This window comes from Episyrphus balteatus, chromosome 4 (genome assembly GCF_945859705.1).
Source record: "Episyrphus balteatus chromosome 4, idEpiBalt1.1, whole genome shotgun sequence".
NCBI classification, from domain to species: Eukaryota; Metazoa; Arthropoda; class Insecta; order Diptera; family Syrphidae; genus Episyrphus; species Episyrphus balteatus.
The window spans coordinates 41348552-41419587 of NC_079137.1; the positions used below are offsets into that span (position 1 = coordinate 41348552).

General features: G+C 28.6%; 10 protein-coding genes across 10 annotated transcripts; 5 read left to right on the top strand and 5 right to left on the bottom strand.

Annotated features, from left to right (window-relative positions):
* Nucleotides 1–4523: 4523 nt before the first annotated feature.
* On the top strand, nt 4524–5064 carry LOC129919209 (uncharacterized). Its single transcript, XM_056000063.1, has 2 exons — nt 4524–4577; nt 4723–5064. Exons 1-2 carry the CDS (start codon nt 4524–4526, stop codon nt 5062–5064), a joined length of 396 nt encoding a protein of 131 aa, XP_055856038.1.
* A 2029-nt stretch (nt 5065–7093) lies between these two features.
* LOC129919210 (uncharacterized) lies at nt 7094–7566 on the top strand. The gene is made up of 2 exons (XM_056000064.1): nt 7094–7147; nt 7210–7566. The coding sequence occupies exons 1-2, from the start codon at nt 7094–7096 to the stop codon at nt 7564–7566; spliced, it is 411 nt and encodes a 136-aa protein (XP_055856039.1).
* Nucleotides 7567–25060: 17494 nt separating this feature from the next.
* LOC129917857 (general odorant-binding protein 56a-like) lies at nt 25061–25660 on the top strand. The gene is made up of 2 exons (XM_055998044.1): nt 25061–25169; nt 25243–25660. The coding sequence occupies exons 1-2, from the start codon at nt 25119–25121 to the stop codon at nt 25594–25596; spliced, it is 405 nt and encodes a 134-aa protein (XP_055854019.1). The 5' UTR covers nt 25061–25118; the 3' UTR covers nt 25597–25660.
* Nucleotides 25661–30787: 5127 nt separating this feature from the next.
* LOC129917859 (general odorant-binding protein 56d-like) lies at nt 30788–31370 on the bottom strand. Its single transcript, XM_055998046.1, has 2 exons — nt 31249–31370; nt 30788–31178 (listed from the first exon to the last, which is right to left on the bottom strand). Exons 1-2 carry the CDS (start codon nt 31297–31299, stop codon nt 30840–30842), a joined length of 390 nt encoding a protein of 129 aa, XP_055854021.1. The 5' UTR covers nt 31300–31370; the 3' UTR covers nt 30788–30839.
* A 3636-nt stretch (nt 31371–35006) lies between these two features.
* Nucleotides 35007–35537, bottom strand: LOC129917858 (general odorant-binding protein 56a-like). The gene is made up of 2 exons (XM_055998045.1): nt 35441–35537; nt 35007–35374 (listed from the first exon to the last, which is right to left on the bottom strand). The coding sequence occupies exons 1-2, from the start codon at nt 35510–35512 to the stop codon at nt 35051–35053; spliced, it is 396 nt and encodes a 131-aa protein (XP_055854020.1). The 5' UTR covers nt 35513–35537; the 3' UTR covers nt 35007–35050.
* Nucleotides 35538–36985: 1448 nt separating this feature from the next.
* Nucleotides 36986–37469, bottom strand: LOC129917863 (uncharacterized). The gene is made up of 2 exons (XM_055998049.1): nt 37383–37469; nt 36986–37322 (listed from the first exon to the last, which is right to left on the bottom strand). The coding sequence occupies exons 1-2, from the start codon at nt 37431–37433 to the stop codon at nt 36999–37001; spliced, it is 375 nt and encodes a 124-aa protein (XP_055854024.1). The 5' UTR covers nt 37434–37469; the 3' UTR covers nt 36986–36998.
* Nucleotides 37470–41631: 4162 nt separating this feature from the next.
* LOC129919211 (uncharacterized) lies at nt 41632–46744 on the top strand. The gene is made up of 5 exons (XM_056000065.1): nt 41632–41706; nt 41769–42105; nt 44021–44340; nt 46191–46295; nt 46360–46744. Exons 1-5 carry the CDS (start codon nt 41656–41658, stop codon nt 46720–46722), a joined length of 1176 nt encoding a protein of 391 aa, XP_055856040.1. The 5' UTR covers nt 41632–41655; the 3' UTR covers nt 46723–46744.
* A 4325-nt stretch (nt 46745–51069) lies between these two features.
* Nucleotides 51070–51888, bottom strand: LOC129917853 (general odorant-binding protein 56a-like). Its single transcript, XM_055998039.1, has 3 exons — nt 51651–51888; nt 51258–51587; nt 51070–51192 (listed from the first exon to the last, which is right to left on the bottom strand). Exons 1-3 carry the CDS (start codon nt 51702–51704, stop codon nt 51115–51117), a joined length of 462 nt encoding a protein of 153 aa, XP_055854014.1. The 5' UTR covers nt 51705–51888; the 3' UTR covers nt 51070–51114.
* Nucleotides 51889–60962: 9074 nt separating this feature from the next.
* LOC129919212 (general odorant-binding protein 56d-like) lies at nt 60963–61467 on the top strand. The gene is made up of 2 exons (XM_056000066.1): nt 60963–61045; nt 61105–61467. Exons 1-2 carry the CDS (start codon nt 60989–60991, stop codon nt 61465–61467), a joined length of 420 nt encoding a protein of 139 aa, XP_055856041.1. The 5' UTR covers nt 60963–60988.
* Nucleotides 61468–68054: 6587 nt separating this feature from the next.
* On the bottom strand, nt 68055–68630 carry LOC129917766 (general odorant-binding protein 56h-like). The gene is made up of 2 exons (XM_055997869.1): nt 68526–68630; nt 68055–68455 (listed from the first exon to the last, which is right to left on the bottom strand). The coding sequence occupies exons 1-2, from the start codon at nt 68577–68579 to the stop codon at nt 68120–68122; spliced, it is 390 nt and encodes a 129-aa protein (XP_055853844.1). The 5' UTR covers nt 68580–68630; the 3' UTR covers nt 68055–68119.
* Between the last annotated feature and the right edge of the window lie 2406 nt (nt 68631–71036).

Genomic DNA, 71036 nt, shown 5'->3' on the forward strand with positions numbered 1-71036 from the left:
TCAAAGTTCAAAAATTCAATTTTGTTTGTCATTTTCCCAACTTCGACATTAATTTAAAGTATATGTTTTCAAATGTATTCGGAATGAACACCAAAACTTATCTGCACCTGAGCATGGACAGCTTCAATTCCGTATTCCAAGCAGAGATATTCGTAATTGAACTCTGCCTCAGAGAAAACTTAAACAGAGCTGTAATAAACAAAAAAAATTATATTCTCTCTGACAGCAAGGCCGCACTCCTAGCTCTTAGGAGCAATGAAGTCACCTCAAAGCTGGTATGGGACTGTATACAACTTCTACACCAGCTTGCCAGTACAAACAGAGTTCAACTCATTTGGATACCTGGTCACAGCGGTCATGTTGGGAATGAAATAGCAGACACACTAGCCAGAAAAGGTTCCGCATCTACATTCATGATGCCAAGACCATTCTGTGGCATACCAACAAGCACCGCAAAACATTACATTAATAAATGGCAAAGAGATATGGCTAATCATTACTGGACGCATACGGAAGGCAACAGACAAGCAAAAAAATGTAATACCAAACATCTCCCACGCCAGAACGAAACAACTCCTCACACTCACCAGGAGTCAGATTCGCATAACCACAGGCTTCCTTACTGGACACTGCTCAGTAAAAAAACACCTCAAGACCATGGGCATTACACAAGACGATACCTGCAGAATGTGTAACGAAGACGAAGAAACAGCAGAACACATATTGTGTCACTGGTAATTGCTTAATCAATACACGTCGACGTCACCTCGGAGGGTATTATCTCGAAGCGGAAAACATTGCCGCTAGTTCACCCAAAAACATACTAAGTTTTCTAAACTCAGGATTTCTACGTGAACTCTTAAAAGAGGACATCACAATAGGCCCATCAGAGGCCGCAGTGATAAGGTGAATTATTCCCACCTCTCACCCTAATGTTAATCTTAATCTTATGTTTTCAAAACAACATGCTGTTTTAAAAATATATTCTTAGAAAATATTCATTTCCAAATGAAACGAGGTATTTTCTAATTTCTCAAAACCTAGAAGGCATAGAAACAAACATATAATTTTCACTTTTCGATAAGGAATCAATTGAGGCAGTTTTCTACATGAGTCAATTTATTATTAAAATTCACAGTCTGGACAAAAATAGTAATTAATGAGTTTTTAAAAATTTTTGTTCGTCTATTTCAACCTTTAAATTGATTATTTCAAAAAATAAGAAATAAATGTACAATTCTGCCTTTCGGAAATGTTATCATCAGTTATAACTTTTAGTGTTGCCGTTGTTTTTTAATAATTTTTTTTTTTTATTTTAATAATTTTTTTTAGAAAATTACCCTTCCCTCCTAAAGGGGGGGGGATAGACCCCTCCCCTCCCATAGTAAAAAATGATTGTATTAAACTCCTCTATAAAAAATCGTTATCAAATACTGGCGCCCAAATTATTGTACTTCGTGCCAAAATAACACTTTTGTTCTGTGCCCAAACGTTCGAATTTCTCTGCCTGCCTGGGTTGAAATCGTAAATTTTTTTTCTCAGCCAATTTTGGACTGATTTTCATAAAAAATACAGCATGTCGTTTTGAAAACATAATACTTTAAATTGATGTCGAAGTTGGGAAAATGACGAACAAAATTGAATTTTTGAAATTTGACAGCTTATAAATTCTATATGGTTTAACTGAATCACATGTTTTATACATTTTTGAAAATGTATAATTATGTTCTATCAGAAACTATAAAAAAAATCAAAAATGGGTAAAAAATGACGACGCTAGAATTTTTTTAACGGGTGAAGGTAGAAAAAAAACTGTTTTTTGCCCCTAACTTCAGATTTTGGGGGTGTTAAGCCAGAACAATAATTGGCGGATGGAGTCGGAAGCTACTGTCAATTGTTGTTGTTTTCTTTGTATTTTCGATAAGTTTTCATCCTTCGAGTGCGGTTGCGAGCGCTGTTCCCCTCCGTTTGCATCCGACGATCCGACAATTAAGTTCTTGCTTTACTGACTTTTTATACAACCGTTTCGTAATCAGTGCGACTAGCTCTACAAAACGTGATAGTTCTCCGCTCGCGAATATTTTGAGTGTTACACAGTGTAATGCATTTAAATAATGAAGATGCGGGTTTGAAGAAAATTATATGAGCTTGCATTTAAAAAAATCTGCTGGATTAAAAAGAACCTTTAGGTTCACCAAATACTTATTCTGGTTATCATAAAACCCAAAACAAAGATGATGCAGAAGTTAAAAAAGTCGTTTTAATAAAGCCATCCATCGGTCTGTACCTTTAAGGGTCTGTGCGCCCGTGTGTTAGTCGAGATAGAGCCTAAACAAATTTATGGATTTGCTTGAAATTTACAAGACAAGTTTTTCTGTTATTTTTTTTAGGGGTTCCCCTAATTTTAACTGCGATTCTGTTAGTTTGTCTGTCTGTCTGTTTGTCCATTTATATCTCAAGCTACAGCCCAAACCACTCAGGCGATTCGCCTCAAACTTAAACATCAAACAAAAGGATTTGCGTATTTCCCTTAAAGCGAAATTCAATTTTTGTAATACCAAAATGAATATGGTACTTGTCATATGACCAAAATAGAAAAAGTTGTTTTTATCAAAAACCGGGTTTAACTACCTATTTAATTTTTTTTTACGAAAATAAGTCCCTACTGTCGAAATGAATAAAATAATTTTTGAACTGTTATTAAAAATACCTTTAACCTGTAACCGGTAACAGTTTTTTTTTACCATTTACTGTGACTTTCTCATGATAGAGCAAATATTTATTTCGTGTCAAAACAAATTTCGATGTTTTAATCAAAATCAACATTACGATGATTCGAAAAGTTGTTTTCGTAATTCCACGCAATGTTTTTATGAAATTGAAATAAAAATGCATTTTCAGATTTTTTCTCTAAAAAATTAAATCAAATTACAAAATTATGCAGCTTTTTTATCGGGTCTTCCGGAATAGCTCTTAACCAATTTTTTTTTTTTTTCTTTCAATTATAGTGACAAATTTTACCAAAAGAGCAAGTTCTTGCGATGCAGTTTAAAGTGCAGTAAAAATTCTCTTGATAGTTTAATAAAACTTCCTTAACTTCTTCACTTAAATATTTTCTTTTTTTTGTTTTATTCCAATACTGTTTGAATACATTTAAAAGTATGCAAAGCAATTGTGCAAGCATAAAAATGTTTATATGCTTCATTCATGCAATTATTAAAACTATTTCTTATCTCTAAATCTCTTTCTCCAACAATATCTACATTTAATCGGGTTTCATTATTTAAGATACCGAACTCTTCCATGATACATTTAAGGTAACATTGAAGCAAAATACTATCATCCGCAATAGATGTATTTTCGTAAGCGAATTCCTCAAGCTCATGTCGTTCAACCTTCGAAAGATAAATACAATAATAGAATCCATCACCAAACATCATTGGAAAACATTGCATCTAAAAGGTTTTAATATTAAAAAAATTTTATTAGATCTTTTTTTTTAACTTACATTTGTGACAAAATTATAAAGGAGTAAGAAAATACACAATGCTATTCGCAACATTATAAGCAAAAAACTTCTGACAATGATGGAAGTCGAATGCAATCTAAGGATGAATTCGGAAACATTTGTATCTTAATAATTTATTTTTAAGAAAGAAAACATTAATACATTTAAAAGAAACTTTTTAAATAGAACAAAAGTTTAAATAAATAGGTAAGGTACTCAAAGAGATTCTGAATTCAGATTTGATAATTAAAATTGACACAATAACATCGTTATTTTTGTTGTGTGAAAATTATCAAGTAACATTGCAATTTATAACCGTGTCATGCGATTTGAAAAAAGGTTTCTAGAAAATGATGTTCTTTAAAAAATATTAAAATAAATTTAGAACTCCTTTTTATTGAGTACCAAATATTCCCTTAAGACACTTAAAAATAAAAACACTTTTGCATGCGTCTTTCACTCTGTTAGTATAATCAACACAGTTTCAAGTATGCTTCCTAGAGGTCCTCTGTTTCAGCCTAACCTTGAACACCTTCTTTAACATTACTCCAGCTCCATTAAAAAAAAAAAACGAAAATAACTAAAAAATTGAAGAGAAAATAAAAACTGATAGCAATAGCTGAATGTGTGTGAAATATTGTGAAAAGAAAATCCGGAATTAAACCAAGAGCTTTAATCTTTTGGCCAAACAAGTCTTTTTTTTGTAAAATATTGTAGAAAATGATACTCAAAAATGCACCAAAACGTTGTTTATATACTCGATTTAATAAAATTTAATTTTTTTCAACGAGAAGAACTTCCTTGCTTTTGTTTATAGATTTTTTGATTATCATTTTTTTTTGTCTCCAACTATGTAATTATTTATTATTATTAGTTGTAAATACAAGATTTTTATCTGAAAACAAAAACAACAAATTTATTTAAACAAAAAGAATTGTGAAAAAAAAATGTCCATTATAAAATCATCGTTTCGCTATTATTTTCTCTTACATTCAGAGTAAATTGAGTATTAACAATGTTTAGTGGATTTTTAAGTATCCTTTTATTCATTACAGCTTTACTAATAAAAGTAAATATGTAATAAAAATTCAAGTATTTTGACCAAAAGGTCAAAATTCTTGAATTAACTTAGTTTTTTCTCTTTCAAAAAATTCACACTTATTTCTTTCTTGTATCAATTTTTGATTCCTATTTAATGTTATCCTTTTTTTTAGAGCTGGAGTAATGTTAAAGCAGAAGTTCAAGGTGATCCTTATTACCATTGTCAGCTAAAATCAAATGTTACTAATGATCAAATCAAAGTACTGTTGGATGAAAATATTGAATTAATTGAAGGAATTCATGAGATTCAATGTTTCATTCAATGCATATTGGAAATAACTGGAATTATGGATGAGCATGATTTGAAAAGTTTGGCTGCAGCTAAATGGAATGGTGCTGGAGCAGAAGATGTCGAAGACGCATATTTTACTTGTATTGATTTAACTAATGACATGAAGGATGCATGTAAAAGTGGATTTATTCTATTCAAGTGTCTCAAGGGAATATTTGGGTAAACAATAAATAAGATTACTTAAAAAAAAACAAAATTTTTTGAAGATCACCATTTTCTCGAAACATATTTTCAGTTTTATCATGAGTCATGACACACTAGTAGATTGCAATTTTTCCAAATTTTTGAGTTTTCAAGTTGCATTTTGTGGTTAAAAGGAAACATTTAAAACTTTTTGAACATAACTTTATCGTGTTGTGAAAAAAAAAATCAATCAAGTAATAACGTTTTTTTTTTCTTCTTTAAATAAATTATAGTTAGTGCCCACAAGCAAAAAGCATCATTTTAAAAACAATCGAAGCGTCATTTTAATGGGTACTGTTTTTTTGACATTCTTCTTTTTAAAAAGTAATATAATATCCTCAAGTTTTGTTTGAATTAATAAAAAAGCCATTCATTTACTGAGAACAAACATAGCCTACTTAAACTAATTTGGCCAATTATTACGAATAATAACTGTGTGATTGTGAACCCCTACGGGAACAATGAAAAGTTATTAAATCCGATTTAAGGTGACTTTTTTGTTTGAAATATTAAAAGCTAATGATAATTTAGCAAGTTTTATGAAAAGGACGATTTGCAATTATAAATACATACATGAACAACAAAAAACTAATTAAATTAAATATAATTCATTATAACATTGCTGGATTTACTAATGATTCATGTATAAGTCGAAGGGTCAGGCTCTATTGTTTTACTTAATTTTACACTAAACTGTTTATAAATTTCTTGTAGCCAATTCATTTTTTTATTTCTGTTTTTAGTAGAGTAACTAAAGCAAATTATAAGGGAACCCGACCGAACAGCTCTGATTTTGACGATTTTTTTTCAAAGGTATGTAAATAAAAATACTTTAAAGTCTATAGATTAAAAATTGCCGATGTTGCCGAAAAAACTGAATCTTTGCTCTGAAATAATTGATTTTCTTTAAGATTTTGGCAAATAAGAACTTTAAATTTTTGCTATTTAAATTTTAACAATAAAGGCTATTGAATGAATAAAAAATAACTTTCTATTTAAATGTTGAACTTAAAAAAAAAAAAAAAAAAAATAAGTTGAATTTTTTTTTTTTCAAAACTTCTATTAAAAAAGTTCTTCGAAAATGAAATGCTCTTTTATTTTATTCATAAACCGTAATACATATTGACATTTCCTTTTATAATTCAAATCATAATAAATGTGACCAAAAAAAAAATTGAAAATAAATGCATTTTATATTACGAAAAAGTTTTAAAATCGACATTTTAAAATTTTTTCAATAGTTTTAATTTCAAAATCTGAGTTTAATTACCATTTTTTTCAAAAACCCTTCATTCAATTTTCTTAATTTTAATTTTACAAATGTGAATAAGCTTCTAGCTTTTTAAAAATGTAGATATTTTTAAATATTGTAGGTGTTTATGAAATTTAATAAAAAAACTTTTTTTTAAAAATTTTGTTTGTTCACAAAAATCTTCAATTAAATTTAAAAAATCAAAACGGCAACACCGGCAATTTTTAATCCATAGACTTTAAAGTATTTTTAATTACCGACGTTTGAAAAAAAAGATCATCAAAATCTAAGCTGTTCGGCCGGGTTCCCTAATATTGCCAATTTTTGAGCTTTAGTTACTCCACTATTTCTTTCGTGAGCTCGTTAATTTTATATTGAAGCTTAGCGAGACAATTTTAACAACTATCTTTCGAATTATGTCATGAAAAGTAGTAAATTTATAAAAAGTTAAGCAAATATGTAGTAAAATTAAATGTGAAAGTAGTATTAAGAATAAACTGGCCGGGTTTAGGTTAAATATAAACTCAAAGAATACTTTTATTGGCTTACTTAGTCCGGGCCTTAAAGTGACGTATTTCAACCATTAACTGGCTAATTTATAGCGTCAAAGCGCAAAAACACATTCTGTTTCTCAAGCGTGAATTGATGTCAATAATTTACCAACAATTAGATAGTTTTTAATTTTTGTCAACTAGCAGTATATAAATCACATTAGGAAGCATTCGAGCACATTCAGTAACACTTTCACACAATCACAATGAAAATAACTTTGATCTTTCTATCGATAACCATTTTCTGCGTTCAAGTTTGGGTAATATTTTTTTGTCCATAATCATCAATTTTTATTTAATCCTTTTTTCGTCCTTTTAATAGGCAGAACCACCTGCGGCTATAGATCAAACCAAATTCATTGAAGATAGCAAATGTCTTGCAAAGGAAAATCTATCATTCGCCGATGTGCTTGATTTCTCAATAAACGACAAAATGGAATTGGCTGAAAAAAATCCAAAATTAAAATGTTTTGCATCCTGTTTGATGGAATTTGGAAAAATATTGGATGGTTGCACTGTGGTTTATACTAAAAATTTGAATATGGAAGCATTTGGCGATAAAAAGGAGGAGTTTGTGAAGATAATGGAAAGTTGTAAGGATGTGGTCAAAGGAACTGATCGCTGTGAATGTGGATATCAGTTGATTAAGTGTATGACGGAAAAGGATAAGAAACCTTAAATGGTTGTGTGTTTAATTATTGTTGAAATGGATTTTACTTGTTAAGCAATTCTTATTCTTGTTATGTAATGTAGATAGTTGTTTTTTTTTAGTTACTAAATATTTATTTTTTTAATTTTTTTAAAATATGTACATAAGAAATTGGTTTTATGGGAAATAAGGATATAAATGATATAAATCAAAAGACAAAATAATTATTTTGAAAAAAAAAAAAAATGCAAATTTATATCACCAAATGCATGAAAAATTCAGCAGTTCCAAGTACAAACCTGCGAATTTTTAACTTCACTTGTTCGCATGATTTGAAATTTTTTTGCTGAAACCTGCAAATATCAATAAGATTAATAATTCCTATCTTCGTGACCTTATTTTTGAATACAAATTCAATCCTAAGTGGGCTTTAGGTCTGGTTTATAAGTTTTTTCTATCTTGTCTCCCACCAGACATAAAACCCACTTAGGATTGAATTTGTATCAATAAGATTGCTACAAATACAAATGTGATTTTCTTTAAAAATTTAATTTTTTTTTGAAAAATCAATTTTTTGAAAACGGTTGAGTGAATTTTTGGAAATTTTAGTTTTATGTTAAGATTAACATTTTCTAAAAATAGTATAAAAATGTTTTAACTACAAACTACAAACTACAAAAAATTTTATTTTTTTATTCTTACAAGAAATCAAATGGCATGCTACATTTATTTAAAGAGTTTTTTTTGAAGTGAAAACTTCTTTAGTATCGTAGTGATTTGAAACAAGATGAAACGAAAAAGCGACAGGAAAAATCAATTGATCATAACTTTTTTGTTTTAATAGATAGATGAATGAAATTTATACAGATAGGTAATTAAATAAATTATAATTGTGCAAAATTTCAATTAATTTAATATTCAAAATTTTGAGATAACGATGAAAAGATGTTCTTTACGTTATATCTTTTGATCTAGAGCACATAACAAATTTATTTAACTTTAATAGACATGCTGATAATATTACCTTTCATTTAATATATCACACATAACGGTATGTGCTCTAAAATCTTCAATTGAAAAACTTGAAAAATACCTCAAAACACCTGTGAAGATCTGTTGCCGATGACCAACCACCAGTGTAGGAAGTACCGTAAACTCAGTTTAAAATTTAAAAAAAATTTTTAAAAAATTCTATCACTTTTTGTAAATGTTGTATAGACATGGTTGATATAAATATTTTGAGCTGAAACAATAAGCTTTCAGATGGTATAAAATTTATTGTAGGTTGTCATATAAAACAAAATTATGCAATAAAAAAAAGTTATATTTTTTCGATTTTTGCAAGAAAAATGATTTTTAAGGTTTCACTTCAACCAACTGTGAATTGCACACATGATTTTTTTTTTTAATTCTCAAATGTATCTATGCTCATTCGATGGATTTGTATTTATATAAAAAGTCCCAAGTCAGATATTTGACATACAAAAAACCAACATATTTTAAAAATTCTAACAACTGCATCCAACTTACCACAATATTTTACATGTCCTTTTATATATGAATTTTTAAAATGACTGCATTCGTCTTACCCATGTTTTAAGTCACGTGATCCTACGTGTCCACAAACATTTTTGTCGTTGTAATAAATTGTATCCAACAACTTCTCTAGAGACAATAAATCCACCAAATGACAGTTGTAGGTTTGTCTTGTCATAAGAAACAAAACAAAACAAAAATTGCAAAAGGTAGGTAAAAGGTACATCCAAGTACCACGAGATGGTTTATACTTATAGTATAATAGAGACAATGAGGAGAGGGCTCATTGTCTGATGTTTTCTTTGGTGAGCGAAAACTCTTGGAAATGAAGGAAAAGTGGAACTTCCGGTACTCAGAAAAGTTTCGCATAGTTATAAGCAGATAAACAATTTCGCGAAGCATGTAATAAAATGAGGTAAAGTTATTTAGTTCGTTCGTCTACTCATTTGGTTGTTCTTGTTTGGAAAATTTTGTTATATGGTTGCCACTTTGCAAAAATTATTTACCGATTTTTCTGTAACATATTGAGAGTTTTTAATTTTAAGTAATTTTTGTGAACTCTAATGAAAATCGGTGATGTTTTAATTTCACTTTGAGGTTACGACTAGTTAACTTATACAATTTTATACCAGTTACAGAATAAATTAATTGATTTGCCCTTGCTTATGTAAGCCAGATAAGTTATGTAATTTTAAAGCATACAACCAAGATTTAATTTTTATTAGACCATTTTTTATACCAGTCAGAGAAATATGTATATGTATTGTTCTTAAGACAATTCATACAGATTGTTTATGCGGAACATGCCATGTACATATTTAAAAATTAGATTGTATTTCTGAAAATCTTTGAGCAGTTCAGTGATTTAATTGACCATTTATACCATTTAGTATGATAATTAGGTAACTAATTTGAGTATTCCAATTAAAAATCAAATTATAAGTTACTATTAATCGTCTATAAAAAATTGACAAGTTTATACCAATCAGCAAATAATTTACACCATTTACGATAAATGATAAAAATTGAAAATATACCTAATCTGTGTTAACTTTTCTCGCACATTTTGTTTTTTTATACCATTCATATATTTTTAAATAATAAATCATTATTTTCTTGCAGTTCTTCAAGAAATAGTTGGCAACCTCTTTGCTATCTTGTTGTATATTTTCATTCGAAATTTGAGCTTTCCTGGTAGCCACATATTTTATTGAAAGTTTGTGGAAAGTTTTCCTTACCACCAATTTTCATTCGTCTTCTCTCCAATTTTTTTTTCGTTTCCTTATTTTTTTACTATGATAGTGTATGGTGGTCGTTATATTTTATTATTTAAACTTTTCACCGTTATGAGAATGTTAAACTTTCTTCCCCCTATTTGCTATAGTTTCTTATTGCACGTAAGTCTATAAGGATGACAACTTGTTTATAAGTGTGTGGGTATTTGTGTGGGGGCTTTTAGGTGGGTGTTGTGGGTAGGTATGTGCGATCATTATTGTTACTGTAATGGTTATTGTTTTTCCTTTCGTTGTTTTTTTTTGTGGTCCTTTGGGTAAGGTCCTTTAAGAGCGTCTAGTCATTTATCTACATTTGGTGTGCTAGGGTTCATATCGTAAATTTCAAATGAAGTCAATGAGCCTTGAAAACTGCAATTTCCGCCGCAGACCCCAAAATATCTTTATAGGATAGAGTTTTCATTTTCATACAGAGGAGATGGAGAATAATATGACAAACTATGAATAGTCACAGATGATAATGTGGGTGGCACTGGCTATGGTGGAGAAGCATTTATTTTTATTGGTAAGTTACTATCACAGACATTTAGAATATTTCCGTTATTTTTTTTTTTTGCAAACTTTGCATTATTTTTTGGAAATTAATGGCTGGATGGTTTGAATGGTTTGCCAGATCTGAACTTTTACTTAATCATTTTCGAGCAGTTTAAGTAGTGAAAGTTTGAAAATTCAGAAGCAATACTTAAAACGACAAAAACTTTCGATGGATTTCTTCACCAAGACTCAGACTTTTAGATTTTGACTTGCAAAAGATTACATAGGTACATTAGGTACACAGCCACACAAAAAAATAAAAAAAAAAAACCTCGGGTTGCGAATAGGTTTACCATATAGTTTTTGGGTCGCTAAAACCGAATCCGAAGTCCGTTTTGCCCCATCACGTCAGGTTTTCGAGATAACCTCAAAAAATGTCACGAAAACAAAAAAAAATTTTCTTTGATCTGGCTGTGCGAATATGTTAATCATATAGTTTTTAAACCGCTGAATCCAGATTCGAAGTCAATTTCGCCCTATCAAGTCAGGTTTCTGAGATATCCTCAAAAAAAAGTTATATTTACGGTTTTCGATTAAATGCACTTCTTGTGAAATTTTGAAAAATTCCTCCTTTAAAACAGTATTTTGACTCCCCTGTTCATAATTTATTTTTGTTTTTTTACAAATCTAAAACAATAATTGACAATTAGGAACAATTGACAAATAAAAAAAAAAATTATTTCGCTACAAATTAGTTTAAACAAAAGCCTATGTTTTTTATTTTTTTTTTACTCTGAAAAACCTTGTTTTGTTGAATTCAAATTATAGTATCTTTCATCTTAACTTCAATTTCCGAATTTTTTATACTTTTTTTGAAAACTGTGATAACTAGGCAAGTTATAAAAATGATAAACTAGTTACAAAATGTACAATTTATTTTTTAGGGTGTTGCTCTAAAATAAAAGTAAGAAATTTAGTTTCATTAAAACTGCTAACTAATTTGTAGCGATATGGCGAACAAAATAAATGATATTTTGATTAAATAATTGATTCTTATTTACCAATGTCTTAGTGAACGTTTGCAAAAACAAAAATCACTTATAAACAGGGGAAGTAAAATACTGTTTCAAAGTAGGAATTTTTCGAAATTTCACAAGAAGTGCATTTAATCGAAAATGGTAAGAATTTGGGATATGTATGTATTTTAAATTATTACTTTTGGGATCCCCTATAAAGGGAATTCCCAACAAGCTTGACATTCTGAACGGATTTCAAGTCCCATTTTATGCCGCAAATCAAAATCTGCAGATTTTATTTTATTTTATTTCATCCCATTTTTTCAAACTTTTATTTTTTTACGCTGTTTTAATTCTTATCTCAAGCTTTTGTTTTATTTAAAAAGTCTTCTCTATAAAATATAAATTATTTTCATATTCCATTTCGTTTTAATACATTTTCCTCTTTAACCCTTTTTTGTTGTTTGAGTTTTATAAAATACACAATAATTTTGATTTTATTACGAAAGTAGTTAATTTAGTCTCTACGTTTTTGGATACTTATCCCTTTCACATTTTTTCTTCCTTTTCTTACTTAAAATAATAATAAATAAATTCTACGTACAATGAATTTTATATTATCTTTCATTCGTATGCTTTTTTTAAATTTATAATCTTTAAATTTTTGCTTTCTTATCAATATATTATATATATGATATTAACACAAATAACAACGACTTAAAATATAATTTTGTATATGAATTAAGCCATTAATTGACGAATTTGAGCTATTTTTCATAATTTCTGTTTTTGAAAATATTATAATAAATACATACATAATTTTTTTAGTTCTGATTTTTATTACATGTTGAAGCATATACATTGTAGTATATTTGTGCCAAATTTCAAAAAAATAAAATGCACGACTGGGTCGCACGAACTTGCTCTTAGAGTTAAAGTTGCTTAAATTTTTAAGACTTTTTATATAGAAATTTGGAAAAAAAAACAAAATTCGTTTTTTTAAAAAATAAAATAAAATCTGAAATTAAATTGCCCTCCAAAACAAGTATGCAGTTTTGATTGATATATTAACATGCATTTTTAGAAAAAAAATTTACAAAATCGTTAGAGCCGTTTTTTAAAAAACTAATTTTTTATAAATATTTTTTTGGAAAAAAAGTTTTAAAATAAAATTGGTATGCCATTTGGTAGAAATCACTAATCAACATCTAAAAACAATATTTCAAAAAAGTTCAATGTTCCGTTTTCGAAAATTTGATTTTTCAAAAAAAAATTTTCAAAATTTTTTTAAAAATCCAAAAATTATTTTTTTCAAAATTTTATTTTTGGCTTATATTAGAATTATATAAATGCTTCTCCACAAAAAGTTTCGTTGAAATCGAATAAGCAGCTTCTGAGATAATCGGATTTGAAAAAAACGGTTCTATGGCAGGTACCGTTAATAATGATTTTCAAAAAAAATTTTTTTCATTGAAAGATAGACCTTAGCTTAAAATTAACATTTGAATTTTTTAAACAAAATCGTTAGAGCCGTTTTCGAGATATTTCAATTTTACTAAAATCGGTATATGACAAGTACCGTTATTTTTGGTCCAAAAAAATTAATTCCAAAAACCCCTCTGGAGAGTCGCAGAATAACGCTACATACCAAGTTCTACATTAATCGGTCCATCCGTTTAGGCTGTAGCTCCTTATACAGACAGACAGACAGACAGACGGACTTCCGGGACCCACTTTTTTGGCATTGTCTACCATCGTAATGTCATGGAAAAATGTTATCTCAACTTTTTTTTTTTTGTACGAATGCATAACTTGATATATAGTACCTATATCGCAAGTAAAAATATTGAGAAACAAAAAAGTTATGGAATTTTGAGATGATTTACATCGTTTGGTCCCATAGTGCGACATGGCGACAAGGGAACATGGTGGCAGGGTGACACATCGATATGGTGACAAAGCTAACCACGCAGGTTGAAGGTGCCAATTTCGAATAAGTTTTTTTTTACCGAAAACGTTGAGTAAAAATTTTACATTTACTTATAGTGCAATCAAGGACTTTCAAATTCCTTAATCTAATAAATTTCGATTAAAAAAACCCTATTCAATTAAAAAAAAAAATGTAACTATTGTACCCTCAAAAATAAGGATGAGTTTGAACATCTCCCCTAAAAAGCCACAAGCTTATCTCATATGGATTTGCTTGGTATTCTATCTAAATAAAAAACGAGCTTGATTTCTCATCTGGCCACACGTCTGTATCGAAAAAAAATCTACCCTCTCGACCCTTACTCCCACAAAACATGAATTTGTTTGATGTTAATTGTTGCAAATCGAAAAGCAAACAAATTGCCAAACAACTCTGACTCTGCTCCAGCACTCTCTCGCGTGATAATGCGAATCAAAAAGAAGGGATCTAGACCCCGAATCTGGATGCTCGCTTTGGAATTGCCATTGCCATTCATTCTGCAACTGAATTTGAAATTAATTTGCAGACGTGAATTTTTCAATTTAATGCTCCACGTATGGAGGTGGTTTGGCTGGGATATGGGGATGGCATACAGGATAAAGAGAAGTCAGGGTGATACAACCCCTTCGCGGGATCACGTTTAGGTTTACCACGGCGCTAGCTCTTCTTCCTTCCAAATTGAAAAGGAACACACACACACACACATTGACAAAAAAAAAAAAAAAAAAACGATTTAAAAGGTGAAGCGTTGATGATGCTGGTGTGTTGAATTTAAAACAATTTATTTGTTTGAAACGTGCCTGGACTAACAGATAAGGATAAAGTACTAACTTACATCCCGACAACTGACCCCATGGCCGATGTTACCTCCCACCCCCCCAAACTACAGTTCTCATCATCCGAATCATTTAGCAATAACTTTTGGGTTGTATGAATGAAGGAGTGAAATAGATAAAGAGACGGGTAGGAGAGAGGGAAGTTGCTCCCGCAATTATCTGTAATTTTCTGCGGATTTGGATTTTTCGGTCTTAAAAGCGTCTCCGCGTAAGAATTTATTTCGTCGACAAATTTAAGGAAATAAAGTGAAATCGTGAATTGATGTGACCAGAAGATACATTAATTTTCCTTCGAAGGGGTGGGTGAAAGGGTTGAATTGCGTATTGGATAGAGAGATGGGTGCTTCTCTGTCTGAAGCTCATTTGTTATGGAAGACACGATGTGAACTCAAAATTGATGGCAAAAGATAAATATCTTTGAACCTTTATTCTTGGTTTTCAACTTTTTTTTTAACTTCGCTGTTTCAACGTTTTCTTTTTTTATATGGATTAACCTATCTTTTATATAACCTTTTTTTATGTAACAATAGGTGACCGACATGATATTAGGTCAAGGCGACACATTTTAAAGCGAAGTTTTAAATTTACTGGAATTTTATTGAATGGGTTTTTTTTTATAGCAGCAAGATTACGTGATTAGTGGGATGGAAGAGTATGACATCTTTAATGTGGAATAACTTTGCATGAAATTAATCATTCAAACATTATGGTTGATAGAGAACAAGGCTGCACAATTTACAACTTCAATAAAATTGCTAACAATTTGTATCATCTGTTAACATTTAATTACACAGCCACATAAAAAAAAAATAAAATTTCTGACCTGGGGTTGCGACTAGATTTTTCAAACAGTTTTTGGGTCGCTGAAACCGAATCCGAAGTCCGTTCTGCCCCATCACGTCGGGTTTTCGAGATAACCTCAAAAAAAAAATTTGTTTCTTTGATCTGGATGTGCGAATATGTTAATCATATAGTTTTTGGATCGTTGAATCCAGATTCGAAGTCAATTTCGCCCTATCACGTCAGGTTTCTGAGATATCCTCAAAAAAATGTCAAAACAAAAAAAAAAAACAAAGTTCTTATCTGGGGTTGCGACTAGGTTTTTCATATAATTTTTGGGTCGCTAAAACCGAATCTGAAGTCTATTTTGCCGTACTCCAGGTTTTTGAGATATCTCAAAAACACAGTGTGGATGGGTTATTTTTTTGAAGGGGGAAAACGAGAAGCTTGAACCATTAGCAATATTCTACTTTTTTATCATTTTTTCGCAGTAGGTACAAGGTTCCAAAAAATAAAATTTTGAATTTTATCAATAAAACTATGAACATTTTATCTGAATATTAAATTTTGCAACAAATTTGGAGAGTATTTACCGTATGAAAATTATTTGTTTTGTTTTCATACAAAAAAAATTTTTAATCCAAAATGTTTTACAATTTTCTTGTTTTCATACGAATTAGTATATGTAGGTACTTTATTGGTTTCATTTTCCTCTTTTTTAATTTTTATCGTGTTAAGTCAATATTTTTCATAATATTTTTTAATAAAGAAGAAAAACGTTTTTTGTTTTCGTTATTTATGCATTTTTCACAAAGTTAATGAGAATTGAACACCCCAACTTTTAAGGTAACTTGCCAAAATTTCGTAGTGCATTTTTTTTACACTACAGTCCATTAAATTAGGGTCATGTAATATTTTTTATTATTTAGGTACCTGTGATATTTTCCTCAAACTGATTTTTGAATGCAATTGTTATCATGGTTCTTCAAAGTTCCATATCAAAAGAAAATATTAAGAAATCTTAAGATTTGTAGTCACGGCACATGAAAGACCGTCACAGGATAACCATTTTTTTTCGTTTACATGGCTAATATATTTTTTTAAATTATTTTTCTGATAACTGTCATTTCTATCTATCGTTAATTTTGACGTTGCTTTTTGGGACCAATTACAAATTTTACTGTCTCTTCGAAAAAAACACCCTTTCACCTAATTTTTTTTTAATAAAAACTATTTATTTTTGCTTTCTATCCCAAATTCAACATTTTCTACAAATTTCATTGGGGTGATCCATCATTTTTGTTTTCACTAAAAAAAAACACCCTTTTTACCGTGAAATTTGTATAGACACTTTAGATTTTTGTTTCTTATCTCAAAAGTAACATAATTCCTGAATTTCAATAGGGTACCTACCACTAGTACTACTCTAGTATTGCACACTTTTCCAAATATACCCATATTTTCTCTACACCTAAAAAAAAACACCCTTTCACATGAAAAAAATTTATAGATTTCTTCTTCTTCTTTATTGAATTTCGTGAGGATAACTTTTATACCATTGATTTTATTGGACTTATCTCGGATTTTACCTATTTTCCCAAAAAAAACACCCTTTTACGAAAAATATTTGTATAGACTCTTTAGGTTCTTGGTTTCTGTTATAAATAAAACATTTTTACCAATTTTCATTGGTGTAACAATTTTTTCCCAGTTTTTGTGGTATACTAATTCCGAATTTCATCATTTCTTGAAAAAAAAAACACCCTTTCACTCAAAATAATTTTGTAATTTTTATAGATTCTTAATTCTTATAGCAACCAAAACATTTTCACCAAGTTTTAAAAAATGAATAAAATTTAAGTTAGCTGTTATGATACCTTTCTCACACACAACTTAACCTATCAAAAAAACACCCTTTCACCAAAAATAATTTTAAGAACTTTATGAATCCTTTGTCCCTGCTTTATCTAAAACCTTCATCCCGAATTTCATCAGTGTTTAGCATGTTTTTCACATGGATTTTGGTTATATTTTACCTGTTGAAGTAAAAAAACAAACAACCTTGTTTTTAATCGGCAATAACTTTTCTTAGAGCAATCGTATTGACTTTATTTTTATTTCATTAGATTCTGCATCAAAAAAATACCTTGAAAACATGTGTCATATGATGATATACGAATAACAATTTTGTTCAGTATAGTTGTGACCTTCACCCGCCCTCCCTCTTGTCCGCGAAAAAACATACTTACACCCAACTTTTTTTTATAGACTTTTTTGTCCTTGGTTCTAATCCCAAAAGCAAACTTTTTGCCAAGTTTCATGAGTGTAACAATTTTTTTTTTATTTCTTGATTTTATGTACTATTTTACCTGTACTAATTGTATACTTTATTTTAAATAAAAGTTTGAATACCTATGTATATAACATTTAAGGAAGATAATGCATTTTTTGTTAACTTGTATCTACATTAGGGTTGGTCAAAAAAAATCGAAATTCGTTTTTTTGATTTGGTACCTCGAAAACTCGATTGTTTAACTTTGACCTCGAATATCTTTCAAATGGTTAGATTAATAAAAAAAGTTAATAAGACCTTTTTTGTGGAGCAATCTGTTTCCTACAAGAATATTTCATGGGCGTTTGATTATTATAATTTTTACATTTGTTACAAAATTAAGAACAAAAAACGAATTTTTAAAGATTTTCTCGATTTTTGTACCTCAAATATCTACTAAACGGTTAGATAATTCAAAAAAGTGTATTTAACCTTTATTGTAGAGCGCTTAATTTTCTACAAGAATATGTAAAAAAATTGGCTAAAAATTCATTTAATAAAAAAAATATTTTTTTTTTAGTAGAAGCTTGATGTAAAAATGGAAAATTGAAAAGCGGAGAACCTTCCCATTAAGATAAAGAGCTCATATTTAGTGAGTATATTCTAGAGGTGTCTAGCAATTGAGTTTTCGAAGTACCAAATCAAAAAAACGAATTTCGATTTTTTTTGACCCACCCTAATCTACATCTACATACATATGTCAACTTTTAAATAACATCTTGAGTATTTAAAAAAATGGTTAAGATACTAAAATATGGACTCGTACAAAGACGATTTTTAAAATATTAACCCTTTTTTGAAAAAAAAAGACACTGTGGCGTATGCGTAACATCGTTTTCTATATAAAAACATAAAAAAAGTCCTATTATTTTCGCTTTTTTTTACTAGATTTAAAAAATTAAACAACTTCATATAATCCAGTCAAATAAGGGTTTAACCTCGGAATGAATGTTAGTAGAAATTTTATTTGCTCAATATCTTCCTTTTGCCATTCTATAACATATCTCAAAAGTCTAAAAAATCTCATGTCCGCTTGTCGCGATTTCAAGGTCAAATCGCGAAATGGAGATTTTCAAAATTAGCAAAAATAGGCTATGGTATTATATGCACATATGATACATGATTTCAAGGTATTTTTTAATGCTGATTCCAAAAAATCTAAAATCAAGGCAATCTGACGTCTCTGGGTTTTTCGGCAGCAAGTTTGCAACTGTTATAATAATATGAGTTGACAGATGAAAAACAGGTGTAACTTTTTCCAGAGACGTCTTGATTTTAGATTTTTTGGAATCAGCATTAAAAAATACCTTGAAATCATGTATCATGTGTGTATATAATCCCATAGCCTATTTTTGCTAATTTTGAAAATCTCCATTTCGCGATTTGACCTTGAAATCGCGACAAGCGGACATGAGATTTTTCTAGACTTTTGAGATATGTTATAGAATGGCAAAAGAGATTCCAAGATTTACCCCTTTTTTCTCCTTATTTTACTGTATTAATAGGTTTTTATCCATAATAATGTTTAAGGTTTTGAATGTTCTTATTATGTTATGGATAAGCAGCGAATCCGTATATAGAAAAATATTTCAAAAATTATTTTTTAGTCGAAAAAAATTAAAAAAAAAAAATTGCATAAATTTAATTTTGGTTTCTAGTTACATAACAGAAGTACTTCGCGTCAGTCGTACGTGCAATATTAATCGTCCATTTTAAATTCTCTAGCTATATAATGTAGTTATCACAACTAGATCAATCTGTATAAATTCAAAGGCAATCACAATTACATTACCATTAAACAATAATATAATAATTGGAAAACAATTAAACACCAACTAAAAATATTTATCCGCTCCACCAACGTCCGGCCATAATAATGAGATAGTTATTATTCGAACTTGAACTTGATAATTTGCGCTCGTTTCTATTTGACCATGAACATTTTTATCTATAAAAATTAAAAATAAAACAAACAAAAACAATAATCTTAATTGAAATATTCAATTTCAACAGTGAATTATTTTGATTTTCAAGGGTTTTCTACGAAACCAAATAAAATTTTCCACAAGCTACCTTCCTACATTACCTGTTATTAACATGTACACTTTATATCTCACACCGACACCAGCGAGATTTAATATAAACATTAGAAGTAATAATTATAAGAAAATTGTGGAAGGTAAGTGATGCTAAACTGCATACAAAACGTGTGCACCGAGAAGACCGGCCGGCTATTTGAGTCATTTCAATGTCAACAAAGTCGTCTTCGTCAGTCGGCAGCGTGTAATCGTTGAATGATAATTAAACAATTAAATTATTATCGGATACTTGCATCTCATGAAAGTCAAAATATAATTACTTACAAGTTAATTAATGATTTTATATCTTCAACTTTAACAATTTATCTAATTTGTATTCAAATAATAAGATTCTCGATCTTAAGTTAAGGAAGTAATTTTATAGCTTCAATTTATTTCAGGTACTTTTTTCAGCTCAATTTGTATTCATATTCAGATGACTCAGATTCATAAAACCGGCCTTACGCTGACGTGTTGGTATACATACTCTTATCAATTTATCATTCAAAACAGTGTTTAATAATTTCTAGTTTAGTTGTTTGAGCCAAAGCCAAACAAATACATTAGCTATATACATTTTAATGGTAGGGTGGAATACAGTCTTGTTAACCTGTTTCGTATTGGACCAGTTTATACCATTCAATAATAGTAATAACATGCAAAGTATAGCACTAGGGTTTTGGTAAGGTATTATTATTCATTTGATGTAGCCGGTTAAAGTATGAAAATAATTAAATTAACTGGGTTAAAGTAAGTCATGATGACGCAGGCCGGTTCAATTTATACCAATGAGAAAAATACTATATTTATGTTATTTGGGTATTTGGGTAGATTCATCTTGTTTTCTGCGGGCTCTTTTTTCCGTCACATTCATGTGAAATTCTTGCAACTTGCATAAAGTGTTGCCGTTTTTAAAGACATAGTAATTTGCAAAGTCTGCATAATTTCTTCAAAATTCGTGTCCACTTTTTCATGGAATTTTTGTAATATATCATTATTTTTCTTCAAAAGACTATTTTTGTTGGTCAGCAAATGATTGATAACGAGAAGTAGATACTTATTAGTGAAGGCGAAATAGACTTTAAGCATAGACAAATTTCAAATCAGGCCCATTAATTCGATATCTACAAAAAAGACTGAAATATTTTTTTTTTTAATGAGCAATTGGTATTAGAATACATTAATAATTTTTGTATAGTTAAGTCAAAATGTAGCTTTTTTTAAATGAAAAATTTTGCATTTCCTGTTTGATCACTCTCCGAGGAAGTCCAAAACTGCTAAAGAAAGGGTAATAAAACCCATCTGGCTAGTCTTGAGTCTTCATTCGAATATAGTGACAAATGAAGACTCTTTGAATGCAAATTTTTCACTCATATCTGCTTAAAAGTATTAATAATTTTATGTTTTCAATTTGTTTACTAAATTTTTATTTAAAAGAAAAGGTTCAGATTTTATTACACTGAGGGAAAAGCCACCATAAAACAACGTGAAATCAATGAAAACCACATTGATTTAACTATTACCTATTCGGAATGATTTTGCATTGAAGATGGACATTTTAAAATAAACGTGGAAAAAAAGTTAATTTTTGATGGTTTCGTATCTTAAAGTCACATAAATCAAAGTAGTTAATCTTTAAAACAACGACGTTTCAACTTCAATTTATTTTTTCCCTCAGTGTACCAACAAATTTTATTTCAGTACAACATCAAATTTTGGTCGTTTTTTTCTAAACCATATAATATGTAATATGTATTTGTTACCAGATAGCTATGTGTGTACAAGTTTTAACACGTGCCTGAAATTTTGTAACAGCACAAAACCTTCAAATTTTAGAAAAAAAAATTAAATATTTTTTTTAGTACCTAATTTTTGCTTGAATTTAATCTTAACTAAGTTTCAAATTTTATTCAGATTTTACTTTTGAAAAATCTTTTATTTTCAACAAATATAATAAAATAAACTAAAATTAAAGAAAAATGTTTGAAAACTGCTTTTCTAGTCATTTTTTCTAAACCAAAATTGACTAAATATTTACTAAGTAAGTGCCAAATTTAATTCACACCGTTCGTTCTCGTTTATAAGTTGAGATTTTATAGAATATATTCTGCTTTCCCATACAAACCAAAAATTTGATGGTCTTCAAGAATAACAGAGTCAAAAATTACTTGCATGGTTATTTCTTGACAAAAATTAATGAAATTTAGAACACTTAGAATAATGGAGCCCAGAATAAGTTTTTAATTTGTTCGTAAATACAAAATTTAGATAAATTGACATGATACAAAATTTTTATTATTATTCTATTTCTTAGCGTTGTTTTTTAATTAATGTAGGTAATGATAAAAAATATTGGTACAATTAATATTAAATTATTGTTCAGCAAAGAGTAGGGTGTCCATCGTATCTTTAAAAGAGAACATGTTCTCTTTTTTGGTTGCGATCTATTTTACACTTTCTTTTTCCCCACGGATCTTTTTTGTTCTCTTTTTTTTCAAAAAAATTTTTTTGCTGCATTTACAAAATTTTATCTTTGCGTTGTGAAGTAAACTTTTTTATACGGAATGTAAGAAATGGGTTAGCAAAAATTCGACACTAAATGTTGACTTTTTAAAAGGCCGAGGCAGACAAGTTAATACATTTTTTTTTATAAGAAAATTTAGATAGGTATTTACCCTCCTCTACTCCATGCAATAATAGATACTGAGCAGATGCAAGGTTTGGGTTTATGTAAAGTTTTTTTTTTTTGAAATCAAAATATCTGGTCGAAAGCAATTATTGTCAAAAATGCACACAAATTTTCAGCTCTACTATTTTACCCTTAAAAGACTAATTTTTGACAAAAATGATGTATCACGACCTATAAGCTTATAAGATTTCTAAATCCAATCATCTTTTTGTACCTAAATGTTATTTAGCTACTGACTCTTATAAAAACTGCAATTTTTGGACACCCAGGAAGAGCACGATCCATCACAAAATAAATCTTTTGAAATCAAAACCTCACAGACAAACAATTACATAGTAAAGGAATTTGGCATTAATAGTCTAGGTTTCATATTTTCATTAGAAATGAAACGTTATAACTTATAAGTTATAACGTTTGACACTAACGCGTTATTGACGAATTTTAATACTCTACGATTGTTTCCCAACTGGGTTTTGATTTCAAAACATTTATTTTACGATTAAAATTAATTTACAATTTTGATAAAAAAAATAAAATGCACGACTGGGGCCGCATGCTCTTGTAGTTCAAAGTATCTACAACAGTCGGAAAAAGTATTTTAACAAAATGAGCATTTTTCTAACTGATGAGAATAATCTGTAACGGATAAACATATAATAAGGAAGTTTACGGTTATTTATTAAGTGTATTATGGTGAATCTTATGATGGTCAATGTCAGTCATACATGTAGTTGGTATTATGCTTCGAGGCTGCATTTTTTGTATAAAAAGTATTAATTTTTGAGGGAAAAAAGTATTTTGACAAACGTTCTTTTTCAACGTTGGTAAGGTAAGGTAATGCATTTTACGTGTTTCAAGAACGTATAAAACTGACAGACTTACTAAGGCTCCGATTTGTAAAAAATTGGGCAAAACGGCGGAACTTAACATTGAAATTAGTGCATCTTCTGTTGCAAGTCATAATTTCGGTGTGACTGTTAAAAAATCTGTGGAGAACTGAATTTATCGCGGGAAACTAAAAATTACTAAATATGAAAACACAAAAATATAATTATACTATTCAAAATTTACCATAAATGGACAAAAAATGAAAAAATGCAAAAAAAAAATAGACGCATTTTGAAGAATTCAATTTAAATTGATTGACTCCAAAAAGTCTGAATTTGGAAATGCCATTCTTTCATCAAAAACTTTGTTAGCAAAAGTACCCTTTGCATTGAGCTCAAAGAAGACAATTTTACCATGTTTATGGGAAGATAATACAGTATTTATCTCATAAAACAAAAATTGAAAAAAACTGACTTCTCAAAGGAACAATATCTTAGAAACGATTAGGCCGACATATATGATTTGCAACTACTGAAAAAAATTATAAAGTTCAAGACTTTGATATCATTTTGTCAAAAATTTGTCTCTAAGAGTTAAAATCAACAAAGGCTGAAACACTCGTGTATTTTTTTTATACATTTTTGCATTTCGAAAATGTTGAATTCGGGACTTAAACAAACATTACCAGCCATATTTATTGCCATACTAATACATTCTTTAAAATATTTTTTTTTTTATATATAAATCGCACAAACTGTTTTTTTGTGACGTCATCACGTACAATCATGAAAACAATTTTTTTTAGCTCTGGCTTTATAAATCTCTAGTATTTGAATAATTTTGTCTGTGATGCGTTTCAAAACAAAGCAATAATTTATTTTTATTATAATCTAAAAAAAAAATACTATCTTAGATCTTAAATCTGCTTATGTAACACAACATTTATAACACCATTAAATTATTTTAATTACATTTTGAAGTGTTCTTTTAATGTCTTTTCTTAAACGTTTGGTCAAAATGGATCGTTATTTAACTTTATCACGTACTTCACTTTAAAATGATGATCGCATTGTTTGCACTTTTAAAAGACATTTAAACAAGTCAAATAAGATCATTGGTAAAATTTAAATTCTAACCATTGACGCAAGTGAAATGACAAAAAAAAAGGTTCAAGATTCAAAGTTTCCATGCGTTGTTTACCTAACTACAAAAAAAAAATATCTCCATGAAGCTAAAAATATAAATAAAATAAGATCAGAATTCTATTGGGCGATAACATTGCCCAGGGCTAAATATGGCACCAAAATTTATTCCAACTGATGCGATGCTTTGAAAAAGGTACTTGAACCGTTTCTTCTTTTATACCTACTGTCTATTGATGTGTCAAGATGAACGATGACTTTGCAAAAAGTAAGATACCTACCAATTTAAAGCCGGTCTATGCTTACTCTTTATAACCAGCTCCATCCAATATCTTATGTTTTTTTTTTCTATTCTTCTTTTATGAAAAAATCACCTCTCCGCAGTCCGTTCAAAATCCCAACAAACTACAATTATTTTGTATACACAATTTAATTGTTTTATTTTGTTTGCGGTTTGTTGTGTTTACCTTTAGCATGACTGTGCAATTAGACTTTTCGATTAGTACCATATTTGGGTATAAAAACTCTAGCAAAATGTTGAATATCCATCAGTTCTATTCTAAAACTCTTCGAAGTATCTTCCTTCCAAAACCTAAACAACAATTTAAAAATGAAATTCTTTTTGGCTATTGCTTTTGTTACTATTGTTGTAGCTGTTAATGTAAGCCCAATCAATTTTGAATCCTTTAATAAAAAAAAGTTTTAATATCTAATAATTTTTTTTTGTTGTAAAGGCTGCCAATATTAATATCCCAGATGCTCATAAGGAAAAGGCAATGCAAATTGTTGCCGAATGCCAAAAGGAAATGGACATTTCTCCTGAAACACTCGCAAAGATTAAGGCTGGCGAAGCATTTGATGCTGATGAGAAGACCAAATGCTTTGCCAATTGCTTCCAAGAGAAGGCTGGTATTTTGAAGGATGGTGTCTTCCAAGAGGAAGCTGTAGTGACTAAATTCTCAGAAACTATTGGAGCTGATAAGACCAAGGCTATTGTTGAAGCTTGTCGTGGTGAAGCAACGGGTAAAGACAATTGTGAAAAGGCATACAATCTTCATGCATGCTTTAAGAAAAATAATGCCTATTAAAATGTGATTTTGTGTATTTTGTTTGCATCAATTAAAAGAAAAGCAAATATTTTTTTATTTTAAATTAATTGTTTTTTCATTTTTTCGTGAAAATAGGTGTGATTTTATAGTTTTGATTTGAGTCTTCGATATGACTAGGACTTGGATAAGCATGATAGCCTGATTTCGTACTTCCATTGTGAGAATACAAAATTTTCGAAATCATTATACGAATATTCTATCAATGGGACATTATTTCATAATTCAATATTGGCATTTGAACTTAACTACTGAAAGATTATATGAAAATTTTTTTAAATTTCTAGAAAGGATTGAAATTATTGATCAAATTCTAGAGTGATTAATGCTTGGAGACTGAACATACCCTTATTAAACCAACGAGGTTTTGACTGATCCGAAAAAAGTCAATAAAACCTTAAGAATCTATTTAAAAACACTTAGAATCCTTATGGAACCGAAAAAAATGATTACTACATTTTCTAAAGTATGTATCTAAGTCTCATTCAAATCGTTACTTGTTTTGATAGGTGAATCAAGCTGGAGACGGACACAATCTAGAAAACCCAGAATTCTGATAATCTAAAATCCCGAAAACCCAGAATCCCGATCATCTAAAATTCCGAAAACTCGGAATCCCGAAAACCCTAATTCAAGGAATGAATATCTCAATAATAAAACAGAAAAATTGGAAAACTCTTCAAAATTGACGGTTCACAGAAATTTTAATTGAAACATAAAGTAAAACACAAATTAAATAATAACACTGGTCGGTAAAAAACTAAAAAAAAAGTCGGGAGCAAGAACTTTATAAGGTGATTTTGATTGACTTTAGTGTGCTGAATTCAAAACTGTTTACAGATTTTTTCTATCACGTTTAGTTTTTGAGCTATACTCATCACTATTCATCATCATTCAAAAACTAATTTTTAATTGAGTTTTTTTTTATGTTTAATCAAAACTATATTTTCTGTAATATGTTGTTCTTTATAAGTCCAAATCAGAAGACGGAAGATAGAATTTGATTCAAAAAACCATTCATTACTTTGAAAAAAATAATCAATATTTTGAGATATCTATCATAAATTTCTTTTTTCAATATCTTTGAGAAAAAAATAATTTTGAAAAAATATAAATACCTTTTGGACGTTTTAATATGGCGTTTTGAGATTGCATAAGTAGTTTTACAAAAAAAAAAAATTAACGGTGATGTAATTCGATGTCAAATGTACCCAAAAAAACGCGTTTTTGACCTATTAATATTCAATTATTTCAAAAACGTGACGTGCCAGTGAAATTTTGACTTCAGATTCGGACTCAGCACACAAAATTCCTCTCGAAAAGTAGGGTTTGGTTCTTGCTCTATATCCGTTGCCGACCAGTGTAATTTAAACATACAATTATTATAAACTAACAAATGATTTAAGTTCAACGATTTTTTCCCACTTAATACTGTTTCAGCAGCTCATAATAAGAACTTGAAATCATGTGCAAAGAGATACCAACGGAATTATACAGTCAATTGTTTTTTACTTGTTTACTTTTTAACTCTTAGGATTATTTTTCGAAATCGAAATCCTAAAAAATTATATACCTAGGTACATACCTAAAATTAAAAATTTGAGCAAATTTTTCGTTTTACTTCGGGACTTCGGGATTACATCGGGATTTTGGATTTTCGGCTTTCAGGACTTTAACCTGAACCCGAATCAAGTCAATTTCTATTTTTGAAATTATCGAGCTGGAGCACGGAAATTCTCAAGGTAAACTTTTTTAACTGTTAAAATGGATAAACACAGCGTTTTCTCAGAGCTTCTTAATTGAGCGTTTCAATTTGTTTGAATAAATTGGTAGTAAAAAGTTACAAAGTAACAACAGTAATTGATGAACGCTTAAAAACTTTAAAATAATTACTTTTAACACGAATTATAAGATGTTGATAAACGAAATAATGTGAACCGTAAGAATTAACTTTCTATACCTCCGGTGTAATGTTAATTTTTTACGCTTTTGTAACTTTAACACTTAGATTAATTCAAGCATTTCGATTTTCTTATCAAAATATAGCCTCAAATCTAAATCCACAACTCATGTAAATGACATTCAAAGTATAACATCATAAGGAAATTATCTACGTAACCTGTTGACGATACCCTTAAAAATCTTTGAACTCAATCCAAAAAAGTTTACCCTGCTTTTTTCGTCAATTTTTGGACTAATTTTCCCCACCAAAAAAAAAAAAAAAAATAGCCGACTTTTGGTTTAATCCCTGATTTCTCATTATCCAAAACGCTAACCAAGCCTTCTTCACCATTGCACACAATAATTGAGTTTCAAAAAGTCTGATAAAATCTGTATGTTAGTAAACTGTCTTGCTTCAGACCGACTATTTACCTACACTATGAGATCAAAGCAATCACCGTCTTGCTATTGCTACCATTTGCCAACACAAAACTGTGCAGTGTTAGGAGTAAGATAGAAAGCAAAGAATAGCCGTGTTATTTATTTATTTTTGTTATTTGTTTGAGTTATTTTTTTTTTTTATTTACTTTTTTATACTTATTAGACCAGTGCCGAAGCCTTCAAAAACATTAAAAAGTAAGACAAAATCATAGTAGAATGAAACCCATTGGAAAAGGAGGTGAATATGATAAAAATGAACGAAAAAATAAATTACGGGCGAGCCGAGTTCGGGAAGTGGTAGGGAGTAGAAGCAGAGCCCGACTCAGGACAACACGACTTTGTACACCCCGACTCACGACAGCCCGATTCAACCCATAGCCCGACTCAAGATAGCCCGACTCATCGCAACTCGACTCAGGTCGAGTTCTTACCTGAGTCGAGTTGCGATGAGTCGGGCTATCTTGAGTCGGGATATCTTGAGTCGGGTTATCTTGAGTCGGGATATGGGTTGAATCGGGCTGTCGTGAGTTGGGGTGTACAAAGTCGTGTTGTCCTGAGTCGGGCTATACCCTTCCAAAGATCTACAACTTATGTTTTAACAATTTTTTCACATAACTTCAAAATTTAGGCGAGAAATTAAAAAAAAACGAGTTTTCGGTTTTTTATTTTTAACTTTTTCAAAAAAATGTTTTTTTCTACCAAATTTGGTGAAAATCTACCTTTTTATGTTGCAAATACACAGTAATTTATTTGATTTATTTTTTAACCCTATTTTAACTTAATATAAAAAAAACACACTAATTTTCGAACGAAAATTCACGTGTCAAAATATCAGCTTTTTTCAAAAAATCGGTGGGTATTTTGTTTCTTAAAATCTCTATTTTCTGATCGTGTAAACAAAAATTTACATTAGTATACCATAGTAAATGTTCTCGGAGAATGCAAAAAATGAAAAAGCTTAAATTCGAAAATTTTTTTTATCATTATTTTCAATTTTGGCCTATTTATTAAAATTTACACTTTAATTAGGTACTCAAAAACCGTAAGATTTTATGTTACATTGATAAATGTTACGGTTTTTGAGTAATTAAAGTGTAAATTTTAATAAATAGACCAAATTCATTTTTCCGTTCATTTTTATCATATTTACCTTTCAAAACACCTAAAATATATAAAACATGAGTTTTAACAAGATATGAACTGATTTTATTAACTTTTTTTCATTTACTTGAAGATTTTAGGTATGATCAAGTCTCCCCAAATAGGATACCAAATAATTAAACATAGGTCTTATGCTTCTCCTGGAAAATGCATTCTTAATATGCACTTCACACGGTAATATCTCTATAACCACTCATACGATTTAAAAAAAAAAAAAATAGAATTTTATATGCAGGAGCCTTCAGGTTTTTATTAAATATGATTTAAAATCATGAAAATATAAAATATATATAAACCAGCATAAAAGTGTTCATATATGCGTTTCGCCCCGATGTAATGGTTGGGCTCATATGGAATCTCGATTTATTCGGGAAAATATGCGTCAAGACAAGGTGTAATGGTCATCTTCTGATGAGCCCAACCATTACATCGGGGCGAAACGCATATATGAACACTTTTATGCTGGTTTATATATATTTTATATTTTCATGATTTTAAATCATATTTAATAAAAATCAACGGTGTTCAGGATAAAACATTTCGACTGTTAACAGTCAAATATTTCTTCAGGTTTTGATTTGACACCAGTTTTGGAGCAAGAACCATTTATAATTTCGACTAATCTACTTTGTGGGGGAAATTATTCAACTTTTACAGTGATTTATTTCAAGAAGTTTTGGATCTACAGAGCTAAGGTTACGCTCAAATTACACCAAATGTTGACAAGTCTAATATTAAACAATTATTACGTTTTTATCGAATTTTAAAAACTTGCTTCCAACTAAAAATGTCAAAAATAAAGAAAAAATGCAAATTTTTGAAAAGGTAGGTACATTTTTTCTGTCGTTTTTTTGTAAAAAAAGAAATTGCATATCAACAAAGGATTTTACCTCTACTTTATTTTATTAGTACAAAGTTTGGACTTACCGAGTTCATAGACCAAATGTCACCTGATTAAGTAAAAAAAAAAAATCCTCAAGTTTTTAACTTTTTTATTCATTGATTTTGGTTAGAATTTCAGTCAAAACTAATTTTTAAAATTTTTTAATCACCTTAACTTCATAGAAAATTTAATTTTCTATAAAAAGTACCTTTAAACCAAGTCAAAGTTAGGCTTGGTTTTCGAGTTGAATAAAAAAAAAAATGAAAACCGACCAGTGTTGCCGTTGTCTCAGAAATGCACCAATGGATTTAGTAGCATTTTTGGCTGGAGTGTACTTTTATGAAAAATAATAATAATATCAATAAGGAAACTTTATCAAACCCTAAAAAAAAAAATTGATTATTTTTTGTTTAATTACTTTGAATCAATTTGTAGTTTGACATTGTTTAACAAAACTGTTATATGATTTTAAAAAATGTAAAAATGAAATTTAAAAATTAATTTTAAGTTTTATATATTTTATTGATTGAGAAAATAATTCTTGTAAAATTCAAAAATGCAATACCAATTAATAATAAAAAAGTGCAAGTTTGAAAGAGAGAGAACATTAAATACTTAAAAAAAAAAAAATATAGAATTTACTATTTTCTTTTTCTTTAAAAGATCGAAAAATATTATGACCTTAAACACTTTTAAAAATTGACTTTTTAAAAAATTCCTGAAATAATCAAGCAAATAGGGAAAACATTTTTTGTTCTTTTTTTAACATTCACTTTATTTTCACATAAAACATTTTATTTTAATAGGCTTTATTTTTGAGGAAACACAAATGCATGTTCATGGCAACTTCACAACCAGATCCAGGTTCATTTTTACATTTGTTAACAACAGCCTTTGCCACTTCGGCACCAAGTTTCTTCTCAATAATCTTCATAGCTACTTCTTCTTGAAGTTTTCCTTTTACAAGGACACCAGACTTTTCCATAACACAATTAACCATGCATTGCATATTTTCATCGGGTTTAGCAACTTCACCGTTTCTTAATTTGATGTAGTCCTCTTCTTTGATTTTGTGTTCTACCAAACATCCTTTAATAGCTTCGTTGATTTTTTCGTCAGATTCTTTTGGAATATCAGCCTGGAAAAGTTCAAGTTTTTGTCAGGTCAGGATGTCCTTATTTTTATTTAATTTATTTAAGTAAACTTACATTAGCAATTGAAGCGAAAGCGATTAAAGCAATAATAATGAAGTACTTCATTTTGATTTTTATTTACTGAAAGATATTTGTGTTTTGTAGCCTCTTAGCTGCTAGTATAACAACTGAATGGTTGTTTAGAACTGACCGGGCTTTTATATGGATTCTACTGTAAAAATCAACTCCAAATACCGGTACTAATGACAATGCAATTAAAATTTTATAATAATAAACTAAACGATTATTTAAGTCCAAAGATAAATAACAGAAAAGTCTGTTTTAAATGCAAATAAGCCAACTGCTAGAAAATAGATAAAAAAAAGATGGATAGATGGACGAAGAAAGAAGTTTCAATCATAACAGAGAAGCAAAAACTTGAACAATACTAATTTATTGCCGAAAAATAAACTTGTTTTGAATTGTTGCATTTATTTTTTTGTTTTTGTTTTAGTGTTTGCAATAAAGGTTTTAACACTTGTGTGTTAGCAGTGAATTTATAATATTTTGTATCTTCATGAAAATGTTTTATTGCCAACGGGTGAATCGTTCTTGGTTTATTTCTTTAGAACTTTATTCTAAAAAAAAAACAGCAAAATTGTATCAATTACTGTTTATGACTTTTTAAAACTGCATTGATCTAATATTGTGGGATCTTAGACGTAAACAAATAAGAATAAAATTTATCAAAATCACTTCACTATAGGTGTCACTTAGGTACAATTTAAAAAAAATATTTGATATTTAATAGTATTAAAAACACAAACTTTAACACGTGCAACTCACTTGTGCATTTTATTTATGACTTCAATCATTGAAAAAAACTTGACAAAAAATTACTAATTAAGATCAGATTAATATAATTATTATTACGTCATTAGAAAAAGTCAATTTTTTTCAGATAAACCATAATAAATAAAAACTGTGAATAATTTTCTTTGAAAAAAGACTTAAACAGATAATAATAATGTATATATTAAAAGAAAAAAAAAAGCTCTTACATAAATCATTTAATTAGGACGAAGCTGGTTTTATATTTTAATTAAAATCAATATGCTTATATTAATACAATTATTAATTCAAATTAATCAACCTGCTAGCTCTTTTCAGAATTTTTTTTTTTTGATGTCAACACAGATAAATTAAAATTATTACTCTTGAATAATGTATGTATTTTAAAATTAGAAAAATTCAAGCAAATTTATATCGACTTAAACTTCTTATCAAAACAAAACAATCAAGAAAGGCTTGTAAATTAAATAAGGCCTGATTAGATTTAAGGTTTTGGCAAAAAAATAAAATGCATTTTTATGAATATCTCAACCCGAGTAAAAATGGAAATTGAATATTTAATTTTTTGACCGCCGAACTACAACCGTTCGGTGGTGGTTCCTCAAAGTATTTATTTTTAATTACGGTGCATTTGTGCTTCGGCGCAGTGGGCGTTGGAGCCGTGGTTCGGCTAACGAGAAATTTTTGATCATGGTGCTATTTCTCTTATTTTACGGAATTGCAATTTGAAATTGGTAATTATTGAGGTGTTATCTATTTTAAGTATGAAATAATATCTTAAAAGCTTATTTCATTTATAATATCGATCAGAATGATATTTGCAATTTCTTAGAATCTCATATTGAGTTAAGTGCGTTGAATGGCTTGACCAATCATTCTGGACAAGGTAAGGAATTTTGACTGAATAATTGATTAGAAAAGAGTTAGTTTTTCTATTACTTATATGTATATTCTACATAACTAATAAAACACTGATTTATATCTTTTAATTAATGCCTTTCCTTCTTATCTTATATGTATTTATTCCACTTATACTTAAGTACATAATACAGGGTGTTACATAATCACCGCCCCAAACGAAAGCCATGGATTCCTGAGGTCATTTTAAGTCGAAAAACTTAAGAGGTAATTTTATCGTTTTCGTCCCGTTTTCGAGTTATACGTCTGTTTTTTACAGCCAATCAAGACTTTGTTACAGTTTAAGTTTGTTTCCAAACTTTTTTTCTGCGGACAACCGTTTCTCCGCAATTTTGCATCAAACCCAATTTTCTTCGTTTTTTAAGTTGTTTTCACTTTCATATCATTTTATTAAAAAAAAACGTAAATGAGTATTAATTTTGTTCACTGTTTCACACAACAGAGTGAATTTAAAAAAAAAAATAATTTTCTAGTACAAAATTAACCTAAAAGAATTAAAACTTTTTCTGAGCTTCAGGTATTTGTTATTTTCTTAACCGCAATAGCTCAGAAAAAGTTTTTAACTCACTTAAGTTAATTTTGTATTAAAAATTATTTTTTTTTTTAAATTCACTCTGTTTGTTTATTTTTTTTAATTACTTTCAGTAGTCTTTTTTATGAAGAAAACTGGGCTTAAATAATAACACTGGTCAACAAGGTTTTTGCCACAAGAACCAAAATATACTTTTCTAGTAGTTTTTGATGTTCTGAACTCGAATCTGAAGTCAGAAAATTATTATTGGCCTTTGGTTTTGAAATATTAACGTTATAAAATGAAAACCCCATGTAAAAACCCCATTTTGACTGTTTTCGGGGTTCTGTTTTTATGTGGGTTAATTCATTATAAACAAATTTGTAACAATGATTATAAGAACAGATATTTTTCTTTCAAAAAATGTTTAAATTTTCCCGATATCTCTTTTACTGCCTGAGATATTTAAAATTTAGGTAGCGGTCTTTGAATCAGAAACAACACTGGCCAACCAAATTAAACTTTGTTTGCCACAAGAACCAAAATATACTTATCTAGATGTTTTTGGGTTGCTGAACTCGAATCTCGAATTACCGTTATAAAATGCAAAAAAAAAGTTTTTTTATAACGGTTATATTTCAAGAGGCCAATACAATTTTTCTGATTGTGGATTCGAGTTCAGCAACCCAAAAACCTTCAGAAAAATATATTTTGGTTCTTGTGGCAAAAAAAAAGTAAAATGTTGTTGACCAGTGTAGGTAAGTGAACAAAATTAATACTCATTTACGTTTTGTTTGAATAAAATGATATGAAAGTGAAAAAAAAAAACAACTTAAAAAACGAATAAAATTGGGTTTGATGCAAAATTTCGGAGAAACGGTTGTCCGCAGAAAAAAAGTTTTGGAACAAACATTAAACTGTAACAAATTCTTGATTGGCTTCAAAAAACAGACGTATTTTGGCAAAGATAAAACCAGTTAAGGGAATGGAGACCAAAAATCATAAAAACCGTCATAACTCGAAAACGGGACGAAAACGAGAAAATTATCTCTTAAGTTTTTCGACTTAAAAAGACCTCAGGAATCCATGGCTTTCGTTTGGGGAGGTGATTGTGGGACACCCTGTATATTAAAATACTGAAAATACCCAACTTATCAGCATTTAATGAAGTGAGCTTTGAAAAATTATATAACGTAATGCAATACAATTCATCATTTTTAATTTAATAAATAAATGACATTCCTTTTTAAATTCATTGTATTAAATACATACAATCACATGAACAAACGGTAAGCAGTTTCACCATTTTTTGATTCAATTTCATCACGACATGAATCTATGTATGTATTTCTTGGGTTTTCTTTGCCCTCTTTATAGCCTTAACCTAAATATGTATAGAACGAAAAGTCAAGTATGTACATTGGCGTAGGTTGTGTAATAATCAAAATAGTTTTTCATTTGTGTTATAGTATTACATAAAAGCCTTTTTCAAAAATTCTACTGAAATTGAACTAGTCTTTTCGCAGATGGTCCGAAATTAAAAACAAAACAATTAAATTTTTAACGGCTTTATTTATCATCACTTTTATTCCAAGATCAAACCTTCCTGCTTAACACATCAAGCAAAGCCGCACGTCTGCGAGTCCGTGTGAAACAATTGTGCAAACGGAAGGCAGTATCACAATTTTTAGATCCTTTTTCATAACGACAAGATTCAATAATTTTGTTGGCATTTTCTTTGCCAAATTTTTCAATAACAACATCTTCTTGGAGTTCTCCATTTTTAATCAATCCAGCCTCTTCCATTTCACATTCTATCAAACATTTTATATCTTCACTAGGATCAGTAAATTGAGCACGTTTCAGCTTGGTTATTTCTTCATCGGTTAAGTTGAACTTAGTGTTGCAATCTTCAAGAGCCTGTTTAGTGTTTAATTTATGAGAGTGCAAATTATCTTTTTATGCAAATTAGTTAAAAATACTGACCAAAACAACATCAACCAGAAAGATTACAGCAACAATAATTAAGAATTTCATTTTTAATAATTTCAATTTCATGTGAAGTACTGTCTTAATTGAAATAAGAATTTAAACTAAAAAAAAAATTGATTAAAAAATACTGAGTGTTTATAATGTGACTATTTAGAAAGCTCCAATACCGGTTATAGAGATACTATTTTAATACATAAATATTCAATGATTTATACGCGAGATCAGGTAACATGGGAATGGAGCTTTTACTCATCAGTAACTTACTTATAATATTGGCGATTCATTTCTGACTCAAGTGAAAAGACCAATTTAAAAAAAATGCTTTAAAGTTTTCTTAACATACGTTGAAAAATATTATTTTTTAAATGAAATTTTTGATTTAAAAAAATATCTCAGTTTTATTTTGCATTTATAGATGTTGATTAATAAGCCGTGTTTTATTGGTACTCAGTATTATACTGAGTTAAAATTTTATGCTGTAAGCAACAACAAACAGTCCTTTTTGAAGGTTAAAAAATATACAAGTCTAGAAACAAAATTTCTCTTTAAACCATCAAATAAAAAACTTTTGTTTATCCTTAGCAATAATTTGTTTTTTTTTTTACCTTACAAAATTTTACTGAGCTAAGTACTAAGCTATCAAAAACCACGGTTATAGTAGCTTTTATCTTAGGTACCATTTTTTTTTGTAATTCTTTTCAAGATACAATTTACGACTGTGTCTCACGAACTTATTACTTAAAATGCTAAAATGTTGAAAATAATACAAGAAAAAAAAAACAATTTGAGAAAAATTATTTCTTTTATAAGGCAAGTATCTATATCTTTAACTAGGTATTTGTATTCTACCAATTTTTAAGTGAATCGCTTCAAGGGTTTGGACTGTTGCTTGGCACAGATAGACAAAATTGCGAGACTTACTTTTTTGGTACTCTCAATCATCTCTAAATGCTCATAATACTGGAGATCGATTTTTTTTTTTACATATCCTTTACTTACCTTAAAGTGTCTAAATTCTAAATTCTAGTAAAACAATTAAAAATAAGAGCCATTTGAAAAAAAAAATATTAATTGTTCATAAATATGTTTTTTCAAAAAAAATACATTTTTTATGAAATTTTTCAGTAATTATAGGTAAATAATTATGATTACAAATTATTAATAATCGCGCTTAAAACTTAATTGTCAAAAAAAATTCATGAATATTTTTTTGGTAAAAATTGATTTTTTATTAATAACCGTTTTTTACATTTACATTTATTTTTTTTTTTCGAAACGCAAAAATTTACCTGTAGTTTGTTCTAGCTGCATAAAGTTTTTGTATAAAAATCTACATTCTTACTTTTTTCTTTGTTCAAGATCATCAAAAGAACTATCAAAAATTCTTCTTCATATCATTCAAAAAACTGAATAGGTACCAAAATTGACATTTTTTATTCTCATAAAATACTCATAAGTTATATTTTAAAACTTATGAATATTTTATAATTATTATAAGAAATGAAAAATATAATGCTTTTATACGGCTTCATTGTCGTCCCTTTTCCAGCGATCAAACCTTCTTCTGTAACAACTCAATTAACGCCGGTGAAAAACAATTACTCAAACGGAAAGCAGTTTCACAATTCGTAGATCCAATTTCACCACGACACGATTTTAGAATTTTCTCTGCATTTTCTTTGCCAACTTTAGCTGTAAATTTTTCTATAGCTGCATCTTCCTGAAGTTTTCCATTTTTTATCAATCCAGCCTTTTCCATATCACATTCTATGAAACACATTATATCTTCACTAGCATCAGTTAATTGACCACGTTCCAGCTTGAGTATTTGGTCATCGGTTAATTTTAATTTTTCAAAGTGACAATCTTCTACAGCCTAAATATAAAATATTCCAATTGAAAACTTTAGCCAAACGATTTAGTTGAAAATACTTACAGAAACAATATCAATCAGAACGATAGCTGCTACAAGAATTAAAAATTTCATATTGATTTGATTTAATTGGAAGTATCTTAACTGAACTAAGAATTTAAACTAAACAATTGATATTAAACGTCTGAGTTTTTATATTAGGTACATTTATTTAGAAAGTTCCAATACCGGTTATTTGTTGTGCTGAATTCAAGCATTGTTAAATGTTTTGATCTTATGAATTTTCCAACTAAAAGGCTGGAAAATATCACCTTATCACGATCAATATTAAGCTTAGGTAGAGTGTTTAAGTACCTAAGTTGTAATTAAATTTAATGAGACACATAAATACTAAGAAACACAGATACCTAAGTGTAGCCTGCATCGCGATATGCGCCAAATGGAATGTTTCATTGAATTATGTTAGTGACGCATTTGAAATCTTTTGCTTTTAAAAGTCAATGATTTGTTAAATGAATCTGAAATAAGTCGAGAAATAATTATGTCACTCATCTTAGGTTATAAAAGACTGCTCAAAATTAGAGTAGATTCAATGGACTCATCCAATCAGTTTAAAATACAAAACGAATTGCCATTACGTCCTGGTGAATATAACTCGAGCTCATCACTTGCTTTATCGTGAGACACCTTGTCAGTATGTTTATTTTTTAATTTCTAGGAATAAATGATGCTGCAAGATAAAAAATGAATTAAAGTCTTTTCTTTAGAAATAAAGAGCTGTCTCTAATCCTTACATCTTTATGAGACTCAAGGCCACATGGTTCCTTAAGTCTTGCAGAGGCAGTAAAGAAAGTAACAGAGGCATGTCAGCTACCACCTTTGTGATACATATCTAGACGGTTTGAAGTGTTCCTTACAACATTCATCATTTCATCGAAGTCTCAAGAAATAGCATGCTTAGTATGTCCTTATTTGTATATCTAATAACCGGAAGTACTTGCATCTGTCCATCCATTTTACCTCGACGAAGGTTTTCAATTATAATGGTAATTGCAAATCCTCGTTGGATCGAAGACTTCTATTAAATAGATACCTACTTAAAGCCTTAACTCTTCATCTGTTCACGTAATCTCCTAAAAATTTGCTTCCATAAACATCCTGAAAACTTTAGAGCAGAAGGATTGTGAAATTTCTTCCCATATTCAAAACCAAAACGAAAGAGCTGATCTGCAAACTCTAAAACAAAAATTCAAGAAATGGATTAGAGTAGAGCAAAATTTACCTATGAGTACATGAATACACAGAGAAAAATATGACCACCTAAAAATTAACAGATTGCCATATTGTTTTACTGCCCATATGTTTTATAAGGAAATCTTTTTAAAAGCAATATATGGTGTTTTATATATATAAGCCCTCTGTCGGAAAAAAAAAGTTCCATTTTCGAACACAGTGTATTTATTATTATACAGTAAATTTTGACGTGATAACGTCTTATAAATCGATGAACCATGGCAGCCACCACAAAAAAGTGACGCCATTTTTTAACGTTACACTCTCGCACTTTCGCAGTGCGGCAAAAAATTTCAATTCAAAATTAAAAATAAATTATTAGAGATTATTATAGCTTATTTGAAAGATAATAACCTTAAGCTTAATCCAAATGAAGGATTTTTAAAAATTCTGGCATTTAATAGGGTAAACAGGGGTAAAACGGAAAGATGAAATATGGGCTAAAATCTAAACGCGAAGTCGTAGAGAATTGAATAACTGCATTTAAGAAAAAATTCTAAAAAAAATTGAAACTAAGCTATAACGTTTTGTTTGAACGTTGTACACGTGTTGGTGCTATGACAAAATGATGATTTTGGGTTAAGGAAATTTTTTTTTGACAACTCTAAAGATGCCAGGTGAAAGATGAGGGAAACAAAAAGTCTGATACGGATTTTTTTCCAACACTCTGCGTTTCAAAATATGAATTTTTGAAAAACACCTTGTCTTTTAGGGGTATTTTTGGATAATTTTTGATTTTTAGCTTTTTTTTCGGAGCGTTCAAAAAATCTCAAAAATATAGGACATGTAGGTTTCGGCCTTATGCATACATGTGCAAAAACTTGGAATCGTTCAGTGAGTTTTGACTGAATAACTAAAGAAACAAGTTTTTAAAAAACACGTTTTTTAACCGTTTTTAACCGATTTTCATCGTTTTTTATTTTTATCTTTTTTTCTTTAATAGATACAGATAGACCATGACCACGACTAAATGTGTGCGAAGTTTCAATCATTTTCGTAAACACAATTTTGAGATAACGGTAAAATAAAGTTTTAGAATTCAACAGGTTATAACTTTTGACCAAGAGCAGATAGTAATTTTAATAAACTCTTATGAACATTCTGATACAATTACCTTTCATTTGGTATATCACACATAACGGTAGACTAACTACAAGCTACACAATGTTATATCAAGAAACTTGCGAAAAACCTCAAAACACCAGTGGAGATCTGTTGCCCCCCGAACAGCCACCAGTGTTTGAAGTACCGTAATCTCAGTCTGGAAATTTGACATGGTTGACTTTGAAATAATAAGCTTTCACATGGTATATATTTTTTATAGGTTGTCAAACAAAAAAATTGATTCCATAGCCTGAGAACATAAAAATAAATATTTTTTTTTGCTTTTTTTAATGAAATTTGATCGAGTTCAAAAAATTCTGGCTCTTTTCGTAGATGTCTCATAGACCTGATCGATATATATATTTTGAGCTAATAAGCTTTCAGATGGTATACAATTTTTTATAGGTTGTTAGGGACAAAAATGGAATTAATGACGTGAGAAGATACAAATTCATGTTTTTTTTTATGAAAATGATACTTTTTGCGCATTGTAAAAATTTAAAAATGGTTTTATTCTTAAGAAGAAATACTTGGCTTTTAAATTGCATATTTTTTTTTGTAAGCTTTTAAAATAAAAAAATTAATATAATGAGAAAATAAAAAAGGTATTTTTTTTTAGCTTTTTCTTGTAAATTATGATTGTTTGAAAGAAGTAAACGCTTCAATTGACTTATTTTAAACAAAAGAACACAACATGTTTTCTGATGACGTTATCACATAAAATCATCGTCCGTAAACCGGCTTTACAGACAACCTCTTATTTTTTGAAATTTCGTTTTTAGTAATGATTAGTATGTATGTATGTTCTGTAACATCGCATACCAATACCATTTTTAAAGTTTGTTTGTTCTAAAAATTCCTTTGTTTGGAAAGTATAAATTAGTATAGGTACTTGGGAATAATTGAAAACTTAATTTTCCATGCAGATTTTTAAAAACACGAACCTATTTCTAAACTGGCGCCATTGCTATAAAAATCAATTACAAAAATGTGTTTATATCTTTTAATTAAAAAAAATTAACTGTACATACTTAAAAAAAAAACAAACTTAAAAATAGGTATTCCTATTAGAAAATTAATATTTAAAACAAGCAATCAAAGTAGAAAGGAAAGGATTAAAAAACTAATTAATACACTTAATATTAAGAATAATATCTTTAACTACTAAAATTACTTGCGAAAATAAACTTTAAATACAAACAATTCAAAATACTTCTTCAATATAAGCCATTCTTAAGTCTAAAACACTCTTGAACCACAAAAAAAAAAAAAAAATTAACTGCGCTGTGTGTGACTCAGTCATGCATTTTATTTTTGAACTCGAAAAAACATTAAAATCAATAAAAAAAAAATAAAAAGATCTTTAGTATCCAATCCAAAACATTATGCAAGCTATGAAGTACTTTGTTTTCCTCAAAATACCATTAAGTTAAATAAGATCTTTCAACGAAATTATATCTTCTTCAACAAATATTACCTTTTTTAATATTCAATTTACATTCAACTCTTAACTGCTTCTCGTTTAATTACCTTGCGACTTGTTTTTTTTTTTATCATATACCACACAGTGATGGACTTTTACGCTCCATATTCATTCAGGCCTGCGTTTAAGTTTAAGAAATTAAAAAAAAAATTACAAAAATGATTTTGTTTTTAAATAGAGACCATTTTTGATTGCCTCAAGTTCACCCACAAAGAAAAGTTTAATATTGTTTAACCAAATAAGAGTTTTTAAATCAAAACAATTTTGAATGAACTGGACATTGCACATTTTTGGATAGACCGATCCAGCCCTGAACCAATATAAAAATTCAATTCTGTTTGTTTTTTTTTTTTCTTTTTTAATTTAGTGTCCATATTTTTTTGTTTTATCAAGGTATATAAAAGAGCTTGTAATTTTTGGTAGTAAGTTAGTGTCAATCAGACAATCAGCCTAAAAATGAAAATCTTCATTGTTTTTGCTCTCATCTCGATAATTTTTGCTGTTAATGTAAGTTTTTTCGAAAGATTCTTTTTGAATTTTAATAACTTTTTATTCAATGAATACTTTAGGCAGCTGATCCAAAAGAACAAGAAAAATTAGCTCAAGAGCATCTTAAAGAATGCGGGGCTGTATTTAAAATTACTGATGAAGAATTAGCTCAACTGAAAGCTGGTAAAATAATTAATGGAAGTGAAACAATTCGTTGCTTTGTAAATTGTTTCTTTGAGAAATCTGGTATTCTTAAGGATGAAAAACTTCAAGAAGAAAACGCAATTTCCAAATTTTCCATCAGAGTGGGCGATAAGGCTAAGGAAATTGTGAAAACCTGTAGCAAAGAGTCTGGACAAGATAAGTGTGAAACTGCATTAAAACTTCATAATTGTTTACATTCAAATGGTGTTTACTAAAAAAAGAACTTTAAATAATAATTTTTTAGTGTTTTTTTTTTTTAACTTTATTTAAAATCCACACTCGAGTATTTTGTAGTCAACTGGGAGAATGCTGAGTGAATGCTATTTCGCAGTTTAAATTCTTCTTGATTTTTCTCATAAAATGTGAGTGCAAGACTAAATATTTGCTAAGACTCAAGATCCTTGATAGAATTCAGCTGAAAGTTTTGGGTGAGCTTACCAAGCAAGAAGTTGTGATACAAAAATTAGAGAAAAGAAAAAATTGAGAAGAAGTATTCGATAAAAGGTTGAAGTCGAGAAAATATTTATTGGAAGAAATTTAAAGGTGCTTCGAGGAGCGAGAAAATTGAGGAAGATAAGGAGCACATAAAAACAGGCTATTTTTAAGCTCGCTGAAAAATTTTTTTAAAATTAATCACAAGATAAATAGACCAGTGCCGAAGCCTTCAAAAACATTAAAAAGTAAAAAAAAAATCATAGTAGGATGAAACCCATTGCAAAAGCAGGTGAATATGATAAAAATGAAAAGAGAAATAAATTACGGGCGAGCTGAGTTCGGGAAGTGGTTGAGTTGGTTTTTAATGGTAAAAAATGGTATATCTCGATTTTCGACAAAGCTACAAGTCCTATGTTAAAAAGTTGTATCTCAAAGTTGTAGGTAATAAAAAAATCTACAACTTTTTATTGACAGTTTTTTTACATAACCTCAAAATTTATATGAAAAATTCAAATAACCGAGTTTTTAGTTTTTTATTTTTATCTTTTTCAAAATATACAATTTTTTTACGAAATTCGGTGAAAACTTATCTTATTATGTCAAAAATACACTGTAATTTATTTGATTCAAAATATTTATTATAATCTTTGAACAACAACAACATCTTGAAGGTGCTACCACCAAGTGTAAAAAAAAAAAAAAAAAAAAAAAATATTTATTTTTTCACCTTATTTTGACTTAATATAAAAAAAAAACACCCTAATTTTCAATCGAAAATTCACGTGTCAAAATATCAGTTTTTTTCAAAAAGTCGGTAGGCATTTCGTTGGTTAAAATGTTTACTTTCTGACGGTATAAGAAAAAATTTACATAAGTATAATAATACATGTTCTCGTAAAATGCAAAAATTTAAAAAAGCTTGAATTCGAAAATTTGTTTTTATCATTCTTTACAATTTTGGCCTATTTATTAAAATTTATACTTTAATTACTCAAAAACCGTAAGATTTCATGTTATATTAATACATCTTTCACCAATGAGGATGTTTATTACGGTGCATAGAAAGCAATTTAAATGAAGTTTTGTGAAATTTGTGATTATTAGATGGCTCATGTACATCCTCATATGTGTGAAATATTAAGTGGCCCAATATTTTAAAATGAGGGTTACATAATTGTACTAACAATCCTATTAATTTGATCCTTTTATCACAAACTGCACAATTATTTTTCATATGCAACAAATCGAGTGCAACACAGAAAAAGTCTGTGTATTATATCCTCCTGGATGGAATACAAGGTGGCCCAATATCTCAAAATAACTCTTATATTGAGTACCACCAATGATATAAATTTGATGTTTTCATCATAAAGTGCACGATTTAGATGCTAAGCCGCCTCACTATTATTTATTAATTTTATTATTAATATTGATGACGCTTTGGATGAGCTTTACGAAGTCTAAATAACCAGATTCTAAAAGCATCTACATCTACACGATCTGTCTATAAAAGTTTTATCATTTCCTAAAAATTATTCAGTTTGTATCTAAAATTGAATAAAAATGAAGTTCTTCATAATATTTATTGCCTTTATCGTCGTATTTCATAATACTGTCAAAGTAAGTTCTAGAAAATAAACCATAAATTTACATACAAAAATGTGTAAGATTATAATTGTATACAAAAAAACAGGCTTCATCTGTGGAGGGGCAAAAAATTATACATTGCCGAATGTCGCGATAAATTTCACATTAATCAGTGACTTGGCACACTATAACCTTATTATCGGTGAAATAACAGAAGATAAAGCAACTGAAGACCAAAAATGCTACTTGAACTGTTTTCTAGAAAAACTTGGCATTCTTAGTCATGGTGAATTGCAAGAAGATGCTCAAGGATTCAAAGACTATATTGGTGATAAAAGTGCAAAAGAAGCAATCGAGCGATGTCGTGAGGAATTTGGATTAGATGCTTTCTTGGAATTCGCAATTATGCAATTACTCAAATTTATAGTTCATAAATAATATAAAATTCAAATTATTTGATTCAAATTTTATTAAGAAATAAAGGAAAAATAAAATAATACAGTCTATTTTAAGGTAAGAAGCGATAAAAGACTTTCCAGATATTAAGTAGAAAGTCATGAAGATAGAAATAGCAGTTATTGATTAAAAAAAGCAGTTATTGATTGTTTTTCCCGTTATTCAGTCAAATATCATTGCAGAAATTCAATTTAGTTTTCAGACGCATGCGCACCCGAAATGCCTATAAGTTAGGTTAAGATTTTTTGATGTTTTAAATGAAAAAAAAAAATCAAATTTCGAAATTTGAGGCTTTTTTTGAGGCTTTTTAATTATCTTTCCAGTGGCATCTTTTAAATTTTCGAAAAAAGTTCGCCCTATAATCTATCTATAATATCTAGATATAATAACAACATTTTCGAAGATCTTTTTTATTTTTTATTTAAAAAAACCATTCATAACTTGGTTTTGAAATTAAAAAAATGTTTGTATTGCGTATCATTCTTGTCTCAAATTTATCTACTTATCTATTAAAAAATAATCTCTCTACAACCTACCCTTCAGAAAATAATTTCTACTTGCGATAGACATACATAACATAGTTACTACATACATATCTATATATAAAGTTATGCATTCGTACAAAAACAAAAAGTTTAGATCACAATTTTCCATGATATTACGTAGTTTTTGGGTCTTGTACAGAACGGTACCTGTCATACAGTTCCGTTTTTTTTAAATTTCGAACTAATTTTCAAATTACTAGTTAAATTTGAACGTATTTTTTATGTAAAACATTTATATCGCCTCAATATAAATCAAAAACAAAATTTTGAAAAAAATAATTTTTGGCTTTTTAAAAAAATTTTGAAATTTTTTTTCTTTTTTTTGAAAAATCAAATTTTCGAAAACGTGACATTGAAATTTTGGTTTTACGTTTTGATTATACGTTTTTACAACTTTGCATACCAAATTTATTTTAAAATGTTTGTTTTCGAAAAACTATGTATAAAAAATTACTTTTTAAAAAAACTGCTCTAACGATTTTCAGTTTAATTTTTTTATAAAAGAAATTAAACTGCACAATTTTTTTTTGAGCTCAATTTCATTTGAAGAATTGTTTTTTTTTTTGTTTACATTTGAAGAACGAATTTTACCAAATGTATAAAAAGATTTTATTTCTAAGAGCAAGTTTCTGGCGACCCAGTCGTGCATTTTATTTTCTTAACTTCAATTTTTACCTATTTAATGATAAAAATTTTAAAAACCTTCAGATATAACCTTTGAAATAAGCTATAGTAAGTTTATGTATCTTTAATACCTAGTTTAATTTTAATTTTAAATTGCACACCCACTGTCAACAATTTCAGGCGGAACGGGAGAAAATGGCTTCTTTTTTTTCTTCACCCTCTTGTGTTGTTTCAAGACCAAATTTTTTCAATATCCCTATTATAAAAACACATTTGTTTCAATTTGACGTGCTTATATGTAAATAAGAACAATAAATCAATGAGCAACAAATTACAAACACATAAATATTATACAATTCTATAGTGTGTATAGAAAGATCTGGTTTTACTTTATATAACAACAGAAAACTGGCTTTAAGTGATCTTTATAAACTCAATCGCCCAACCGTTTCTAAAAGATTCTATCGGCTGCTTCCATTGCAATTACAATGAATAATAAAAGTGTCATGTTGTTTTCTTCGAAAAACAATTATCAAGTTTTCTTTAGATTTTAGATTTCATAATCTATGAAGCTATAAGCACGAACTACATAAAATCACAGTTAAAATAGATACCAGATTCTTGATGCATTTTACGATTTACCTATAAAAGCTTAGCAATGTCAATAAGCTTATTCAGTTTGAATCTTTAATTGAATTAAAAATGAAGTATCTCATTTTTATTAGTTTCATTATTGCAATATTCAATGCTGCTAAAGTAAGTTCTGCTGAGAAAACAAAAAATTTGCACACACAAAAATTCTTAAATAAAGTTTCTATAGGCTGCATCTACAGAGCAATCAACAAAATATATTGCCGAATGTCGGGCTGAATTTAAAATAACCGATGATGTTAAACATTACAATTTGACTACCGGTGCAATTCCAGAAGCTGATGCAACTGAAGACATGAAATGCTATTTGAACTGTTTTATGGAAAAACTTGGTGTTCTTAAGGATGGCAAAATTCAAGAAGATGCTCAGGAATTCAAAAACTATGTTGGCGAAGAACATGCAAACGAAGAAATTGAATCTTGTCGCGGTGAAACGGGATCGAGTAAATGTGAAACTGCATTCAAATTGCATCAATGTTTTCTCAAACATTTCAATTATTTAGTTTTACAAGTTTTTTCGTTGAGTGAATAAATTTTATTGATAAAATCCTTTTTGATGATAAACAAAAATATAGAGAAATCGGTACTGATGTTAATCAAAACAGTTTTTTTTTTGGTTTCATTAAAATGTAGAAGTTTTAAGCTACTTTTTAAGCTGATAGAACTTTAGTTAGCTATACTTACATATAACTCGTGAATAGCAGTGGCGGATCTAGGGAGGTGAAATCTAAGAGGCACAAAGGCAGTAAGAACTATATCTACCCAACTTGATAAGGTAATAACAGCTCTAGAAATACTCCGAAGCACGTCTTTTGAAACCGTGGACACTTAACAAGATACAGAGCACTTGTCATCGAAGCTATTGAAAAATTTTATTTTCTGGTTCTGCTCCTCTTATGATCCTCCCTTCTATTTATACCGAATGCAGAAAATGCTCAAGTCATTTTCGAGAAAATTGCAATACCTCGAAAATATCAATCCGTCGACACCATGAAACCGATTGTTGCCTAATAAAGTACTCCTTTATAATTATAATAGACTACAATATTATTATAACTAACTGCTAAATTTTTTTAAGAATAACTACTGTTTTTTTAACGGCCTTTTGTAAGTTAATTGGCATTTAGCAGATGCTTAAATAATAAGAATAAACAAGCTTTCCTGCTGAAGCTTTTTCAGGTTTCAAGAAAAAACTAGTATTTTTAATTTTTATCACTGCTGAAGCTATACATCTTATAATAAATTTCTATTTGACGCGACGATGAATGAATAAATTAAAAAGTTTTAACCACAGACTACAAAGCGTGTAATTATCTAAGAGTATAATATCTATTTCAGATAGTATTTATCTATATTTTTCTCTTAACTTTCCCAAAGAAACTTTCGTTGCAATTATAAATTGCTAAGCTGTTTTCAAGGAAAATGTTCTCTCAAATTGTCTAGAGAATATAATTTCCTAGACTCGTTTTTTTTTTATTTTTTTGATAGGTACCTCCTTTTTAACGCATATCTCCAATATACGGTTTTCGAGGTATTGCAATTTCCTCGGCTCTAACGATTTCGATTTAATTTGGTGTACGTAATGGTCTTATTGATTCTAACAAAACGGCATTTTTAGTTTTTCTCAAAAAAATTCGGAAAACGGAATATGGCGTTGCCGTTTTTTTTTTTTGCAAAAATTGACGTATTTTTTAGGTTCATATATAATAGCTACTTCATCAAAGCATAAGCCAATTTTATTCGAAATTTACAGACAGGTTATTTCTTATAATTTTGAAGTGTAAAAAAAATAAAAACAGTTTAAAAAAAAATTGAAAAATTTGTTATTTTTTACTTTTTTTTACGATTTTTTTTTATTTTTTGAAGTGAAAACTTCTTTAGTATCGTAGTGATTTGAAACAAGATGAAACGAAAACGCGGCACGAACATTCAACTTGTTATAACTTTTTTGTTTTAATAGATAGATGAATGAAATTTGTACTGTAGATAGGTAATTAAATAAACTATATATGTACAAAACTTCAATTAATTTCATATTCAAAATTCTGAGATAACGTAAAAAAGATGTTCTACACACGTTATATCTTTTGATCTAGTGCACATACAAATTTTATTTAACTTTAATACGCGTGCTGATAACATAACCTTTTATTTGATATACCACACATAACGGTACGTGCTCTACAAATTACACAATCTGAATCTTAAATTGAAAAACTTGAAAAATACCTCAAAATACCTGTGGAGATCTGTTGACGATGACCAGTGACCAGTACCGTAATCTCAGCTTGAAATTTCGACATAGTTGGCTTTAAAAAATTCTTATTGTTTTTTCTGGGCATGGTAGAAATATCATTCATACGTCATATAAAAGGTGAAATAACCTTTCAGATGATATAAAATTTACTATATGTTGTCATCTAAAAAAAATATATTTAATGGTGTTAAAAGAGAAAAAAGAATGATTTTTTTGCTTTTTTGATGAAAAGTGATTTGGTTTGAAAAAAATAAGCTCTTTTTGTAGTTGTTGTATAGACATGGACGATATAAATATTTTGAGCTGAAACAATAAGCTTTCAGATGATAAAAAATTAATATAGGTTGTCATATAAAAAACATGTATTTAAAGGAGATATAATAAAAAATAGGTAGATTTTTTCTTTTTTTTTGCAAGAAATTTTTTTTTTGAGGTTTCACTTCTACCACGTGTGAATTGCACACATGATTTTTTACTTGCGATATAGGTACTATAGGGCAAGTTTAGGATTCGTAAAAAAAATCGAACTCGAGATAACAATTTAACATGACATTACGATGATGGAGAATGCCAAAAAAGTGGGTCCGGCAATTCTGTCTGTCTGTCTGTCTGTCTGTCTGTCTGTCTGTCTGTGTGTCTGTCTCTATCTGGAGCTGCAGCCTAAACGAGTGAAGTGATTTTCTTCAAACTTGGTGGTTAGCAGTTTTTGGTGATTCCCTAGAGGGGAAATTGAAATTTTTTTTTTATGACCAAAACTAACGGTACCTGCCATATAACGGAAATAGAAAAGTTAATTTTTTTCAAAAACGGCTCTAACGATTTTGATTAAAATTTTTGTGTGTAGTACTACACATAATAGCCAACTTTTTAAATAAAAAAAATATTTTTTGTACCGTTATTAACGGTACCTGTCATAGAACGGTTTTTTTCGTTTCTGAATATCTCGTACAACATTAACCCGATTTAAATGAAAATTTTTATACAAAAGTGTGTAAGTAAAGATAATATTAAAATTTTAGAAAATTTTCAAAAAACGCATTTTTGGTTTTTTTAAAAATATTTCAAAACTTTTTTTTGAAAAATCAATTTTTTGAAAACGGATCAATGAAAAATTTTGAAATTTAGTTTTTATGTGTAAATTAATTATTTCTTCAAAATGGCATACCAACTTTTTTTTGAAAAATGTTAAAAAATTTTTATATATAAAAAATTATTTTTTTAAAAAACGGCTCCTACAATTTTCGAAAAATTTTTTCTAAAAATACCTTTTTATACAAGAAATAAAATGGCATATTTGTTTTTTTTTTTAAGATAATTTAAAACGGAGTTTAATTAATTATAAAAACAGATTTAATTTTTTTATACTACTTATGAAATTTCTTCAAAATATCAAATTTTAAATTTCTTGAATGAAAAGCTTTAACATTATAGTTACTTTAAGCATAAGAGCAAGTACGTGCGACCCCAGTCGTGCAATTTATTTTTATCAAAAGTATTGCAATATCAGGAAATCCTGGCGAACAGCTCTGATTTGGATGATCTTTTTTTCAAATGTCAGTTTATTAAAAATACTCTAAGGTCTATATGTAAAAATTGCCGCTGTTGCCGTATTTATTTTTTTTTATTTAATTTAAAATTTTTATGAGCAAAAAAATTTTTTTTTAATTTTGCTTATATTTCTAAATTAATTAATGCCAAAAGATTGTCTAAAAAATTAAAAAAAAATAGTATACTGGAGTGAGTGACAAATTGATTTCAATAACAAAAAAAAAAAAATATGAACACATTTTCAAAAAGCTAGAAGCTTATTTCTATTTATAAAATTAAAATTAAATAAGTTGAATGAAGTGTTTATAAAAAATGGTCCTAAAATCATAATTTTGAAAAAAAGAACTATTGAACAAATTTTAACATGTCGTTTTTAACACTTTTTCGTAACAAAATGTGAATTTATTTTTCAATTTTTTTTTTTTTTGGCCAAATTATTTATTATTTGAATTAAACAAAATGACAATATGTATTACCTACAGTTTATGAACAAAAATAAAAAGTATTTCATTTTCGAAGAAATTTTTTTTCAATTGAAGTTTCTTCACTCCTTCATTCAACAGCCCTTATTTTTTGTGAAGGGTAAATAAAATATCGAAAGTTTGAAGGTCTTATTTGTTTCAACACAAAAATTCAGTTTTTATGAAAAATATCCAACGAAATTGAAGTACCTACCTAGTTTTTATTTATTTTTTTTTTAACTGTAATATATCTTACCTTTCTCTTAGGAATTCAACTGATAATAACTGTGGCCAAATATTTTTTAAAAATATATTCATATTTTATCACAAAAGTTTTTAAGAAACTCATTTAAGTCATTTGTTGAATATTTTTTTTTTGCAAAATTCAGGACCATTTTTTTTCAAAACTCTTCATTAAATATTGTGGATTTAAAATTTTCAGATAGGAATGAGCATCTGGCTTTTAAAAATGTATTTTTAAATATTGTAGGTGTTGTCGTTGTGTTTTAAAAATATTTTTTTTTATTTATTCATATCTTTATCGTAATGTGGGGAAGAAAGTAAATTTTCATAATAATGGTAGTGATGTTTGGATTACAATTTTATTGTTTTTTACCACAGACATAATGTATTTTTTTTTTCAGGTTAATTTATTTTTTCACACAACAGCCATCAACAGCTTTTGAATTAATTCATCATCGCCTCCATTTTGCATCAAAAGAAATCGATAAAACTCCTAAATAAAGAGAAAAAAAGTATTCTATATTTGTTCATTTTATCACAAAAAAATTGTATTATTACATAACTAAGATGCTTGAGAAAACATCTATGTAATTTGAATGCAGTATCACAGTTACTCGTTCCACTTTCATCACGACAAGATTCGATCATTTCTTTAGCAGTTTCGGCACCAACATAATGATTAAATCCATCAGAATCTTCTTGAATTATGCCATCTCTAAGAATTCCAAGTTTTTCCATAAAACAATTTAAGAAACATTTCATATCTGGATGAATATCAGCTTCTGGAATTTCACCAGTAGTTAAATTGTATTGATTTACGTCATCACTTATTTTCAATTCAACCCGACACTCGTCAATGTATTTTGATGAGTTTTCCGAAGACCAGGCCTATAAAAACTTTATTTAAGAATTATTTTGTATGAAAACTTTTCATTGTTTACAAGACTTTACATTAACTGTATTAAAAATTGCGACAGCGAATGAGATAAAAATTATGAACTTCATTTCTAACTTATTAAAGATACATACTGATTAAATCTTTAGAACTGGTTAAGCTTTTATAGTTAGTATGGATTTTGGATACATCACGAATCTAAGACTAGTTAGTTCGTTTCGTGTGTTGCTTCAATACCGATCTTCATGAAAATTAAATTATATTTAGACAATTTGAAAGATAAATTCATTTTCTGAGAAATCAGCACAGCAATTTATAAATGCAACGAAAGTATCTTTGGGAAAGTTAAGAGAACAATTGGCTTGTTAGAAAATAGATAAATACTAAAATAAATATATTCTAAGATAATTACACGCGTTGTAGTTTGTGGTTAAGACTTTTAAAATTATTCATATAATTATCATGTTATCAAATAGAGATTTATGGTTATAAGAGGTATTGCTTCAGCTGTGATAAAAATACTAGTTCTTTCGTGAAACCTGAAAAAGCTTCAGCTGGAAAGTTTGTTTATTCTATTCTAATTTGAGATAAACAAACATGAGCAAGCAGATATTAACTTATACAAAAAACCTTTAAAAATAGATTAGCTTTTCTTTGGAAAGTTAAACAGTTACAAATTATAATAATAATATTATCTTACAATACAAATGAATAGCAGACTTCGATATTATAGAAGTCTGCTATACATTTGTATTTTAAGAGGGAGGGGTGCTTTACTAGGCAATAATTTGATTCGTGTATCATGTCACAAACAAGAACCCCCAAAAGTGTCAAAAGACACTTTCGGAGGTATTGCAATTTTCTCAAGAACGATTTAAACGGTTTGGATAAACTTGAATATGAGCTATGTACGTTAAGTTATTGGCGAATGTCTCTTTAACATATCAACCGATTTTACTAAAAAAAATTTTAACTATGTGAAAAAACAGTGACTTGCCGGATGAAGGTTCGACCAACGAAGAACAGGTTATAGGTACAGTACCTTGCCATATTATTAGGCCCAAGGGAAAAAAATAAAATTTTTTGGTTCTTGTTGCTGAACTTTTAAAGTTTTTGTCGAAATATCTCAAATTTTTTTTTGTCTCATTTACTTACACTTATCATGTAGATACGGATTGACTAAAAAAAAGTTAAAGAATTGATACTTTTTCATAAAAAAAACGTACAAAAGGGGAAAAGCCCCAAAAAACGTATTCTAAGGAATTCGCCTAGAAAATTACCAGACCCGTCTAATACTTCAATTTTTGTACCTAGGGATAATGTGACATTCATAACTTTATGGCAAGGACCCCATCTTGCATAAATATAGAAGCTCTGATCGTCTGGACAGTACGTAATATTCTAAGATTTGAGGTAGTTTTTTCTTTCTTATAAGATCAGACCTATTCACTGTTCTTTATTCCAATAACAAAACATCCTCTGATCACACTGGTCAACAAGGTTTTTGTTACAGACGCCAAGATATACTTTTCTATAGGTTTTTTGGGTGCTGAGCTCGAATCCGAAGTCAGAACAATTCTATCACATCAGGTTTTTGAGATAATCCCGTTAGAAAATCGAAAATACCGCTTTTTACCAGTTTTCCAGATTATTTCATAGCTTTTGGTTATTTGTTTTAAATAAATTTGTAACGGTTTCTAATAGAACTAAATCTTGTCTTTCTAAATCCGTTTAAATCTTTTAAATATCTCTTTTCTTCTTTGAGAAATCTGAAATTGAAATCAACGTGTTTGGTATATCTAATGTTTATTTGCTTTTAATAGCAAATCTCAAAATGTTCTTTGCCAATCGCTTTCAAATTTTGACACAACGTTCCATTTAGAATCTCGCAAGTTTTTATATTTGCGAAGGTGGTGAATCGCGGTGAGATACATCAAAGCGTGACCGTGTCAGATAGTTATACTAAATAATTACTAGTGAGAAAAATATAATGTTTTTCTTGTTAAAAACAAAATAAGAACTTACTGGAATGTAAATGCAACGTTGTGTCAAAATTTGAAAGCGATTGGCAAAGAACATTTCGAGATTTGCTATTAAAAGCAAATAAACATGAGATATACCAAACACGTTGATTTCAATTTCAGATTTCTCAAAGAAGAAAAGAGATATTTAAAAGATTTAAACGGATTTAGAAAGACAAGATTTAGTTCTATTAGAAACCGTTACAAATTTATTTAAAACAAATAACCAAAAGCTATGAAATAATCTCGAAAACTGGTAAAAAGCGGTATTTTCGATTTTCTAACGGGATTATCTCAAAAACCTGATGTGATAGAATTTTTTTGACTTCGGATTCAAGATCAGCACACCAAAATCCTATAGAAAAGTATACCTTTGTTTCTGTAACAAAAAAAAAGTTTAATTTTGTTGACCAGTGTCATTATTGGCTGTTCTGCTATCTCAGGAAGAGGATTAGGTTCCTTTTATATTGTGGAAAACGCCCTAACTCCAGACCAACACAAAAAGGTGCTTGGGAACGTTTTGATTCTACGATTTCGAAGCTCGAAGCTTCTATATTTATGCAAGATGGGGTCCTTGTCATGAAGTTATGAATGTCACGTTATTCCTCGATACAAAAATTTAAGTATTAGACGGGTCTGGTAATTTTCTAGGCATGAATTCCATAGAAAACGTTTTTTGGGGCTTTTCCCCTTTTGTTCGTTTTTTTTTTTTCATGAAAAAGTATCAATTCTTTAACTTTTTTTAGTAAATCCGTATCTACATGATAAGTGTAAGTAAATGAGAGAAAAAAAATTTGAGATATTTTGACGAAAACTTTAAAAGTTCTGCAACAAGAACCAAAAAATTGTATTTTTTTCCCTTGGGCCTAATAATATGGCAAGGTACTGTAATTGATTGTAGTGCGGTAGTAGTTGAGCGGTATTTCAACGCTCAAAAACCTTTTTGACGTGATAGCGTCTTATAAATTGATGAACCTTGGCAGCATCCACGAAAAAGTGACGCCATTTTCTCCCGTTTCACCTGAAATTCAAAAAAATTTATAAATGGATTTTTAAAACTAAATTACGAGGTACACCTTTGACAAAGTAGTGATTATTGGTATTGGAATTTTGTTTGACAATTTGAAAAATGCCACTCAAAGAAAATAAAAAAAGGATTATGGGTCTATTACGGATTTTTTCTAAGTCTCTGCGTTTTGAAATATGAATTTTTGAAAAACACCTTCTTTTTTACTGATAATTTTGGGTGGGTTTTTGTTTTTGGCAATATTTCGTAGAGTTCAAAAAATCAAAGTTATAGAACATACAGTTTATGATCAAGTGCATGCATGTACAAAAAATTGGTATTCTTAAATGGTTTTTGACCGAATAACGGGAAAAACAAGTCACAAGTTTTTTTTACCGTTTTAAACCTTTTTTTTATCTTTTTTTCTTCAAAATAAATAAATTAAATTTTTACTGTAGACAGTTAATAGGCAGGACAATATATTTTTGAAAAACTTCAATCAATTTTGAAGTCACAATTTTTAGATAAAGGTAAAATAAAGTTCTATTTTTCTAGACGTTCTTTCTTTTGATCTAAAGCAGATAAAATTTTTATTTAATTCTATTAACCCTTTCGGTACCAGCGTTACTCTCATGTAACATATTTTTAATTTAATTCGTAAAAAATATTCCATTAAATAATTTTTTAGGTTTCGATAGCTTAATTGAAAGATAATAATGCCTAGTTACTGGATTAATACAAAAAGTTAGTCAAATATCATACTTTTAATTTTTTTTTTATCGAAAAAGGAACTGAAATCCATTTTTTTTTTTGCAAAAAAAATTTTTTTTATATATGGTCATAATTTTTAAAAAAAGGTAAAAAAATGTTAATCCAGAAAGTGTTTTTGAGTTAGAAGAAGTAGCATACATTATTGTTCTATAAATAGTTATTTTCTCAGTTGTCCGACTTTTGTTGGTGGTCATAGGCGGTGTATGTTACTTACATGCAACATGAGAATAAAACATAACTTTTGCTATTTATTATTTTGGAACATAACTTTTTGCTATTCATATTTCTTAGTTGTGATGTTTTTGACACTATAATACTGAAAAAAAAAAAACATTTTTTGATATTGATTGTTATACCTTGCGTTCGAAAGGGTTACCTTTCATTTGATATATGTATCACACATAACGGTACATTTACTGTAAGCTACACACAACTATTAAATTAAAAAAACTTCAGAATTACCTCAAAACACTTGTCAAGATCTGTTGCCCATGTGGGAAGTTCTTTACCTATGCCCCATTCACAATATTGCGAGACGACGAGACGAGAGCGAGACGTTTTTTCTGAACGTTTACGATTTAAATAAAAATCGTCTTAAAATCGTATGGAAATTCACAATACTGCGATTTTTTATTCTATAAAGTAAACAAAAATAAAAAAAAATAAACAGTATTTACTGAGATTCGAACTCCGGGCGGAGAAGTTGGGAGGCAATCACCTTCTTGCCCGATTCACAATATTGCGATACGACGAGACGAGAGCGAGACGAGATTTTCCTTGACGATTTTAAAAATTTCCAAATAATAAAAATATATGAAACAATACACAATATTCCGATTCTCGTTGCGTTGAAATTCCGAAAATTTGGAAAAAGGACGCACAAGACGACGATTTTTCGAAAATGAAATTTTAATATAAAAATATCTGAAACAATAGATGGTATACAATTTATAAAAAAAATGGATTTAATGGTTTTAGAAGAAAACAATTTGTTTTTTTTTTTTAATTTTCATGAAAAATTATTGTTTTCAATGAATTTATTTTTATACCTTTAATACCTAACGCATTGTAAAAATTTAAGTATGGATCTGTGCTTTATAAGAAATATTAAGCTTTTTAATGGTGTAATTTTTTTGTGAGCTTTTCATATAAAAAATTGATATAATGAGAAAAGAAATAAAAATGTATTTTTTCAGCTTATTCTTTTAAATTATAGGATTCAAAAAGTAAGTCCGTTTTTCTCGAAAACATACAGGTATAAATATGTAAGGTCTTAATCTTTAGCTTAAGAACCTACTTTACTATACCTAAGATTATAATTTCTTTTACAAGAAAGTTGACAAATAAATAATTTTTAGATCATTTAGATCACAACTTGTTTTCTTATGACGTTATCACGTAAAATTATCGTCCGCAAACCTACTCTACAGACAACCACTTTTTTTTAGCTAATAGACTATAAGATTAATTTTAGTAGGTACAGACGTACAGTCAGAAGGCAATCACTATTTGTTGACGATTTCTTTGAATTCATATTTCATAATTTGAACATGAAATTACGTGCAACAAAATCGTGTATTTAAGTTTTTAATTGCTCTATAGGGCAAGTATTGGTTTGTGTCAAAAAAAATATTACAAAGTTTTATACAGACGATTTAAAAAAATTCCTATCCCAATTTTCTCGAAAACTGGCTCCAATGATTTTGATTAAATTTGATTTATGTGACGGCTTAATAATTTTTATTAAACTAAGTGGTTCTGATACGTTCTTTGCATATAATCAGCCATATCTCGCTAAAGTATGAACAGATTTCATTTTAAATTTACAGATAAATATTTCTTTTCATTTTAAAGGAATATTTAAGCAAAGAAAATATGTTTTTTGGTTATGATTTTTTTTTTTATTTTTCTGCTGGTATCTTAACAAAAAGTTTAAAGTTCAAATAGTATCTACACTCATATTTTTAAAAGTACTTCTTACTGCAAGTGCAAGAACCTACGACCTAGTCATTCATTTTAATTTTTTTTTTGTCAATGGTTCGTTGGGTTATCAATATGTTTTGTATTGTTTTTATATTTAATAATTTTTTATGGAATTTATATTTGTTGGCTATTCATAATCTTCATATTCTAATTTCTGTATCTGTATCAGTATTTGCCTTTCAAATATGTACCTAGCTATTTTGTTTTAATCGAATTTTATAAAAAAACATTCTTTTTGTTGATTTTTGTTTAGATTTATAATTCATAAGATATTTCGGTGGTGTGAAGGGCCGTATATAGAAAAAAAGGGGAAAGGAGGGGGCTCGTTTATACCTCTTTTTTTTAAATAAATTAGCCTAGACATTGAAAGTTACAAAAATTAGAATAGAATAATTTGGTGTGCATTTTTTTATGTATTTAATGATCATATTGATCATACCAATTAATTCTCCTCTACGAAGATTGCAACTGAACATAAAACCAACATGAAAGTATTGGAAAAGAGTTTCAGCATTTTCAATATAAGAGCCAATTTAACATATAAATAAATTGGGCATTGTAGTTATCCTTCTATAGAAAATTCTGGATGCGGCTATGGATATAATAAAAATATTAGAATTCTAAGATTATGTTATCAACTTTTTCTTTGAATTAATATGCTTTAATAATAAACTAATTGAAAAGTGAAAGAAGATGTTTGTGCGTATAACGATGTTTTTTTACTCATCTCTTAGTGGAGTAACTAAAGCAAATTATTAGGGAACCCGACCGAACAGCTCTGATTTTGACGATTTTTTTACACGTAGTTAATTAAAAATACTATAAAGTCTATAGATTAAAAATTGCCATTGTTGCTGTATTGTTTTTTAAATTAAAATTATTTTTTTTTTTCAACAAAACCATTTTTTTTTTCTTAAATTTTATAAAACAAATGATAGCAAAAGATTCTCGAGGTAATTTAAGGAAAACAAATATAAGGGAGTAAGGGACAATCTTCCATCGTTTGAGCAATAAATGCAATTTTCTCACAATCTGACTTCAAACACAAAAAAAATATTTTGAAAACAATATTTTAAAATACATTTTTAAAAAGCCAGAAGCTTATTCTTATCTCTTAAATTTAAATCTACTAAATTTAATTAAGAGTTTTTGAAAAAATGGTCCTCAAACTCAGATTAAAAAAAAAATGTTATTAAAAGATTTTAAAATGACTTTTTTCCAAACTTTTTCTAATAAAATATGAATTTATTTTTTAAAAAATTTTGGCCATAAATGTTATCAGTTGAATTCCGAAGCAGACAAAATAATATATATCACACTTTTGAAAAAAAATTTAAAATTACTTCAATTTCAAAGGGCTTTTTTGATAAAAACTGAATTTTTGCATTGAAATAATTGATTTTCTCAAAGATTTTGGCAAATAAGAACTTCAAACTTTTGCTTTTTAACTTTCAACAATAAGGGCTATTAAATAAATAAAAAATAACTTTATATTTAAATGTTGAACTTTAAAAAAAATAAGGTAATTTTTTTTTTTTCAAAACTTCTATTAAAAAAAGTTCTTCGAAAATGAAATACTTTTTAATTTTTTTCATAAACTGTAATACATATTGACATTTCCTTTTATAATTTCAAATCATAATAAATGTGGCCTACAAAATTTGAAAAATAAGTGCATCAAGGGGCACGGTAGTGCCCAGCCAAGTTCTCTAGCAACTTTGGCACTACACCCTTATTTACAGGAAACAACTCAGGCCATTTTCGACCCCCCTCTAACTTCCACACCAAAGATGCTAGAATATTCAAACTCGCTACATTTATTGAACTTGTCAAAACCAAACTCCTCACAAAATTTAAGCCTTTTACGATGAGTAGTTTCTGAGATATAGGGCTTCAAAAATCGCAAAAACCGTAACTGACTGACTGACTCACTCACTCACTCACTGACAGATCATCAAAATTATGGAGAACTTCCCGTTAACGTAGAAACTTGAAATTTTACACGGTGATAGGGCTTGTGGTGTATACAAAGGGAAAAATCGAAAATTTGAGATTTTCAATTCAGGGGGCGTGGCATCCGCCCATTTCCGCTGAATTATCATCAAATATTATAGAGCACTTCTGATTATCGTAGAATCTTGAAATTTGGTAGAATGGTAGAGCTGGTAGTTTGTACAAGGGAAAAAATTTAAAATTTGAGAATTTCAGCCAGGGGGCGTGGCATCCGCCCATTTCCGCTGAATTTTCATAAAATATTATAGAGCACTTCTGATTATCGTAGAATCTTGAAATTTGGTGGAATGGTAGAACTGGTAGTTTATACAAAGAAAAAATTTTAAAATTTGAGAATTTCAGCCAGGGGGCGTGGTAACCGCCCATTTCCGCTGAATTATCATTAAATATTATAGAGCACTTCTGATTATTGTAGAATCTTGAAATTTGGTAGAACGGTAGAGCTGGTAGTTTATAAAAAGGAAAAAATTTAAAATTTGAGAATTTCAGCCAGGGGGCGTGGCAACCGCCCATTTCCGCTGAATTTTCATCATATATAGAGATCTTCAATTCTACAGCCATACCTTGCAAAAAGTAGTGAAATCACAACAAAAACATTCCTGTTAAAAAAAGAGCCAAGTTCTCCTATGTTGAAATTATGCTGGCACAAAAACTACTGAGATGTAAAAGTGTACCAAGTTCTAAAGTTTGGGTTCAAATTCGTATCAATAAAATTTTGATTGTTTCCTTGGCAATTTTTGAAATAACTTTAAAAATCGGTAATGAAAAGAAAAATTGTCAAGAGAACAATCAAAATTTTATTGATACGAATTTGAACCCAAACTTTAGAACTTGGTACACTTTTACATCTCAGTAGTTTTTGTGCCAGCATAATTTCAACATAGGAGAACTTGGCTCTTTTTTTAACAGTAATGTTTTTGTTGTGATTTTATATTACGAAAAAGTTTAAAAAACAACATGTTAAAATTTTGTCAAAAGCCCTTCATTCAATTTTCTTTATTTTAGTTTTATAAATAAGAAAAAGGTTCTAGCTTTTAAAAAATGTGTATTTAAATATTGTAGGTGTTGCCGTTGTGTTCAATTTTTTTTTTGTGTGCTTAAAGTCAATTTATGAGAAAATTGCATCTATCGCTTAGACGACGGAAGATTGTCCCTCACTCACATATATTTTATTTCCTAGAATTTCCTAGACAATCTTTTGGCATCAATTAATTTTTGAAATTTAAGAAAAATTTTTGAAAACAATTTTTTTTTTTCACAAATATCTTCAATTAAATTTAAAAAATCAAAACGGCAACACCGGCAATTTTTAATCTATAGACTTTAAAGTATTTTTAATTACCGACGTTTGAAAAATAAGATCATCAAAATCTAAGCTGTTCGGCCGGGTTCCCTAATATTGCCAATTTTTGAGCTTTAGTTACTCTACTATCTATTCAACGGAGAAAAGCCAGGAAGTAAAAACATAAAAAAAGATTTATGAAGTCATTAGGTTTATGTCAGATAAGAACTACATGAAACATTTTGTGTATTTTTTCTTTTATAAAAGCCCTGCCAAAACTAGAATCCTATTCAGTTTAGGTCTTTGAATTTGGCAAACATGAAGTTCATCATTTTAGTTACATTATTTGCTGTTGCATGTTTTGATGCTACAAAGGTAATAAAAATTAAGAAAAACAAAATAATGATATTTATATTTTTGTTAAAATTTTTAAGGCTGATGAAAGTGCTGAAACAAGAAAATTCATGGCTGATTGTCGGAAACAATTTCACATAAACGATGTTCAAAAATACTGGGAATTAAACATTGGTACCTTGGCAATAGCTGATGTAACTCGTGATATGAAATGTTACTTAAATTGTTTTATGGAAAAAGTTGGTGTCCTTAAAGATGGCCGACTTCAACCAAATGGAAGTGCTAAATTCAATGATTATGCTGACGAAGATACTGCTCAAAAGTTATTGAAATCTTGCCGTAATGAAGTTGTCTCAGATAAATGTGAAACCGGATACAATTTGCATCAATGTTTTGTCAAGGATTTTGGTTATTATACTTTGCAATATTATCAAAAGCTATAAAGTGAATATAATTGAAAGTGATTTTTATGAATAATGTTCTAATTAAATTCAAAAGTTTTTTTTAATTTTTTATACCAATTTAATGAATGAAATAAGTTCGTTAGATGAATTAATTTTATTTTTTTTCATTAATGCCGCTTTGAAATGCTGCTCATCATTTTGGACAATACCATCTCATTAGTTTAGTTCTTGTTTTATTGTAAAATTGTATGCAGCTAAAAAACCACGAGACCAAAATTTAAAAAAAATTAAAAGAAAGCATCTAATTAGCTGCAAACTTTTTTATTCAAATTGAAAACAAAACGCTGTAGATACCTATCCTCTGTTGGTTCGTCAATAATAATGAGAGTTGCATCCTTATTCCTCTTTTCTTGTTGGCCAACACCATCCCCCTTTCTGGAATTCAAACTGCAGCATCAATTACGCGAGCCTTACAATGTTTTCACAGCAGAATCTCGCGCTATTGGTATATAGTATCTCTATAAATAATGTTCATTGCATTATGCAGCATCATTTTATGCTTTTGTTGATGATATTCTTGTATAAGAATAACCTATATACATACCTGCATGACCTAATTACTGGAACTTTTAATTCTCCTTTAATTATGCAATAATATGAATTAATTTTATTTATAGTAATAAGTTGTATAGAATGAAGTGAACTGAATTAACATGAACATCCTACTACACTTTGCTTAAGCAATGAGATAAAAAAAAAAAACAAATATTTAAAATAAAAATCTTATTGTTTTGATAATGCAAATAAATCGCCAACAACCAGACCTCCAAGAAACATTTGATTTTCAGTTAAGAATAGAACTTAAAGAGACCTTTCTTTTGATATCTCCCTCGATAAATTTGGAGGAAATTTTACAAAATGCATTTTTTTTCGAAAAGGGGTTAACCTTGATTTTTTGGAAAATTTTTTTCGAAAAAAATATACAATTTGTATTATCTAAATAATTAGACAGATCACTGTGAACTGATATCTGAAAACCAAAACTTGTTTCTTGACTTTGGCCCGCAGATACAATATATATCTACTTCCGAATGTAAAAACAAAATGTGTTTGGATGCAAATAACTCAGCAACCAGACCTCGAAGAAACTTTTTGTTCTCAGTTTAGAAGAGACCTTTTTTTTGATATCTCAATCGATGAATTTGGAGGAAATTTTTTAAAATGCATTTTTTTTTTATGAGGTAAGCCCCCATTTTTTGAAATTTTTAATTTTGTTCCAGGTTGTTCCCGATTTGTTCAGCAATGCCCCAATTTTTTTTTTTTTTTTTAAATTTTCCAAAAAGGGGGTAAGACCCAAAAAACCGTTTTTTTTTCGAAAATTGAAATTATAAAAAATGTTCCGGATTTCAAAAGTTATTCCTAACAATGTTCCAAATTTTTGGAATGAGGGCTAGAATTATTTTATTTTACCTACACCTAACTTTCGAAATATTTGATTTTTGAGTACAAAAATTTAGAACATTTATAGTGTGTGAGGTTAGCCCACCTTTTTTTGAAATTGTTATTTTTGAAAGTTCTCCCGATTTGTTCCAGAATGTTGCAAATTTTAGGACCTCAATTTTTTGGAATACCTTTTAAAAGTTGAAAAAAATATAAAAAATATAAAAAATTAAAAAATCGAAAAAAGGGGGGGCTAGATTTTGTTTGTTTTTGGCCCCTTACTTTCGAAATATAGAACTTAGAGTTCCAAAAATTTGGAAGAATGTTAGGAAAAAACCCGGAACAACTTTTAAAATTTCAATTTTCGAAAAAATGGGGGCTAGGTCAAAAATGGTTTTTTTTTGGCTACAAAACCCCCATTTTTGAACATTTTTCAAAACAAAAATTAGAACATTCCGGAAAAAATCGTGGGCAAACTGGAACAAAAATAACAATTTAAAAAAAAATGGGGAGCTAACCTCACACAGTCTAGTTGCTACTATACCTAAATATTCTAAATGTTTGGACTCAAAAATAAAATATTTCGAAAGTTAGGTGTAAAATAAAATAAGTCTAGCCCACATTCCAAAAATGTGGAACATTGTTAGGAACAACTTTTGAAAATCGGAACATTTTTTAAAATTTCAATTTTCAAAAAAAGGGGGGTAGGTCAAAAACGGTTTTTTGGGTCTTATATTTTTCCAACAAGTTTTTTTGAACAAGTTTCAAAAATAACAATTAAAAAAAAGGGGCGCTAACTTCACACACTATCAAAAACTTTTTTTTCTGTCTGTGGCGTAGCTTGCCCTTTGGGGGCCCTGTATCCAAAATATTTTGGGGCCGCATTCCCCTTCATGAGTACATACCCTTTTTTCAACTAAGATACTTACACTTATGTGTGTTCATATACATAAACTGTTCGGTATGGAGTATTGAACTAATTTAAAATAAAATGGCCAACGGGGTCGCACGGAGCTCCAGGATCCTTAAATTTTCAAAACTTTTGTATGCAAATTAAGTAAATAAATCTATCTATACAAAAACAAATAAAATTCGTTAGGAAATCACAGTATCTTAAATGAATTTCAGCTCCAAAAAATTTATGCAACTGAATTTCTTTTATTAAAAAATTCACATTTTTGAAAATTTTTTCGGAGGAAAAAAGTGAAACAATTTGGAAAAAATCGCACCAACCTGGAACAACTTTAAAAATATAAAAAATTGAAAGATTTCTATTTTTTCTTATACAAGTTCTTTAATACTTATTAGATTCTTCTATGAATATTTTTTTTTCTTGATTTTTTAATGACCAAATAATTCTTGATTTTTTCGCAAAACAAATAAAAAATATAAATGCGGTTTCACAAAGTCCATTTTCGCTACTAACATCGCATTTCTCTACCAAATGTTTTGTTTCCCACTCACTCATATGCGAAAAATATTCCAAACGCTGTTAACCTTTGGTATATACCATATTCAAAAATTAAAAAAAAAAATACTCTAGAATGCATTTGCTCAAGCACATCGTACTATTATTCGCTAAACCATGATCATACTTACCAGCCCTTAGATCAAATAAAAATGTATTTGTAAGCTTCTATTTCTTAATTAAAGATAAAAAAGCAAATCATGCAAGCAAACTAATAAAAACGAGCAAAACATTAAGTGACAGCGAATAAATAAAAAGCGTAATAAATCATTAAAACAAGAACATATTCTTTTGAGATCTTTATTAAGATTTTACATTTAATTGAAACCAGACTTATCTGTTCAAAATCTATATTAAGACTGACTTAAATTCTATAGCGAAACATAATCAATAATCAAACATAATCAATGAAGCTTTGAAAAAGCTTTTAAAATAAAAAAACAATGCAGTTATACAGTAAGCAATATTAGCATAAGAAATAAAACAGTTTAAACAAATCATTCGATTTTTCTGTTATGTTCAAAGAGAACAGATAATGCATAATATAACATATCTTGAAAACGAATGATAATAAAAGCTTTCTTTTCGGAGTCAATGCAAATGCATGATCGTAAAGAGTTGCCGTGTATATGTTTAAGTACTAAACTAGTTATTTGGCTATATCGTAAGAGATGAAGTCTCTTACGTATTGTTATCCAAACTCGACTGCAGATCCATTGATGTCAAAATCTTTAAAAAATTGACATTTTATTAAGTAATTTTAATAAGAAACAAAATATTTACATGTGAAATAAGTAACATAAATGCAATAATTGCAATTAGCTTTGATTTAGTCATTTTTTTTTTTTCAATTTCTATCTTAAATTATTTTGTTTTGTAGTTCACTGAAACGACTTTAATGAGATGTTTATTTATAATGAAATTTGCATTCTAAAATGGTTTGAATATTAATTACAAAATTTTCATAAACCTACAATTTATTTTAAATTTTGATTTTGTAATGAAACCGGAAAGGGTTTGATTGAATTAATTATAGGTTTGGTGTAATAATTCAAAACTATGTCAATTATAAGATAATGAGGTACCGTAACATGGGGTTACTTTGCCCCGGCGGGGGTAACTTTGCGCCACTGACGAAAAAAGTTAGTTTCTTGATTCACGCTCAGAAATGTTAGATTCTCTATATCGAAGCTACTGTAATATACACACACACATATATACATCTGCCACGTGTTGCAACGGACCATCTGCCGGCAGTTTTTAAGAAGCAGTTGACCTGTGAATTTGAGGTAGGAAATTCGTGTTTTTTTTGTGGTGAAAAATTTGGTTTGAAAAACCAGTTCTGTGATAATTTACAAAGTAAGTACAAATATTCTAGTTACGATATTATTTTGTTATTACTCTGCGCTTGTCATTTGTTTGTTTAATTAATAAATAATAATTATTGCATTTTTTGTATGCGACTAAGCAGTTTTTTGTTTGTTTTGGGGTTACTTTGCCCCAGGAGCAATTTATTTTTATAATTAAATGTGTTTTTAATTCTATGTATGTTTTTATTGTTTTTAAAAGTGAATTATTTTTTCGTTTGTAAATTGTTATGCATGTTTATTTTAAACTTATTTTGGTTAAATTAATGAAGTTTTCTGTTTTTTTCTTTAAATTCGTATTTATTTATTATCAATTAATGAAATAAAAGAGGCTGTTTTGTTTTTTTGTAAAAAAAGAGTTGTGTGTGTACCTACAAATTTTTTTTTTCTGACACATTTGAAGCTTTGATCCAGGGCTATTTAAATACAATACTAACTTTGCTCCAGCTCTTTAAATACGGGCAGTACAGTTAAAAACTTCAGGTGGTGCAAAGTAACCCCGTCCCTTGGACTACTTTGCTCCACTTTTCAACTTAAAAAACAAAATATTTTTACTGTTATTTGAATGTTTTTTTTAGAATTAATGCATTATTTCATGTCTTATCAATGAATTAAAAGAAAAAAACAAATAGATACAAAAATGTCTCTACCATTTTTAAGAGGTTTTCTAAAAATAGTGCAAAAAACGCAGCAAAGTAACCCCATGTTACGGTATTTTGTTTTTATTCATTAATTGTGTTTGTTGGTCTTACAAGTGATTTTTTTTAATTTTTCCGTTAAACTTCAAACATTAACTTAATTAATGATGATAGATGCAGTGGATATCCATTTTCAAGTAAAAATATTTGTATGCTGTGAAAAGTACGCAAGCATCATCTTATTTTTATGTGAATTGTGATTGTCTTTCGTCTCAAATAACGCCTTATAAAAAATAGCTCGATAAGAAAATAACTAACAGTTTTATTAACTGTATCATTTATTTTCAAAACATGATAACTCCATTTTTTTTTATCAAAATTCGTCTTTTTTAAATAAATTTTTATACATATTTAGCTATAACGTTTTTTTTAAATTTTCTGTTTTAAAATTTGAATTTGAAAAGTTTTATGTATAAAAGTTCATTTAGTCGAAATAGAAAAATAATAATCAACCTTGGTTATAAATAAAGTTTTTGAACTTTTCGAAATACATAAATATGATATGTGTTTTAAGCCAGTCCCAAACAATTTTATTGTACTGATAGAATATTGTTAGTACAGGAACCAGTGGTCTGAAGTTTTCAACTTCGAAAGATCTTTGCCGGTAATGCGTGAAAAACCGCGAACCGTACGTTTCCAGGTTTTACTTTTTTTTTATTTTTAATGATGCATCTTCACGCCGCCACCGCACGTAGGAGTATTTACATTAAAAACCTGGTCATAAGTCGATCTTCTGAAAATCAAAATTGACACTAAAAAGTTTGGCAAAGTGGGTGCAAAATAAACACGTTTCAATATGCTGCACTTATTTTTGTGTTTTTTCGATCGTGTCTTGTTAAAAAATGAGTTCAAAGTTAACTGTTACATCTACCTCATTTTTATTTTAATGCGAAGTACTTTGGTAAGTGTTATTCAATATGCGATATCGAAGTGTTGTGATAGAAATCTAAAAAAAAAAACTAAATTCAGAATTCTTGTTCAGTTATTTATTAACGATATTAATAAAGTTTTTGAAATGTTTGATAGTGTTTTCTATTTCAATTCGGGCTTAGAACAAGTATATAAAAACTTGTTATTTTTGTTAAGCTAGTATTTGAACTTTAATGATTTTGTTTTAGTATACCCTGTTATTCTGCGATGAATTAAAACTTATGAGTTATTTAATATATTCCTTAAACCAATGCAACAAAAATTGGGTGCTCTTAGGTGCTCTTTCGAGAATTGAGGGTCAATTAGTTTTTCACTATCTGATAGAAAATACTCCTTACTTTATGCAACGTTTTTTATTTTAAAATTAAATTTACTGATGTTTGGATTTTATTTTGGGTGATCTTAATTAAGATTGGGGAAGAGAGAAAAGAAACTAAGAATTGCGTATTAGGGATGAGGATTGAAAAAAAATTGAGAAAAATAAAGTCGACCGGGGGAGGATAGGCCATTAATAAAATTAGTCCATTTAGAATTTATTGCGATTTTGAATCCTTGTTTGACTGGAGTAATAAGTTGATGTTTTCTTTTTGGTACATAATGAAGAAAGTGTTAAAAGGTAAATTGAACCATGTAAATATGAAGAACTTTTGCCATTACCACGCGAAATCTATTATCCTTATGAACCGAGAAGTAACACATAGTATTTTTTTTGTAAGAAATTTATTTTGCTCTTCAGTGAATGAGAACTAATTGAAGATTAACAACATGATTTCGTATAAACATGCTCCTTATTCTTTCTTAAATATTTTGTCAGCATTCTCTTTAACACACATGAAAGTCTTATAAGCTTGCTCACAATCGTCTACCTTTTTTCCAAGATTGCATTCATTTGCTGCTTCTTCATTCATATTTGATTTGAGGTCCTTTTGGGTATCATCATCAGTAGTTTCGAACTCTTCCATCAAGCATTTAATATAACATTGAACATCTTGACTGGCACCACCCTTATCGAATGCGCCATCAAAGAGTTTTTTAACATCTCCCTCGGGTGGTCCAATTTTTTTCTGACATGTTTCAGCGAGTTTCATGAAAAACCCTACAAATTTTTGATCAGGCTGTTCGGCCTAGGATTATTAAAAAAATGTTTCTAACATTATTCTTCAAAAAAAAAGTTAGGCTAGGATAAATTGTTACCTCAATTCCTAGGCAAATAGTTGAGAAGATTAGAATTGCTGCGAAAAACTTCATATTTTAAACTTTTAATGTTGAAATGTTTAATTTGTAATAACTGACTTTATGCAGGTGGTTAGCTTTTATATACTCTCATCATGGTTATTTATCTCAATTTATGAAATTTGATAAAACACGCTAATGTAATGATAAGTTTTTATTGTTTTCATTTTTGTTTTTGTTACAAATAAAATCTGTATGCAATTTATCAGTTATCGATTCAAATTAAATGGGTAATTAATTCTTTTGTTTATGGGTTTATCCTGGTTTTTCTTTTGGTTAATTATCATATTAATAAAACAAAATAAGACTTGATTCAATTTTTTTTTTATTTGACAAATGTAATTTAACTTATGACTTCCGTTAGTGACACATTACAGTTTTTGAAAAAATATAAATAAGTTATTATTAGACTCGTAAGCCTATAATTTGTATTACAATTTACAAATTATACCTACTATGGAATCTAATGAAACTAAGTTTTCAAATGAGATGAATTAAAACATTCTAGTCATAGCGGCGAAGATTTACAAATACGATAAATCTGATTGAATTATGGAAAAACAAATTACCAACGAGTTTGATAAAATATGAATTTTTCTTGACAATTAGTTAAATTAATCATTGGGTAATTCCTTTGTAACGGGTGTGACACAGTTAGTTAATTTTTTGTTCCTGGCTTGTGTACATTTTAAATTATTTAATAGCATGAACAACACCTTAAAATATATGTAGTTGTTAGTATTATGTTTAAAATTACATTTTGTTAACCTGTCTTTCAACGTCTCAAACTCTTAAGATAAGATGTAAAGGGTGTGACAATAGAAAATCGATTCAGTCTTCTTCTTTAATGCCATATTGTAGATTCTTGAATGATAAGTCGTGAATATTGTATTCAATATTAATGGAGTTTAATTACATTGCCAGTAATCATATATTTCAAGGAAGTTAATATTAACAATGTGGTCTTATAACAATTCAAAAATGTAACGGGCGATTTTTGTAAAGGTTGTGAAACTATGAAAAAATATGTACTAACGAAGAAAAAAATAACAAAAATAATAAAAAATTATTAAAATTATTTTTATTTTAAGTGGAGCGATTGAATATAATTCAATTTATAAGTTCAAGTGAATATTATATTAGAATATTAAAATTCACAGTATATTCATGCTGTGAGTTTTATATAGTGTCGGTAAACATCGACCAAAATAAGGCGTCTTAGTAAGGGTACGACAGATCTAACTGATGGATGAGCCCACTGTCGTACCTGGGCGAAACGCTCTATAAATTTTTGGAGTTGAGGTCACTTGAACTTATAAATTGAAAAAATATGTACTTTAAAAATATATAAACGCTAAAGAAAAAATAAATAGATTCAAGTTTCAAATATTTAAGCACTATTTACACAATAAATAATTTTTCAGGGTCAGAGTCTATTGACTCGAGATTTTTTTTTTTAGCAAATTATTTCAATTTTGGGAAAAATGCGTACCCACCTACATTGTTTTACTAAAAAATGCAGTGTGTGTTTTAATTATTCTAAGAATATGGAAAGAATGATTATTTCTTTAAGTTTAAATTTTTGATTCTTGTGTTTTGTTATTAAGTTTATTTATTAACACTCACGACAAAAAGATTCAAATTTTGTTGAATTATTGAGTGCAAGTGTTAATTAAATTTCGTTAAGGGTGTGTTAGCTTCAAAGTCAATTTATAATACATGTTATTTGTTCGTTGTACTCATGCACTGTGGCGTATACGTACTTTTTTTTTAAACTGCGTATGCAAGAGTTTGGCAGGAGAAAACGGTTGATTAACCTAGAAAATTTAGGTTCATGCAATTTGGATATATAACACATTATTTTAAATATTTAATAATGCTAAATGGAATGAGAACCAAAACAACCACTACCATACAAAAATATTTTTTGAATAAGGGTGAGCGAGATTGGAAGTAAGAAGGGTAAGAAGTAACAGATAAAAAACAGCCTTTTAAAAATTACGAGTGTATTTTGCATAGCTACCGGTCTATCTCCTTTAGTTCCAAATAAGATGATAGTAAAGGAGGTTCTTAGAGTTGTTCCAAAACAAAACACTTTTTTACAATTTTTTTTTTTTTTTGACGTGATAACGTCTTATAAATCGATGAACCATGGCAGAAACCACAAAAAAGTGACGTCATTTTCTAACATTCCACTCTCGCGGCAAAAAATTTCAATTCAAAATTAAAAATAAACTATTAGAGATACAAAAATCTTCTATACCTAGCTTATTTGAAAGATAATAACCTAGAGCTTAATCCAAATGAAGGATTTTTAAAAATTCCGTCATTTAATAGGGTAAACAGAGGTAAAACGGAAAGATGAAATTTTGATCTAAAATCTAAGCGCAAAATTGTAGAGAGTTGATTTTTTTGCTATAAATAGATGAGACTAATTTAAGAATAATTGCATTTAAGAAAAAAATTCTAAAA

Coding starts and splice junctions, on each gene's coding strand:
- LOC129919210 (XM_056000064.1), top strand. CDS start 7,094: ATGAAAATAACTTTGATCTTTCTATCGATAACCATTTTCTGCGTTCAA. Junction 7,148..7,209: donor TTTTCTGCGTTCAAGTTTGG/GTAATATTTTTT, acceptor TCCTTTTAATAG/GCAGAACCACCTGCGGCTAT.
- LOC129919209 (XM_056000063.1), top strand. CDS start 4,524: ATGTTTAGTGGATTTTTAAGTATCCTTTTATTCATTACAGCTTTACTA. Junction 4,578..4,722: donor TTACAGCTTTACTAATAAAA/GTAAATATGTAA, acceptor CCTTTTTTTTAG/AGCTGGAGTAATGTTAAAGC.
- LOC129917863 (XM_055998049.1), bottom strand. CDS start 37,433: ATGAAATTTTTAATTCTTGTAGCAGCTATCGTTCTGATTGATATTGTT. Junction 37,323..37,382: donor TTCTGATTGATATTGTTTCT/GTAAGTATTTTC, acceptor TTTTATATTTAG/GCTGTAGAAGATTGTCACTT.
- LOC129919211 (XM_056000065.1), top strand. CDS start 41,656: ATGAAAATCTTCATTGTTTTTGCTCTCATCTCGATAATTTTTGCTGTT. Junction 44,341..46,190: donor TGCAATTACTCAAATTTATA/GTTCATAAATAA, acceptor TACCTATAAAAG/CTTAGCAATGTCAATAAGCT. Junction 46,296..46,359: donor CAATATTCAATGCTGCTAAA/GTAAGTTCTGCT, acceptor AAGTTTCTATAG/GCTGCATCTACAGAGCAATC.
- LOC129917857 (XM_055998044.1), top strand. CDS start 25,119: ATGAAATTCTTTTTGGCTATTGCTTTTGTTACTATTGTTGTAGCTGTT. Junction 25,170..25,242: donor CTATTGTTGTAGCTGTTAAT/GTAAGCCCAATC, acceptor TTTGTTGTAAAG/GCTGCCAATATTAATATCCC.
- LOC129917858 (XM_055998045.1), bottom strand. CDS start 35,512: ATGAAATTGAAATTATTAAAAATGAAATTCTTAATTATTGTTGCTGTA. Junction 35,375..35,440: donor TTCTGGTTGATGTTGTTTTG/GTCAGTATTTTT, acceptor AACACTAAACAG/GCTCTTGAAGATTGCAACAC.
- LOC129917859 (XM_055998046.1), bottom strand. CDS start 31,299: ATGAAGTACTTCATTATTATTGCTTTAATCGCTTTCGCTTCAATTGCT. Junction 31,179..31,248: donor CTTTCGCTTCAATTGCTAAT/GTAAGTTTACTT, acceptor GAACTTTTCCAG/GCTGATATTCCAAAAGAATC.
- LOC129917853 (XM_055998039.1), bottom strand. CDS start 51,704: ATGAAGTTCATAATTTTTATCTCATTCGCTGTCGCAATTTTTAATACA. Junction 51,588..51,650: donor CAATTTTTAATACAGTTAAT/GTAAAGTCTTGT, acceptor AAGTTTTTATAG/GCCTGGTCTTCGGAAAACTC. Junction 51,193..51,257: donor TTCTCAAGCATCTTAGTTAT/GTAATAATACAA, acceptor CTCTTTATTTAG/GAGTTTTATCGATTTCTTTT.
- LOC129919212 (XM_056000066.1), top strand. CDS start 60,989: ATGAAGTTCATCATTTTAGTTACATTATTTGCTGTTGCATGTTTTGAT. Junction 61,046..61,104: donor CATGTTTTGATGCTACAAAG/GTAATAAAAATT, acceptor AAAATTTTTAAG/GCTGATGAAAGTGCTGAAAC.
- LOC129917766 (XM_055997869.1), bottom strand. CDS start 68,579: ATGAAGTTTTTCGCAGCAATTCTAATCTTCTCAACTATTTGCCTAGGA. Junction 68,456..68,525: donor CTATTTGCCTAGGAATTGAG/GTAACAATTTAT, acceptor TAATAATCCTAG/GCCGAACAGCCTGATCAAAA.